This window comes from Anolis carolinensis, unplaced genomic scaffold (assembly GCF_035594765.1).
Source record: "Anolis carolinensis isolate JA03-04 unplaced genomic scaffold, rAnoCar3.1.pri scaffold_10, whole genome shotgun sequence".
Lineage (NCBI taxonomy): Eukaryota > Metazoa > Chordata > Lepidosauria > Squamata > Dactyloidae > Anolis > Anolis carolinensis.
The window spans coordinates 14241365-14311677 of NW_026943821.1; the positions used below are offsets into that span (position 1 = coordinate 14241365).

Here is a 70313-nt window from a genome sequence, read left to right on the forward strand (position 1 = left end):
TTTGGCCTTTTCATGTCATCCATTGACTAGGTTCTCACGAACCTAGTCAATGGATGTCATGAAAGGGCCAAAAAGGTCATGGCCAGCACACTGAATTGTATTCAGAACTGTTGCAACAAGGGACTTGAGTATTCCCTATAGCCAGCTTCATGCTTATTCTCCCCACCACTCCATGCCTGGCAAAATCAAGAACTGTCCATCACTTAAAATCTTGCATAATTTATACCCTACACAGAATTAAGCACAGAGCTTACACAGCCCTGCTAGTGACCTGCTACTTGGGGTCACTGTCAGGGTGAATCCATTTCTCATTTCTTATTTATTCAGTGATTTTTCATCCAAAAGGAGCATATGCAAAATCAAATCATGATCAGGGTTTTTTTCCCAAGTTCTCTTACTAGTGTTAATGTGCTGGAGGGTATTCATTTCAAATCCTAGAGAGACTGGAAAAGACGGAAATTTTGGACAGTTCTCAGAATTCCCCAGCCAGAATAGCCACTAAACGAGGGATTATAGGAACTGTATTTGAAAGTTTTTCAAGATCTACTGCTAAACTTACTACCACTCGTTCCCACTTTAGTGCCCAACTAGAGGCAATTACAGATTTGTCTGGCTTTTGCTCCTTGGTTTATCCCAATCTCCTGGAAACAAATGATTGGTTTAAGTGCTGATTCTACATCAGGAACAAGTCTAGGAAACTTAATTAGCATGGCTGAACTTGGTGAGCTATAACCCACTCACCACAAAAACTGCTCCCCAATTACACTCCAAGGGATAAAAGGTACATTTTCAGCATGTTTGGGGGTCTTCCTGAGTCATTTTTCATTAAAAAAATAAACAAAAACAAAAGAAAGTCCCTGAAAGTCAATTTTTGTTTTTAACAAGATCCCTCTTGGGCAGATATTGATTCAGAGGCCTCAAAACGTGGCCTGCAAAATATTATTTTGTTTGTATTTTCTAGGCCTATGAGTGGGGTCTACGAAGACCCCCAGACATGATGGAAATGCCCAACATGCTCTCTAGATAGCTAAAGATGTGTTGGACCTTTTTTAAAAAAATACGGTGGGAGTTGAAGTCCAGACTGGGTGGCTAGTACATACAGGCTATGGACTGTTTTTTGCCCACCCCTGTATACCATTGATTCGACTTTCCTAATGTGTTCATTTTGAATGATCTTGCCATATAATGATTTTGAATGATTTTAAAAATTTTGAATGATCTTGCCGCACAGAAAATTAGATTTGGGGAAAACAGTTCTAGCCTGGTTCCTTTTCCAATTTACCAATTTTTGCTCAGACACAGAATTTCATCTCCACTGCGGAAAAGCCGTTCCTTACAGTATTTTCCCAAAAATAAGTCTTAATTTTTGCTCCAAAAGATGAATCAGGGCTTACTGGGATGTCTTATTTTTTCATGGATCAAGTGCACACGTTATTCACGCGTTGTCTGTACTCTAATTGATCATTCAGCAATAAGTCTCAAGTTCATCTGTTTACATAGGCATTTACTTCTCGTCCAAAGGAACCCACTTGGGTATTTATTTGCAAATACTTAAAATAAATAATATAAATTATAATAAAGTATTAATGTCAATATTATTTATTTATAATTATTATTTTATAATTCAATACATCCATTGTGTGTTGCAACAGATGTACTACCAGTAAATGCATTGGTCTGGATGACAATCTTAACTGGGACTTATTATGGGGGTAGGGCTTATATTATAAGCACCCTAAAAAATCATGCGAGGGCTTATTTTCCAGTTAGGTCTTACTTTTGGGAGAATAGGATACCTTTAATCTATAGTGGTACAATCGAAGTAGAGTTTTACCATCTCCTACCTCACCTGCTGGCTTTGTGAACTATGCCTTTACCATGGTAACAGGTAGTAATGAAGTATTTTAGGAGAACTATGCCAGTCTCGAGTTATGATTATTTAAGGACAGTGTCGAGTAGCACCTCTGAGACTACTTTTAATATAGCATAAATTTACAGATTGTGACCTCCTCCTTCATATGCCTGAACTGCTGGCAGCAAGCAATAGAAGGCAGCTCGCAGAATGTTCTTTAATACACATTTCTTTACAGAGGTGTTGACAGAGTGGGAAACAGAGCCCCACATGAGCTACCCCTGTGAAGGCCCAATAAGAACCTCATATCGGGCCGAAATGTCAATTGCCTGAATCCCGAAGCAATTTAACAGAGAAAAGTTAGCCTCCAACTATGATTTGCAAAAGGAGATGAGCTGTTCAGGACACTTCTTCTACAAAGCATGGCCCATTAAAGCAAAATATACCACTCCAGATGCCCAGGGCAAACCATTTACCGCAGGAGGAGTGAAGCAATTAATTGGGAATGCAAAGAAACAGCAGCAACATGACACTTGCTCGAAGCACCTCCAAAGATCACACGACATTTATTGCAAACCGACCCATCATTAGTACAGAAAATAGAATTAAATTCTCATTCAGCTGTCTTCGGCGGGCAGCTGGGCTGGAAGGCAGCATGGTTACAATCCCAGGAGGACTGATCAGTTCTCAAAGAGGCAGGAAGATGGGCCCCTTAGGGCCAAAGCTCCCTCAACAGCAGCAGACCAGCAGCAGCTCCAAGGAAGGCTGAAAGGTAAAAAGAATGGGTCTTTTATGCCTCTTATATGCACCAGGCAAAGGAATGACAGGCATAGGTTCTACTGTCACTGATTCACAAGGACATTAGATAGTAAGCCAATGATTATAGGTATTTTATAATAAAAAGCAATGCTATACATTTCGAACGTGGATTAGTAACATTTTGAGTTCAGTCCCAGTTCAGGGTTATTAGAGCTAATAACATTCTGGTTTGGTTCAGACACTGTATTTTTTAAAACCATCTTAAATATATTTTAAACAGGCTAAAATCGTGATCTCATAATTGCACGGTAAACTGCTAAAGAAGATTTCTACCAATAGTTAACATAAAATATAGTCTTTTAAAAATGATGCTTGCACATAACAACCTCCAAAATTCTTGTCAGTAGCCAAACAGAGTTGACAAGATCAAATGTATTTCTACTTTCGGGTATTCTTTCAACATGAGCAGCAAAGCAGTCATGCTTTTTGCTTTACACATAGACATAGTATTATATATTGTATTCATTCTGTCTGAATACCAGACACAGACTGTAGTTCAACATATTCACTCATTTGTACATGAATAATTTGTCCCTTGTAAGAAAGGCAGCAATTATAATGTCATTACATGTATCTTTGGTTCTGTCCCATCCTGTAAATTTATTCTTATACAATGCAAAAAGTGGGAATGATCCCAATATATACACAAATACAATGCATTTAGCATATCTCAGAATTTATTATTAAGGCAACCAGACTACATAATGCAACAGACTTAACACACATGTCCTCCTTACCAAAATGTCATGAGGGCTCATATTCGCCCACTTTCTTTGAGCTTTACAACCAGATCATCCACTGTCTCCACCTTGACTCCAGCACTGCGCTGTGGAGGGTCCTCCACATTTAGAGTTTTCACTCGTGATGTAAGGTCCACACCAAGATCTGATGGTTTGACCACTTCAATCTTCTTCTTTTTAGCTTTCTGGGAGGGAAAGCACAATGGAAAGACAGGGAACTCATAAAAAAACTGTTAGAACCAGATTTATCATCAACCCTTGCTAAAAACCAAATTCAGCTGGATAATTCAAGGCTTCTGCACAAATTGTTTTGCTGTGAAGAGCCTATGCTTCTAGCCCAGATGAATGTTTTGCCGCCACCATGACTGTGTCCTTTCAATGTGTTGTCGAAGGCTGGGTCGGGGCATACCATGATATTGGGTAAGGTGGCATAGCGTGGCTCATTGAGTCGTAGGTCAGCAGTCACCACCACAGGCAGCTTCAGGCGCACCGTTTCCAGCCCCCCATCAACTTCACGCTCGACCTTCAGCCAGTCCCCATCCACTGTTACTTGAGAGGCAAACGTCCCCTGTGCAAAAGGGAGAAAGGTGCTGCTAAATTCAGACTAGGCCAAAGATTACATATGTGAATAAAAATACCTCAAACTAAAATTCTGTAAAGTGATATGTTGAACACATATTTCAAAATTCACTGGCAGATTTGAGACAGCAGGAGTTAATTTACACTTCAGGAGGTGGGATTATGAAGTGTGATACCCTGCCTTTTGTTCTTGGTTAATGAAATGACTATCAACAAATCCCACCGCATAAATGTTGCATTTGAAGTGAAACAAGTGAACCTAGGGGGAAAAAATCTGACATACAAGCAGCCCCCAAGTTATGAACAAGACAGGTTCTGTAGGTTTGTGCTTAAGCTGAATTTGCATGTAAGTCAGAACATCTTTAAGTATAACTCCAGCCAAATAGATATATAGTTTAGGTTTGGGTCGCATAGGGAAGAGTGAACAGCCCTGTGGCATTTGTTTTGATGTCTGTGGCCCTGTTTGGAAGATTTCACATCATGTTCTGTCCCTGTGATAATTGGATTTTGAAAAAATTGGCTTGTTGTGGAAATAAGGATTGGTGATAAAGCTTCAATGAAGACACCTTTTTCCACATAACTCTCCCAGGAGTGAATTCCCCTTCATAGGGGTAGATTTCTCTCATTTCCTATTCTTAACGATGAGTGATTTGTTGGATATTTGTAACTTGGGGACTGCTTGTACTTAGGAACCAGGTAACCTCATGACTAGGCTATCCTGTCTGTTTGATGTAGTGGCATGCCATTCATCTCCATTATGAGGAAGCGTGGCAATTGCAACAGTGGAGCCAAGGTGACATGTGACCTCAGGGAACAGGCAGCTTGCCACTGAATCACTTGAAAACTCTGCATTTCTTATATACTCCTGGAACTATTGTCAAGCAGCCAGGAGTGTGTGCTCCATCTCTCTATTAACTTGGCGACTTTGGGTTAATAACATTTCAATGGGTCATTTCCCACCCAGCCACTCCAGAATTTCATCTGCACGTTAATTAGGTTATTAACTGGTGACCAAAACAGGAAAAAATATCAGATCGAACCAAACAAAACAGACGGTTCATGTTATGTTATACCCTATGAAAGAATATGACAATCAGATCAAAGGAGTCCTCTAAAATAAGACAGAACGGTTTACTTCTATTCAATACATTTTAAATTTTTTGTCACTTATCTTTCCATCAAGCTATCAGGTAGATCTTGTCAAAAATAAACTAAAAATAACACAACATTACAGCCAACAGAATAACAGAACTTCACACTGAATAAAGAATTATACCACTATTTAATTCTTTATTTTCTGCCTTTCTCCCAAAACTTCTTACAATTTTAAAAAAGTTAAAATATACCAAAATAAATGCTATTGTTGAATTGAACTAATCACAGGACAAAAAAATTTAGATCTACATTAAAAAGACCAAAATGCAATTAAAAAGATCCAAAGGTTTTAAAATGGGTTGATTGTTTTTAAAATACAGCATCCCTTAACCCATTCCTTGAAAAATATTCTGTATTAAAGGCCTGTCAAAAGAAAAAGGGTTTTGTTTGCCACCAGAAAGAGGGAGCAATGCTGCACAAAATTTTAATAATTTTAAATGCATTTTTAGATTTGGCTAGATTTGTGTTGTGTTTTAATGTTAGATGTAACGTAATTGATTGGTTGTTATTTTAGTTTTGATTATGTGTTATCATTTTGTGTGATATGTGGATTTATTTCTGGGATTTCGCTGGGTTATTTGTTCTTGTTGGGTTTATTACGGCATTGAATGTTTGCCAGCTTTAGCACAGCAGGTTAATCACCAGCTGCAGTAAATCTTGCCACCCAAAAGGTTGACAGTTCAAAGCCGGGTCAGGGTGAGCTCCTGACCTTAAGCCCTGATCCTAGCGGATCGAAAACAGCAATAGGAACCGCATTAAAAGCAGGGAGGCATTTTAGGCACGGCAAAAAGGGAGAAAAAGTTTACAAACAAAGAAAAAAGCTCTTCTGCAAGGATATGGAGCAACAGCACCCCCATATGGCCAGAGCCAAGCACAGCCTCCAAAGATGCCAAAAAGATGGGGAAAAGCCTATATAATACCTCTATCTGTTGTCTGTCTTGTCATTGTTTAACCGGCATTGAATGTTTGCTATATATGTGTTCTGTGATCCTCCCTAACTCCCCTTTGGGGGGGCGGAATATAAATGCCGTAAATAAAATAATAAATTTGCCAATTTTTTTTGGAAACTGCCTCAAGTACCCTCGGGGAGATAGGTGCGGGATATAAATAAAGTTTTATTACATTATTATTATTATTATGCTGCTAGCATCCCCTGGAAGGATGCACCAAGAAGGCCCTCACATGTCTCCAGCAACTGGGCTTGTGATGGTGGTGGGACAGTGATGGGACCTCTCCTGATGATCTCAGGACACATGGAGAGTAATATGAAGAGATATGGTCTGCCAGATAGCCTTGACCATCTTGCAATAAATCAGACCACAAATAAAGCATATAAAATTTTTGAAGAAGGAGATCTATCTGCCATTCAGTCATATAGAAGTTCCTTGTGCTGGTTCACACCATCAACCTCTGAGGAGTGAAGTTTTCTCACCCCTACCTGTCATTTTTTGTTACTCATTCCCTCAACACCCCTAATTCTGCCACATGGTACCTGAGGCCAGTCAAGAAATGCTGCTGTCATTTGCCCTGTCTGGTTACAGTCATCGTCAATGGCCTGGAAAAGCAAACAAAATGGAAGTCATACAAAGAATGAGAAAGTATGTTCCAGTTTCCATAGCTGGACTCTTTCCCCACAAATAAACTCATGTCAGGATAGCCTGCTCTGTGAGCAATTCCTAGGACTCTGCACACACTAGGTTTGGCCTAAGCAGACTGCGTTTTCTAACAACTGTAACTGCAACAGGAATGTGTTGGACAGAATAGACTGGTCAAAGAAATGCACTGTCTGCTAGAGGAGAATGTGAGTTTGGTCTCTTGTTGATTAAAAAAAAATGCCTCCCCTGACCCCTTCGTTCTAAACTTAGTAAGTTATCAGCACATGGAAAAAGTACAGTAACCTTTCAGCAAAGTACCAGTCCATAAAAACAGGATTAAGCATCCTTCAGATCCTGTGGGTGATGTGGAGGTGACGGAAAATAGCAATCTTAAGTTTAGCTGTGACTTCTATCAATGACTTTCAAGCTTAGCAAGGCTGTCTGGGATCCTCAATTAAAATTACTTGGATCAGCTTCCATCAGGGTATTTTGTGAGCAAATTGCTATTTGCAAATCAGACTTCTAATCTCTTCAGCCTAAAACCTATTTGATTTTGCTTTTCATGACTTTGGCATAGCTATCCCCTAAATTCCGCACCCCTCTGTTGAGTAAGGGACTCCCTGCCTCTATTGCTATGCTAACGTTCTCATAGTGGAAACAAGAGTATCTATACATGACCCACTCAGCTCAGCTGCAATCCTTAGTGACCTCAATCACCATCCCCGACTAGACTGATAATTATTCTACCCATTAAAAGGAAAATGCTGAGATTAGAATTTAACAAGATGTCACCTTTGGCCTTTAATCATCACTAAAACCTCAATGGCTACCAAGTTCCTCTTCCAATGAAGCCCCAGATTCAGAAAGAGATGAACACTGACAGTATAAATTCCACTCCATGATGCATTTATGTGTCTATGCAAAAAGATACACACACACACACTTCAGTTTTGCTCACCTGTTTGCCAAGCAGCAGAAGGTTAACACCTTCCTTCTTGGCCAACGCAGCTAAGATCTTTGAAACCTGGAAGGGGCCAAGACTCTCATAGTCCTTCGCAGGAATCTCCACATGTACCCCTCGGTCGGCCCCCATCGCAAGAGCTGTGCGGATTGTCTCCTAAGGGCACAATGATCGTTGAAAGAAATATTTCTTTTTTCTACACCTACAGAAGCTCAAACACAGAAGCCATGTTCCAATGCTACCATTGTACCCGCAAAAGCTGTTTCCATAGCTGAAAGCATGGGGGTGGACACCCTCTCAATGGTCCCCACATTCCAAAAACCTTAACAGTTGCTCAAGGGAGGAAACATCCTCGAGATCAATTTTTCATCTCAGAGGGATACAGAGGGAGAAGCTAAAAATCTTAATAATGCTGTCAGGTGGGATTTTGGCCAACTTTTTCTCCACTGCTTCTCAGGCATCTCTCCACTATCAGTATCTTTGTCACCATCAATTATTATTAATTAAAATATTCATACACTACCCTGTATCATTTATATCCTGTCATATATCATGGGATCGTGGGGTAACATGCAAGTAAAATCAATTTAAGGAGTTTAAAACTACTTAAAATAATTTACACAGACTGAAGACAAATTAACCAATTTAACAGGTTAAAAAGAATGAGGCCATTTAAAACTATGTGCATACATACTGAAGAGCAAATCAATTTAATAAAAAGTCTGGCAATGGAATGTAATGACTGTTATCAGCACCTAAGCCTCCAAGAGGTTGTGAGACACTCTACAATCGGGGTGCCACAATTGAGAAGACTGTCCCCCACATGCTCATACAGCCTACTGCTCCCAAGGATGGAGAATAAATAGGGTCCCCTTCAGTGGACCTTAGTCCTTGGGCAATCTGTCTGGCAGCTTCCAAATCCTCATGTGTAAAACGGATCAGTGTTCTTTCTTATATTGTATGCTTCTGCTAAGATTTTCAAGCCTGGATATATAGAGCAACCACATTTTACCTTCACAACCACACTATGAGGTGACAGGTCATGTCTTACCCAGAGTAACCTAATACATTCTGCACATAAACAAGAACATGAACATATATCTCACCACACCACCTGTATATCAGTGTGCTTTAAAGTTTTATATTAATACCACAGAACATCTTAAAACTATTCAATATTTGTGAGTTGCTATAGCTAACTTATTCTGCCAAACTGTTTGTGGAGAAAGCTGAAAAAGAGGAAAGTAAAGTCTATTTAGGGAATCTGTAGAATGTAATCTCAGGACCCAACCCCAATTCCTTTCCCTTAGGAATTGAACAGTGGAGTATCACAGAAAGAAAAGCAATACGTTTGTAGTATTACCTGTATTTATACCAATCCCTAACCTCATTTCAGATCTATTTATTCAACAAGCAACCAGACAAATCCAATGCTTAGGAAACACTTCTGTTCTTAAGCAACCTGGACTCATAGGTCAACAATTGATGGAGGCACATAGGTAAATAAATTGCAAGCCTACTTCATATACTTCTTTGTCAATTGATTGGAAAATCGCTCATCTCGAATGCTCACGTTGTCTCCTACAAGACAAGTAATATAACTAAAACAGATTCTGCTTTCCCAACTTCGTTAATAACAGACAGTAACCGCTTCTATGGGGAAAAGGATGCCTGCTCTACTGGGAACACAGCCAAGGCACTAGCACACTTCATGTGCACATACACAAGACGTATGGCAGCTGCTGAGTTAGCAGCAATACACACATCTCTGCCCCATTCGACTTCTTTCTACAGCAGGAGGTAGAAACTGGCAGGAAGGAAGAAGGGAACTCTGATCTTTGTCTTCTCTTTATTTTATTTTTTTGTGAGGCTGAAGATTGTCAATGGACTGCTGCTAGGAGAGGGCTACAAAAAAGGATTGGCGAAATAAGCCAGGAAGTGAAGGTCACCAGGAAGCGGGAGCAACAGTGCAGAAAATAGATGGTGACTATGGGGCTGTCAGAAAGCTGGAACTGACAGAAAACAGAATAGAGCCAGGTCTGTGAATACTGAAGGGAGAGGGAAAAGGCATAGAGGTGGCATATTTGGACCAGTTACTTTCTGAGGCTGTAGCAGTTTGTACTTTCTTGCATATGGTCACACACACGTGTTGTTAAAGGATCTCAACAAAAGAAGGGAAATAGTAAACCTTCTGCATGTCTGCTTCCACCCTTTTGGGGATACTATGGAGGATACCAATGAGAGTGCTACATCTGGTTATGTGCAATGCAATTTCCAAATCTGCCCAGTTGTAAAACTCGTTCAGTTTGAAATCCTACACATTATCCCTAGGAGTAATCACAACTGAACAGACTTACTACTCAGCAAGCCTGCACATAATTGCATGGTCAATTGATATATATAAAAAGTCCCAGCATGCATTCATTCTCTTTCATACACCACATACAAATTATATTTTTAGCAATGTTATGAGAGCCATTTTCTCATCTACATTTGGGTGAAAACCTAATACAGGGATAAGCTAAAGTACATTAGTGTCTACATAAGTTGGCAGGCTGACTAATGGGGCAGACCCCCTTGGATTAAATCCTATTCAGTGTTAACTAGAGTAGGCCGAGTTAAGCAAATGGGAGTGGACGTAGCTGTTTAATTAAAACTGGCTTCAGTGGGTCAATTCTCATTGGGATGCATACTGGATTAAGCCTGAATTTTAGTAACAACCATTATAATTCTCCTCCCCTCTAGTAGATGGTTTGAATTTCTGCTCAAGAGTAACATAAGTGCCCTTCCACACTGCCCTTTATACCCCAATCTGGTTCCAGATTATCTACTTTAAACAGGAATATATGAGCCCTACTGCCATATAACCTGGGATCAGATCCTTGGATATAGGGGCAGTGTGGAAGGGCCCTCAGATGCAGAAGTGGGAATGTATATGCAATTATCCCAGTGCATGCCTGATGCATACCAGACGTAGAAACCCATCTCAGGTTTCAAATAAAATATATAAACATACAAAGGAAATACCCATGCGTCAAGTCTTTCCATGTCTAGCCTAGGTCTAGCTGTATGGCATGTATGGAAACCTTAACTACCCAGATTCCACAGTTGTTGCCTGTCTAACTTCAAATACACAAATCACCCTCTAACCCAGGCACCCGCAATCTTGGCCCTGCCCTGAACCAGTTGCAAGAGTCAAACTACTCCAGAAATGAATATCTAATGTTTGGAAAAAATATAGTGATATACAGTACTTCAAAAGAATGCAAAGTACAGGTATCTCACTGAGCAACTTATGCAAACCTGCTGCCACCTGGTGGTCAACAGCTTCCTAAACAGCAGTTCACCCAACCACATCCGTCTGTTAAATCCATGTACAGTAGACACATCCAACATAAACGGGCTGGCAAAACGTTGGATAAGCGAATATGTTGGATAATAAGGAGGGATTAAGGAAAAGCCTATTAAAACATCAAATTAGGTTATGATTTTACAAATTAAGCATCAAAACATCATGTTATACAACAAATTTGACAGAAAAAGTAGTTCAATACGCAGTAATGCTATGTAGTAATTACTGTATTTATGAATTTAGCACCAAAAATCATGATATATTGAAAACATTAACTACAAAAATGCATTGGATAATCCAGAACATTGGATAAGCAAGTGTTGGATAAGTGAGACTCTACTGTACCTTGTTTAATAGACAGGGAGGAGCCTTGGTATCAATTTATAGGACAAGCAGGAGGAAGACAATGGGGTTCTTATATAATATCTGATTGATAATAAAGGTCTGGGTTATAGCACGACTTGGATGCTATACTCAATACTGGTCCAAGTACATGTAAATGTAAATCTGGCTCCTGTGCATTCTGTTATTGGATATTTTTATTTATGCAGCCTGAAAATGCGGACAGGATCTTTGGAGATGTGACACATGTGGACGTGCTTATGAGCTTATTGCGACAAGGCAGATTGCTACCTTCCCAAAATAAACTGTGGTACAGTTATTATAGAATAAAACAAACAACACCCTGAACTTTATCATGCTGGAGAATAATTTGACCAGCTTCCAACATCCCATTTTTTATCAAGATTTTGGAGATTCAGACAACACAGAAAAGCATTTGGGAGAGCAACAATTTGTGACAGAAGTGAGGATGGAATTGGGGTTTGAGTTATTGTGAACAGATTGTTAAAAAAGAACCATAGATACAGGTTCTAGTTACAGGCTTCTCATGTTCAAGGTGGATTTTTGTCCACCGCTCAATATCCGACTGCCACCTCACCTGGCACTGCTGTGGACCACAGCTTACAGCAATCACTTCAGAGACAAGCTTCTTCTCCTTGAGACGAACAGCCTCCTCCACAGCAATCTCGCAGAAAGGGTTCATAGAGTGTTTCACCCCATCCGTCACCACACCAGTCTTGTCTGGCTTCACCCGCACCTGCAAGAGCAGTAGTCTGTGAGGAAAAGAGCCCAGGAAAATTCAGAACTGGGGAATGTCTCCTTACAAGCAATATCTAGTCTTTTGGGGATAGCAATCTAATAACTGAGCACAGCATAAAGCACATAAATCTTAATCCACTAATCTCAGTCCCAACTAGAACACAGCCACTGAATCAGTGGGAGTGACAGGAAAGTTTATTTGCCAGTCAGCAAATGATTAAATGGATCTACTCCTGTTCAAACTAATTATTGGATTGGTCATTATCAGCCTAAAGGTATGGGTACATTAGTAGACACACTTCATAGGGAAGAAGACTAATCAATCAGGTTATACCGTTTTGCGCTTTCGTGTAATTTGTTATAACAACCCTAAAGTAAACCAACTAATAGGGTTTTCTTTGTTCAAAGGGGGTTTCCCTTTGCCTTCCTCTGAGGCTGAGAATGTGAGTTATCCAAGCTCATACAGGACCCTTCCATAAAATCATATAACCCAGAATATCAATACAGAAAATCCCACAATATCTGCTTTGAACTGAGTCCACACTGCCATATATTTAAAGCAGATAATGTGGGATTTTATTAAGCTATGTGGGGGGGGGGGGGGGGCTCAGTGATTTTCATGGCTAGGGATTCAGTCCAATGATACTGTCAAATTACTATGTAGAGTTGGGACCCACAGTTTAAGAAGCAGTGATCTACTGTAAGGAGGTACACATGGCTATTAATTAGAGTAGAATTCTGTCCTGTTCCCTGCTCACTACAAACATATTTCTGCTACCCAAAAACTGTGTTGTCAATGCTGCTAAAAAAACCGTCCTAGCTACACAGAAGACAAGAAGAAAAGGAGGACTGCAGAAGCACAAAAATACTGTAATAAGAAGCTTCCATCTCAGAGGTTTTGTTATTTGAGGAGTATCTGCATTAAACTAATGATTAATGATCTGACTCCATACAAGACAATCTTTTGGAAATGGTAATCATCAACTCCTACCATCTAGGCTTCTCTGAGATTTATGGGTTAAAGGGCAGGGTGGAAGCTGTTTGCACAAGGGAGGGGCCAAGATTAAATGCTGTCCTCAATAACAACTGCAATCAGAAAAATGAATATGCTACCACATAGCCTGTGATAACAGGATAGTACAGAAGGGTAGATACAGTGTTGCTGATTGGACAATTTTGCCCAAACAAACAAAATGAATTCCAACGGGGATAAATGTAAGATACTATATTTAGGCAGAAAAAATGAAACATGTAAACATATGGTGAGTGATACATGACGATAGATGGGAAAAGAATCTAGGATTCTAAGGGTTTCATAAAACAAACCTGTCTTAACAGTTTAATAAAGGTAAAGGTAAAGGTTTCCCCCGACGTTAGGTCCAGTCATGTCTGACTCTGGGGGTTGGTGCTCATTTCTATTCCTAAGCCGAAGAGCCAGCGTTGTCCGTAGACACCTCCAAGGTCATGTGGCTGGCATGACTGCATGGAGCGCCGTTACCTTCCTGCCGGAGTGGTACCTATTGATCTACTCACATTGGCATGTTTTCGAACTGCTAGGCTGGCAGGAGCTGGAGCTAACAGTTTGATATGGCAGCAAATTATCAAGCAAACAAACAAATTAAAAAATAAGCTGCATCAACAGGATCATCGTGTCCCGACCATGGGATGTAGTACTTTTATTCCATTATATGTTGATTAGCCCTATGAGAAATGGCTTCACAAGTTGGGTGCATTTAGATTGGAATTTAAGCCAACAGTAAACTAGCAGAAAATTATTCATTCACAGATGGTATAAAATAACAATAATTGTAAAATTAAATAGAATCCTGTTTAACAATTAAACAAGAATTCTTGCTAAACAGAATCCTTTTAATTATTTACCTACCCAGGTTGTTTATATGCCATTCCAATAGCTAAAGTTCTCTGGATACAAAGTAAAAAATAGTAACAACAAGAACACAAGTAAGACCCCTTCTGCACTGCTTTATAATCCAGATAATCTACATTATCTGCTTTGAACTGGATTATATGAGTCTACACTGCTATATAATCCAGTTCAAAGTAGATAATCTGTATTTTATATGGCAGTGTAGAAGGGGCCCTTGAATATTCCTTGCCTAAGAAAACCCTAGGTCACTGGTTCTTTACCTGTGGGTCCCCAGATGTTTTGGCCTTCAACTCCCAGAAATCCTAACAGCTAGTAAACTGGCTAGGATTTCTGGGAGATATAGACCAAAAACATCTGGGGACCCCAGGTTGAGAACCACTAAACTAGGTGGACATCATAAACCAACATATGACTTAAAGACACATGCACATGAGGAAAAGAAATTGTCTCTTTTGCATTACCATGCCAGATGCAGTTCCATCTGGCTCAATGATTGTCAACTCTGGCTGGCAGCAGCTCTTCAGGTTTAAGTGTGTTTCCAAGACCCTACCTGAAGGCCTCGTGGCCCCCTTCCACACAGTTGTATAAAATCCACATTCAACTGGATTGTATATGGCAGTGTGGATGCAGATAATCCAGTTCAAAGCTGATATTGTGCGTTATCTGCCTAGATATTCTGGGTTATATAGCTGTGAGGAAGGGCCCTTGATGTTTTTACCCAGGGACTTGTCCAAGGTTAGATCTAGGGCCTCTTGGACCTCTTCCACACAGTTGCATAAAATCCACATTGAACTGGATTTTATATGGCAGTATGAGCTCAGATAATCCAGTTCAAAGCAGATATTGTGGATTGCCTAACTGATATTCTGGGTTATATGGCTATGTGGAAGGGCCCTTCTACACTGCTATATAATCCAGATTATCAAATCAGATAACCCACTTCGAGTACCTGCAGGAAGAGAGAAAGTTATTATAACCTGCTTTGAACTGGATTATATGAGTCTACACTGACATATAATTCAGTTGAAAGCAGATAATCAGGATTTTATATGGCAGTGTACATGGGACCTAGATTGCCCTACATGCTGAAATCTGATCCCAGATTGCCTTCTTAACCCAGATTATCTAGCAGTACAAGATAAAAGTATTCCCCTGACATTAAGTCTAGTCAAGTCTGACTCGGGGGGTTGGTGCCCGTCTCAATTTCTAAGCCGAAGAGTTGGCGTTGTCCGTAGACGCCTCCAAGATCATGTGGCCGGCATGGCTGCATGAAGTGCTGCTACCTTCTCGCCGGAGCAGTACCTATTGATCTACTCACATTTGCATGTTTTTGAACTGCTAGGTTGGTTTCTTCTATTTTTTATCAGTTTTATACTAATTTATGCAATGCTTTTGATACAGAATAAATAAATCCAGTTTGAAGCAGAAAACTCTTTACGGCCAGGGCCCATCGTACCTTAGGGACTGTCTCTCCTTCTCCCATCATTGGAGGTCGCAACGACATCCCAACATGACTTACTTTATATACTGGGTCCTAGAGAAGTGCACTTGTAAAGGACCAGACGCAAAGCTTTTTCTACTTCTGCCCCTGCCTTATGGAATGCCTTGCCGCCCAATATGAGAGCCATGCGTGGGTTAGGGCCTTTTACCTCGCTCTAGTCATCTCTAGACCTGGCTCTTTACTAGAGCTTTTGATCTATGTTAATTTTATCAATATTTGTATGTATGTATTTTTATCCTTTACAATTTAGTTTGTAAATTGCCTAGAGCATCTTGGATGGAGGGCGATTAATAAGTACAGTAGAGTCTCGCTTATCCAACATAAACGGGCTGGCAGAACGTTGGATAAGCGAATATGTTGGATAATAAGGAGGTATTAAGGAAAAGCCTATTAAACATCAAATTAGGTTATGCTTTTACAAATTAAGCACCAAAACATCATGTTATACAACAAATCTGACAGAAAAAGTAGTTCAATACGCAGTAATGCTATGTAGTAATTACTGTATTTACGAATTTAGCACCAAAATATCACGATGTATTGAAAACATTGACTACAAAAATGTGTTGGATAATCCAGAATGTTGGATAAGCGAGTGTTGGATAAGTGAGACTCTACTGTAATTAAATGATGATGATGATAATCTGGGATTAGATCCTGGGATATAGGGCAGTGTAGATCAAACCCTCATCTTCTTGTTCTCTTACTCCGACAATGTAGGAGTTACTTGGGTTCCAGGTTGTACTCCCTTTTGAACCACAAAGCTCCTTATTTGACCCTCAGATGGTCTCTTCCTCTTTTTCACAGGGTTGTTGCAAGCATAAAGCACGAAGGACACTCATTTGTGGGCCCTCCCACACAGGCCCATATCCCAGAATATCAAGGCAGACAATCCCACATAATCTGAATATAGACTACTCAGTTCAAAGCATATATTGTGGGATTTTCTGCCTTGATATTCTGGGATATAGGGCTGTGTGGAAGGGCCCTGTATCACTCTTGAGAATGGCTAATAACAACAACACTACAAGGACTGCAATGGAAACTATATTGTCGGAAGCTTTCATGGTCCGTCACTGTCAGTCTTTCAGGCTGTAGACGCCTCATTCCCCCATCCAAAAAAGAAAATAAATCCCCCGCGCGCACCTTCACAGCGTAGTCAATGACCCGCTTCACTCCAACCATCGCCCTCAGCCCGGACGCCGCCATCTTGCCTCTCTCTCATTCACCTTCTCCCCTCGGCGAACAGCTCATCTCCCCGCCCACTACACAAGCTCAGCCAATAGAAAGAGAATACACAGCGGAACGGGCGGGGCGACGTCCTTCGATTTGAGCGTGTGCTTTCCCTCAGCACCCAATCACGAGCCGGGCTCGTATTTCGTTTCAGCCAATCGCTCAACTCGAGAGAAAAGGTGGTGTTGAGTTGCTTGATTGACGTGTCGCCTTAGCCACTCCTCGCACCGCAAGCAGACTGAAACGGGAGAGAAGGGGCGGGGGACAAAATATGCAAAACGTCAATCAAATATTCAGCACCCTGACGACACGCCCCCTCCCGAAAGGAGCCAATAGGAGCTCAGAAGCTTCTCCTCCTCTTCCTGCCTGCAACGAGGAATGCCAGGAATGTAGGTGAAAGGGTAAGAAGCGTGACACGTGTGTGCCTCTCCAGACGTTAAGAAGCGTGCAAATAGGTCAGTTGAAAAGTTAACACGAAAATAATAATTATTATTGTTTCATGTCTGGATTTCCTCTATTTTCAGAAGGAGGAAACCATGAAAATGAAAAAAAATCTGGCTACCAGTGTTAAAAAACCCCTCTAAAATCGGGACAGTAAATAAGGAACAACACTCTGAAAACAGGAGAATTCCAGACACGAAACAACCAGGGCCAGCTAACGCCTCCCAAGAAAGGATTCCCCCAGGCAGGAAGCAGCCAGACTTTGAAGCTGAAAGGCCTTAAATGCTAATCAAGTTGGCCTCGAATAGACAAGAGTTTTTTCTCCTACCCTGGACTTTCCACAGATCTATAAACCTCACTTGCTTAGTTTCCAACAGACCTCACACCTCTGAGGATGCCTGCCATAGATGTGGGCAAAACATCAGGAGACAATGCTTCTGGAACATGGCCATACAGCCCGGAAAACTCACAGCAACCCAGGTTCTTATTTTATTTACCAACCAGCACAACTTCAATCCATATCAGGTTCTTCTTTTTGTTGACAAGGCCTGAATCTGCAGTCCCTTCTACACTGCCATATAATCTGGATTATCAAAGATAAACCACATCTACTTTAAACTGGATTATATGAGTCTACACTGTTATATAATCTAGTTCAACGTAGATAATCTAGGCAGTGTAGAAGGGGCCCACTCTCCCCTATATCCCAGGATCTGATCCCAGATTATCTGCTTTGAAGTGGATCATATAAGGTCATTTTCTACGCCTCCTTCTTCACTGCCATATAAAATCTTGTTTTTCTGCTTTGAACTGGTTTATATCAGTCTACACTGCCATATAATCCAGTTCAAAGCAGATAATATGGATTGTATATGGTAGTGTAGATCCAACCATAGTCTTCAAGCAGCACAAAAAATTACTGAGGTGAAAGCTAGTTCATATCTGAACATATATCTGAAGTTTGTGTTTTTTCACTTCCATGAGAGTCGCGTGCCCCTAGCCCCTGTGAATGTGGAGAGTTAACTGTTGCGTAACAGCATTTTAAATTATTTTAATTTTAAGCATTTCTAACAAGGGAATAGTCTGCTTTGTGGTCCAAAACATCTGAAGAATGTGAGGGCTGGAAAAGTTTCATTGGAGATAATAATAATAATAATTATAATTTTGTCGAAGGCTTTCATGGCCAGGATCACAGGGTTGTTGTGTGTCTTTCGGGCTGTGTGGCCATGTTCCAGAAGCATTCTCTCCTGACGTTTCGCCCACATCTATGGCAGGCATCCTCAGAGGATGCCTGCCATAGATGTGGGCGAAACGTCAGGAGAGAATGCTTCTGGAACATGGCCACACAGCCCGAAAGACACACAATAACCCAATAATTATAATTATTATACACTATTATAATGGTATATTTATATTACATGTAACATTACTAATAATATTACAATATAGTGTTATAGTGCAATATAGTAATATATAATTCTTATATTGTGCTAAACGAATAATATATTGTATGTACATATAACTTGTAAGCCGCCCTGAGTCCCCATCGGGGTGAGAAGTGCAGGATATAAATGTCACTAATAAATAATAAATAAATAACTATGAGTGAATCCATAAGAACGAAAGAGCACATGCTGAGCATGCTAAAGGGATTTATTTAGGGGGCAACAAACATCATACCAAACATTGAGGGAAAGTTCAGGTGGGTAGCACACTGCCTCGCTCAACAAGAACACTTCTTGCTTTCCAGGGCAGGATTAACTTCTTCTTAACCGTTCAGGCTGGAGCAAGCTGAATGTGTCACCCAACATGGGGACGTATGCTTATCTTCAAGCCTGGATTAATGTTTGAAGTTTGTATCAACCCAAAGTAAAACACTATGTCAAAGCTGAGTGTGTTTTCTCCTAATTCCCCAAAACGTCCTTTGGGCATTAGGTGGGCACAGGCCCACCCAGCAGTTTTTGTCACTTCTTGTACATGGATTTATTCCTGAGTCATGCAGATGTGTCAGATTCTGGCAGTCTTTTTCTCTTCTGCTGGGCTTCTTCAGAAGCAGCCCTAGCCACGCAGTCCTCTTGCAGCGTAAAGACCACTGTGGTCCCAAGAAGGGTTTGGGCCAATTCCTCCTCTTCCCAATTCCTTGCCACAAAGTGGCAAACACCTACAAGACAAAGTAAGTTTAATCCAGTAGCTTGCTGAGAATCCTAGCCAAATAAACTACCTTTGGAAATACACTGCCCATCACGTTCAATGCTAGCTGGGGAACCTGGAGAGCTGTGGCATCCAAAAATTACTTTCCCAAGATCTGCTGTTCCTATTAGCGACCCATCTCTGCTAAAACTTCCTCTAGTACAGTGGTTCTCAACCTGTGGTCCCCAGATGTTTTGACCTTCAACTCCCAGAAATCCTAACAGCTGGTATACTGGCTGGGATTTCTGGGAGTTGAAGGCAAAAACACCCGAGGTCCCCCAGGTAGAGAACCACTGCTCTAGTATTTCTCTGGGTATCTGACCCCCTTTTGAATTGAGGAACCCAAAAATATGGGAAAGGTGGCAACCTTCTTCATTGTTCTGCCATGCTCACTTGGTACATATGCATTACTGTCTTTCAAATACCAGGAATTTTTTTTCCATTTTCCCAGAATTTTAGAGTGTGGTTAAATTTACACTTCAATGTTATTAAGTGTTTGGTAAAGATGGTTGTGGTGGAGCTTTGTAATGCTATTCCCACTCAGCCCTTGTTCAGTGAGCCAATCATAGGTTCATTCACCAATATCTAGTAGGCCACAACTAGTTAATTTTAAGCATCAAAATCTAAACCCAGGAGAAGCTCTCTGGGAATCCTAATACAGGTCCTGTTTATTTCCAGGCTTGCACTCTCGGGCCCCTTCTACACTACTGTGTAATCCAGATTATCAAAGCAGATAACCCACATATTTTTGCACATTGCATCTCATACCTGCAAATAAAACTATGATAACAGAGAACCATCCTGGCGCCAAGGACCATGAAAGGAATGTGTTGGGCTCCTCAGTAGATAACCTCATGAAATTGAACAGGCCTATCCCTCCTGTGAAGCCTGAACAAGAGTAAATGAGAGAACAAAGTCAAAGCAGAAGATCAAGGGAGAGGCTGGATCTACACTGCCATATAATCCAGTTAATCCACATTCTGAAACTGGATTATATATGTAGATTGAGCCAGAAGGACCATTATGAAGAAGTCAGAAAGCTGGTACCTCTTGTTTACATAACAGTGATCTCCATCTTTCCCCATTTCCCTGTAGTTTTGGCATAATACCCAACTTTTCCAGAGGTGCAACAGCAGTGCAAACCAATAACAATGTACATGTCTCTGTTCAGAGCCAGGATTCAAACTCATAGAAACCTTCTACCAGCTTTACCACTGGTCATACTGGATGGAGGATTGTGAGAGCTGTAGTTCAAAACAGAGACGTTTCCAAACTGATTCAAGTGAGACTTGAACAAAAAGTTGCCAGGCAGGTGGTGCTGGTGTTAGGATACAATCTTGTTTAGTAAGGACTCATCCAAGATGGGACCATGAAGATACCCACTCATTCAGATTACTCCTGTTGAAATGGGGATTTTCAGGCCATTGAGATCCTATTTAATTTTTTTATTTCATGTCAAAAGCATTGCACAAATAGATAAGTTTAAAACTGATAAAACAACAGGATCACATGCTGCTAGATAGTTTTAGACCAAAATGGGCAACAGTGACCACATCCTTTGTAGCTTCCTCTGTGCATGAAGCAGGGCATTGTGCTTGGTGTTCGCACTGTGTTTCCTAAATGTTCGCATTTGGTCTAAGGTGATGCCGAGATTTTTAGGGTGGGAACAGTGTTCAAGCTCTTGGCCTTCCCAGGTAACCTTCAGTTTCCTCTTGGCTTCATGATTACATAGGTGGAAACCTAATCCTATTTAACAAGCCAATGCAATTGTTATGAACAGCAATCGAGTTTTTACAAACTGCATTTCTGAAAACCTGTTCCACTAAAGTACAGTATTTGCTTTTATTATTTTGTAAAACAAAACACCTTCTTTTGAAGCTGATCTAAAGCTAGGAAGACAATATTACTTGGAGAAACTTTGGGAAACAGTTGCAGGGACAAATAGGAAGATGATTCCACTTACCAGACACAAAACATAGAGTGATGGTCAGGGTGGTCCATTTTATTTTCTTTGACGGTGGCAAAGCTGTGAGGCACAGTGTTCCAAAGATCACAGACCCATAGCAAGTTACCGCAGAGATCAGCATGAATAATATAGAGATGACAATATAGTCTGGAAGGAAGAAGAGGAAACAACCTGTGAACTTGGTTGTTGCATCTCTTTGTGGGCAATGAGTGGGCCTTGAGCCCAATATAATTCCATGTGTTTGCTATTATAGTTTGCCTTCAAGTCATTTCAGAGTCATGGCAACCCTAAGGTGACCCTATCATAGGGTTTTCTTGGCATGATTTATTCAGGGAAAGTGTCCCTTGCATTTTTCTGAATGTTAGAAAATGCCAGCATTTTCTCCTTTCCCCCCTTTTTCCTTCTATTTGTTTCTCATAATTTTATATTTATTTTTCCCCATAATTTGTTCTCCGTATTCCTTGAATTGTGATATGCTAAAAGTCTCCTTAAGACATGGGGGTTTAATAGATTTTTTTAGTGAAAATATGTGTTGTGAAAAGGATTACTTTAGAACTAGTGTGCTTAAAAGCACTAACCAGTATGACTGTGTTGTCGAAGGCTTTCATGGCTGGGATCACAGGGTTGTTGCATATTTTCCGGGCAGTATGGCCATGTTCCAGAAGTATTCTCTCCTGATGTTTTGCCCACATCTATGGCAGGCATCCTCAGAGGTTGTGAGGTATATGGAGAAACTAAACAAGGAAGGTATGACTATGCTGCTAGCAAACATCAGAGGCTACTTTTGAAAGGCTGTATCATTTCCTGAAATGTTAGATGTTGGCCACGAGATGGAGCAAAAGACTCATCCAGAACTCAGCCAGATTATAAAATTAGTTATCGGGGGGGGGGGGGGGGGGGGGGGGGGGGGGGGGGAAATGAAGCCCAAAGGCCAGATAAAGGGATGTGTTTTTGTGTGTGTGTGAAAACACTGCCATATAATCTAGATTATCAAAAAAGACAATCCACATTATCTGCTTTTAACTGGATTATATGAGTCTACAGTGCCATATAATTCATTTCAAAGCAGATAATCTGGATTTTATACAGCAGAGTAGAAGGAGCATAGGCTTTTAACAGCTATTCTCACAGGCTTTACATTTGTGCTCATCAATCCTCTTTGCATTTCAATCATATACATGCAATGAACATACCCTTCGGGTTTTCAGAGATGAAAATTGAGATACAAGTGTGTGGCCAAGATGGAAACTGTTTTTGATGTGGAAGAACAGATGAGCTAGAAGAAGCTGCAGCAGTTTGTTTTTGCCTGAAGCTTTTGAAAAGGATGAGATTCCACCCTCTCCCTTCTGTGTGAATCAAAATTGAATGCAAACTACTTTTTCACTGTGAACTCAGTTTGCATCAACAGCAATAAACTGAAGGTGAAGACAGAGGGCCCTTCTACAATACCAGATAATCCAGGTTATCAAAGCAGAAAATCCACATTATCTGAATCGAACTGGATTATTTTAGTCTACACTGCCATACAATGCAGTTCAAAGAAGATAATGTGGATTATATATAGCTGTGTAGGGGCTCTTCTAGGCAGTTCCTATTTTCCATGCATACTAGCAAAAAATTGAGTGCTATCTCAGGACCCTTCTACACATGCTGTAAAACCTGGAAGTAATTGGGTTGAAAGCAGGGAAGTGGCTAAATGACGTTTAGCCAAATTGCTGGAGAGATCAGGTTAAGAGCTAAAAAGCACGTATTAAAAAGGTGTGCTTATAACCCGATTCCAGCTGCAAAATGTGCATCCCTGCAATCATGCAAAATGTGTGTTTTCCTTCCCTCCTCCCTGTGTAGACTGCTCCAGTGCATGTGCGCTTTTTAAAAGTTTGAAAATCCGATCAGCTGATCGGGCTGTCAATAGACATGCAGGTGGTTCAAAGGAAGCCCAAATGCAAAGCAATTAGAACTCTCTGAAACTCTTTTACAGTTTATATATTAAATAGAGATTGAATGAACAATTAAGGGAAAAAAGAGATCTGACAGAAGTTTTTTAAAAATAATTCCCTCCATTATGTACTGCACTTCATATGCGCACATGCAAATTTGCTTATATTTATATTAAGATATTTGCATGTGCACTTATGAGGTTCAGCACATAATGGAGGGAATTTTTTAAAAACTTCTGCTGGATGTCCCCATCTTGATCTGCTTCAAAAGAAGACTGTGAGGACAGTGGGGGGTCATATCCCGAGACTGACAGGTCTGTGTGTCGACCTGCCGTCACATCCCGGGATTTTTAAACCTATTTTTAAAATGTGGATTTTGGCGCTGTCTGGAAGTGCCCTTAATTCTCTATCATGCCTGATATGATATGAACCTATTTAGGCTCTGTAATTCTTCAGGGGGTGGCTTTCTTGGCTATAGCAATTTTGCAAATCTGTTTTATGGGAAAGGGAGGAAAGAGACATTTAGAACTCAATCCCTAATGAAGCCAGAATGGCTACCTCCTCGCTGTCTTTCCATCAGCAAGTGCTGAGTGCTGGGTCTTTTTTGCAGTATGTGGTTTTGCTGATCTTAAAGAATATTTTACTCTTTTAACTCTATGTGGTTTAATATTTGTAAGTCTCTTTGAGTTCCAGTATTTGGGGAAAAGATAAAAATAATCTCAATTCTGATCCAGAGACAAGCACAGAGATCTGCAGATTTATTAGTGACATCCCATTCTTTAGCCAATAGGGTCCTAGCACAACAAGCTTTTCTTCCAATTCAGATTGCACAACTGCAGAACCACCTTTTCCACCAATATTTACCCCAGGTCCCACCCCAAAAACTAGAGCACCATCAGGCTGCATCTTTTTCGACTAACTCTTAAAACTTGTCAGAACAATATCTGGATCTTTTACAGTGACTTCTTTTTTTGAATGTTCAGAGAATTTCATGATTCTTACATGGCATTTTGACCAGAGCGGTACATTTTCCCAGCTGGCAGTCCTTCCACAGCCCCCGGAACACAAAAATCCCTCGGACGAATCGTTTGACCCAGTATTCTGTGCTGATTGCTATCATCACCAGACAAGTTGCCAGGCAAGAGAGCACGATGCCACCCAAACGGAGCTTCCTAATAGTTTTTAGGTTCTTGACCCACACAACTGGTTGCCAATTAGAAATAAGATCAATGCAGTGGTTCACAGCATTGGCGCAAGCAAGGCAGTTAAAACGACCAACCATTCTCTCCAAATCTGAGCGATCTATGGAAGGACTGGACTGGATTTCTTCCCAAGGATTCCTTTTTTAATGTTGGTGTGACCCTGAAGACTTTACTGGTGAAATAAGAGAATCCACTATTCCCATAGTAACTCCAGTATTCTGGAATCCCTTGGGATTCTTGCCCATGTGTTTTCCATTTTCCATGCAAAGCAGCTTTATACAAATGTCCATACAAAGCACTCATTTTCAAATTGATAAATCAATAGATTATTAATGCACTAGAGCCTCCGTTATTAGGAGCCATATATATGACACATTTACTAGGAATCTCATTAACTCAGTAAAGATAATTTCTATGTAAACTGACTTAGGTCTGGGTCAAATGGTGGCATTTCAAATTCTGAGATAAAATTACAATTTGCTTAATTAAATTTCCAAATCCTGCATTAAAGTATCTTTATTAGACCAACTCAGAGAATATAAAGACATGAACATTTCCAATAGCTCCAGATTGGTTCATCCCACAAATTGTACATTTTGAATAAGGACACATAAAAACATCTCTGAATATTGAAATGGCATGAAAAAATTAGTAACCTACAGGAAACAGGCACAGGCCTATCCCAATCACAGATTATTAAATTATCTTAACACATATACTTATTATATGTAATATTTTGACTGCCGTTATTTTGATTTTGAAAGAATTTAAAGGAGGAGAAACAGGAATTCTTTAATTAAAGACACAGTAGTCAATCAAAATACTTGATCATAGGTCAGGCTGTCTGCAGTTTCTGGGAGCTGAAGTCGACCAACATCTGAGGACCCAAGCTGGAAACTGATACATATTTCAGAACAGAATGGAATGCATCTATTGTTTATGAACTTGGAAAAAGTTGAGGCCATAGTCGACAAACCAATACAAATGAAAACGAGGCAGCTGGAAAACTACTGCTGTGTAGAAGACATTGCAGGTGGTTTGGGAATGGATCAGAAACAACAGATAAGGAGGGATTTCATTGGCATGGAGGAAAATACCCTGGGCCAGTGTATTTTGGGCCAGTGACAGCCACTAACAATAACAATAATAACAATAATAACTGAATTTCCAGTAATTATCATTGTTTAGCTTCTAAATCGCTGTTGATATTGTTTTATGTTGTTTTATGTGGCTATAATTTAATTTTACTGTTTTATGTTTTAATCGATATTGTTTGGGCTTGTCCCCATGTGAGCTGCACCGAGTCTCTTCGGGGAGATGGAGGCGGGATACAAAAATAAAGTTGTTGTTGGTATTATTATTATTTGAAACACAACAAGATGAGTTCACAGCAGATACTCTGCTGGCCATTGCATTGGATCACACGTCAGACACTTCCCAAGTGTCTAGGACTGTGTGATGTATCGGCAAATTATTATTATTATTATTGAGGTGATGAATCTCACAATTGAATGAGCTGTCCAAAGTGCTCAATTCTCTTTCAGAAGATAGTAGAAATACATAGTTTTGGTGCCTTAGGACTTGTCTATACACAAGCACAAAAAAACCCAAAGTGGACCAAAGATCATGTCTTTATGACATCCAGAGACTTCTGGTCCTTAACACAGGGGTAAAGTGGGGTGAATACTCCAAAGTTTTCTTGAGACAAATTGCTATGGATGCCAGTGATTTGCACTGTGGCTTCACTGCACAGTTGCCATTGTATTTTGGGGTCCAAGCGTTCAAAGATTGTTGTAGCCGGAACGTGAAGAGCACAGCTGGACAACAAGGCTGAATATACCTGCAAGGAAAGAGGACGAGAGAGATGGAAGAAGGGTGAGCTCAAACAGCTATTGCTGTGGCATCTGAGAGACGATAGACATGGGAGCATACAGGCAAAATACTATTGTGCCTTGATCCCAGCAGCTGCTTAGAGACCCTCTCTCTGTACCACTTGCCTCTGATGTGGCTTCTAAAGGAGAGAAGAGCAGCCAGACATAGTGTCATTGTGCTTTGCCCCCAATTAGAGGTCCTTCCTCCGTATCTGTTGGCATCAAAGTGACTTCTCAAGGAGATAAAAGCAACCAGCACTTGCTGGATTTAATCCCTTCCCATACCTTTTTCCTTTTTGTTTTTTGCTTTTGGTGTCTTTTGAGATGGTAAATCTAAGGAATTGCCAATATAACATTTTTTCTGCCACCGTGGGAGATCTTTTGGCTGAAGGGCAAGCTATAAATTGTTTAAATATGTAAATACCCTACCCAACCCATATCAAACTAGTGGTTTTAGCTTTTGTCAGCTTTCCTTCAGTAGACTCACCAGCCAGCAGTAGCATGGGAAATGCTCCCCAGGCAAGGTAGAAAGACCATTCGAAAGTGAGCTGGATTTGGGGGTTCTCATTCTTGCCCCAGGACTCAGCAGTGAATACAGCAACAGCTATGAGAGTGAAGAGTCCTATAAAGCAATAGAAAGGATGTTTGTGGAGCTGACATAATTCTGATTCTTTCCATCATTTTTGCAGAGCCTGGAAAAAATAGTTGCTTGGAAATAATATGTTACACAGCAAAAACAAAGTGGCATTGAAGAAGACATATAATGAGTTGGAATGGGTTACCTCTCGTTTTGGGGTTCAACAAGGAACTCTTTCCAGTTACTTTCTAGTTATTTTTGAAATGGCATTACAATGCATTTTGAATTGATTTGTGGGAGTTTTGTTCATGGGGGTTTCCCTTTGCCTTCCTCTGAAGCCAAGAGCAGTAGAAAACAAGCCTCTCTTCCTTATGACATGCTTTCAAATATTTATACATGGCTATCATGTTTCCCGGGCCCCCCAGTGGCACAGTGGGTTAAACCCTTGTGCTGGCAGGATTGCTGACAGAAAGGTTGGTGGTTTGAATCTGGGGAGTGGTGAGAGCTCCCATCTGGAAGCTCCAGCTTCCCATGCGGGGACATGAAAGAAGCCTCCCACAGGATGGTAAAACATCCGGGCGTCCCCTGGGCAACATCCTTATAGACGGCCAATTCTTTCAAGTCGCTCCTGACATGAAAACAAAATCATGTTTCCTCTCAGCCTTCCCTTTAAGTTCTCCTCAGAGGGATTCTTGGTCTCCAGACCTTTGATGATTTTAGTTGCCCTCTTCTAAACATGTTCCAGCTTCTCAATGTCTCTTTTAAATTGTGGTAGATTATGCTGAATCTATTCACTTCATAGGATTTTTCTAGGCAAAGAATACCAGTCCCTTTGTTGGACACATAGCCCCCACAGTTGGCCACCTCTGTTTACATAGAAATGCAAGGTGATTCACCCACATCAACTACTGTCACAACAACCCCGAGAAGTAGGATGAGGCCAGTAAGCAGCCAAAAAAGGAGACTTGGTAACCATTCAAACAGAGGGCTGTCCTCCAGACTGTAGGAGACATGGGTTCTCAACTCCCTTCCCTCCACCGTAACACGTCAAGACCTCTCCTCTTGGTTGGATACACCTACCAGCTGTGAAGGCAGCCACCAAAGCAAAGAAGGGCTTGTCCAAAATACCACAATCACAGGGTGCAAAGAAGGCAATGTGAGCGATGATCGCAGCTAGGGACATCAGACATGCCATGATCAAGAATGCCCGTGTGGCTACAATGTAGTCTGTAAATGAGATAACGGGCATAAAGTCAATGAGAGACTTGTTTAATGACAGTACATACAAATGGGCAGCAGCAACAGCAGGGAAGAGGTAGGCCTACAAAGAGATGCTAGAGGGTACTTTTCACAAAGGACACCCCCCCCCCCCAAACCTAGGTCTATCACTGTACTGTACAACCTTTGAATGTGAAACAATGCATAATGTTAAATCCTTTTTTTTATTAATTTTTATTAGTAAAAGTGAAAAACAAAAAATAGATTAACATGTATCCATATACAGCCGCAGAAGAAAAGGGAAGAAAAGAAGTAAAAAAAAAAAATACAGACAGGTATAACAATTTGCACTGTAGTGTCGCTGAACTAATGGATGAACACAGATTTGCTATACCATTGTTGTACCTTAACTTATCCTTGTTCCCCTTGCCCCTCACCCGTGAACCCGACCCCCTAGACCTCCAATACCCCTCAGTAAGTATCACGTAACTGACCGTCAACTACCCCTGTATCTTCTTTCGCTAAATCCCCTTTATGGCTGTTATCAAATATACCTTTGTCTTCTTTTCCAAATACCCAAGTGCCAGCCTCCATTTATTTGCAAACTCCTCATTATTTCCTCCTCTGTTACTATTTGTCAGCTTGGCCATTTGGATATATCCCCCCAGTTTATCTCTCCAGTCTCTAATACTTAGCTCTTCTTCCCCCTTCCATGTTTTTGCGATTAATAGTCTTGCCGCAACAAAACAATATTGGCAAATTTCTTCATCTCCTGCGCTAATACGCCTTCTAAATAAACCTAATAAGCATGTCTCGGGGTTCTTCTTGACCTTATTGGTAATCATATTATTTGTTTCTTTCACCACTTTTATCCAGAATTCTTGAACTATATTACAGGTCCACCATAAGTAGAAAAATGTTCATTTTACTTTCTTGCATCTCCAACAGGCCCCTCTTTCTGATTTCTCTATTTTCGCCAGAAGCTCTGGAGTTATGTATGTTCTATAGAACATTTTAAACATATTCTCTCTAATTGAGCCGGCCAGAGAGAATTTAAACCCCTTTTTCCAGAGATATTCCCATTCTTCCAGGTCTATGTTTCTACCAAAGTCTCTGGCCCAAGAGATCATAACGGTTTTTATTTGGTTGTCTGCAAGGTTGTAGTCTAGAATAAATTTATAAAGCCTTGAGAGTAAGCCTTTGTTGCCTCTGTCTAAGATACATTCTAACTCGGATTTTTTGGATGCAAATCCCGCCGCCGCATCCTTTCTAAATCTATCATGCAGTTGGTAAAAACTGAACCAGTCTTTTAACCCTAATTCTTCTCTGCCCTTAAGTACCCATTGCCCTCTTTCTTTAACTAAATATTCCTCATAAGTTCCTATTTCATTACATGTAGCTGGTCTCAAGACTGCTTCAAGTGGGCGCAGCCACAGAGGGGTTTTGGGCTCTATCCCCTTCTTGTATCTTTTCCACGTTGTTAAGAGACTGGATCTTATAATATGCCTTTTAAATTCTTTATTCACCTTGTCCTTTTCATCCCATAGATAAGCATGCCAGCCATATCTTAAATTGTGTCCCTCTAAATTAAGTAATTTTTTGTTGTCCAATTTAATCCAGTCCGTTAGCCAGCTAAAGTTAGCAGCTTCATAGTAGTATCTGAGATCTGGGAGTGCCAGGCCCCCTCTGTCCTTCACGTCAATGTTAAATCCTTTTGAAATGAAGAACTTCTGGCTAAAGGACTTCGAAAATGCCTAGAGATTATTGATAAATGAAACTGTGGATATGGGTTCTATAGCTACTGTACTCAGATACCTTTCCCAAGTAAGATTAAGTATATAGTGGCTCAACTTTCTACGAGGGTTGAATGAAAAGTAATGCTTCCACCTTTGTAACTCCTCAACAGATGGCAGTACTGGTATGTGGCAGGTACTGGCTTCTTCAGTAGGCTCTCCTCTACAGTTCCATTGGGTGGGAAGCCTTAGCATTGAACGGTTGTGTTGTTAAATTGTGAAGTATGGAACCCTGCACAGATGGTCGGTCAATGCAACTTAAGCAATGTGCAGTCATTGAATTCTTGACAGAATACCAGTACTGCCACATACCAGTACTGCCATCTGTTGAGGAGTTATGAAGGTGGAGGCATTACTTTTCATTCCACCCTCTTAAATAGAGAGTCAGATTTTTTTCAAGTCAAAGCTAGTATATATACATAGACTACTTAAAAAAAAAAAAAGGATTAGTGACTAGAGAGGGAAGGGAGACCATTTACATGATTCTGCTCAATCTGTCCTGGGAATCTTTGATAACGTCTAGAATCTCGTCCCTCATTTTCTTACCAAAAGTCACCTCTGGAACAAAGCAGTTTCCATCTCTGCACCATTTCCAGAGCCCGCTGTGCACAATATCATTTGTACCATAAGCCACTAGCCAGTAATCCGTGATCAATGCCATCAGCAGGAGGACCAAGCTAGTGGCTGTCAGCACCATGCTGAAGACTCTGCAAGCCAACATCCTTGAAAAGGTCAAGATGAGTGTCTCAACTGTCTTTGGGATGAGTTCTGGCCTGGAACAATATGAGAAAAATGCCATGAGAATGGGATTTAACACCTGGGTGGAAAGTCCAAAATGTAAAATGAAAGCAAAGAGAAGAATCAATAAGTAAATGTAGGGTTTATTTTATAAGTGGATATGTACAACCAAATCTCCTTCACATTCAGAAAGGGAATGATTTGGAGTTATATTTATTACTAGGGAGCAAAATTGTCCAGCTTCACTGGGATAATTTGTGGGACTCCCTAAAATATATTGCATGTACATCAAGTAGCCTATATTTTAAATTAGATCATTCCCAACATGCCCTCCAAATTTGGTGCTAATAAGTGTAACTGCCTTTAAAGAAATTAGCAGGATTTCCCCCAGGAATTGCCTTAAAGTTCATATATACCACAAAAGTCTTGTATAAATCTATTGATGCATTGTTATTTTTAAGGAAAATTGAAGGATGTCTCATGATTCTTTACATTTTCCACAGTGCCCCAGGGCATTACAGTGCCTGCTGCTACGAAAAGGTAAGTATGTGATGGAAACAGTTCAGAAGCTGCAGCAGAAGAGAAGAGCCAAGAGATTATGGTCTCTCCCAACCTGAAACAGCCCAGCCTGAGCTTCCCCACAGAAGAGTCTAAAAATGACTGGAAGGGTGAGATACAAATATAATATCTGTTTTGACTTGTTCTGTAGAGTTGAACGTGACGTTTGTAGCAGCCTTTGCCGAGTCAACCTCATTCTCCATTTCAAGCCACTTCCTCGAGACTTTTCACACCTCTGAGATCTCACTAAGATCCTGTGAATGACTTATTTATGTGTGCCTTAAGATTGCTTATGTGCATGCAGCTATCCTTTCCAGCTTTGCAAAATACCTCTCCCTTGCCTGAAAGCTTGCTAAGTAAGTGTGTAGCATGTCCAGTTGCAGCCATGAGAAAAGAGTTGTCATTTTCTTTCTGGATTCCAATATACTTCCTAGAAATCCAGAAGGAGAATGTTTGCTGTTTCCTTTCAGGCTGCCTACACTTGTGTGCCATATAAAATTTTTGCAGACAATTTTATCTCAATATAATACATTTTTGACATTATTTTCACTAACTAATGCATTGGTGCATAGCCCTTTCGTTCATCCATTCATCCATTTTTTATTTTTGTTTGCTTGCAAAAATCCAACTGTAACATTTCCAGAATGGTAACTTAGGGAAGATACGTGCATTTTAGTTTTGGTATTAGCTGGAAATTCAGGTGAGTTTGCATTACAATGCAAACTAAATTAATCTTGCCCCCACCTTTCGAAAAAGATGACTAAAGAAACGAATAAAATGATTTCTAAAAAGGTTAAGAAAACCCCAAAAATGTGCCTATTGTGTTTGTTTCAGGAGAGAACCAATAAAGATGTAGAAATTTGCCAATATAGTTTTGTGGCAGCGAGAATTACAATAGCAAAATTTTGGAATGGGGGAAAAGTACTCATTAAGGATTGGAGAAGAATATTAATCTAATTTATCCAAATGGCCAGACTCTCCAAAGGCATAAGGGGAGGAAACAAGAAAAGTTTGCTAGAAAATGGAGACTTGTATTTGGGTATTTTAAAAAGAAGACAAAAATAGATTTTGAAAGAGCCGCACGGGGAATCTACCCTGTTTCCCCTAAAATAAGACATCCCCTGAAAATAAGACCTAGTAGAGGTTTTGCTGAATTGCTAAATATAAGGCCTCCCCCGAAAGTAAGACCTAGCAAAGTTTTTGTTTGGAAGCATGCCCGCCGAACAGAACACCAGAGCATGCAGGATCGGTAAATGTATGTACCATAGAGTGTTGTACATGGAAATATTGGTAGTAACAAGAAATTCTTGATAGGATTCACAGTTTGTCTGGTTATACTGGTTTATGATGACAACTACTGTACAGTATATAATAAATGTTCATTTTTTTGTTCAACAATAAATGTGAATTCTTCTTCATGGAAAAATAAGACATCCCTTGAAAATAAGACCTAGAGCATCTTTGGGAGCAAAAATTAATATAAGACACTGTCTTATTTTCGGGGAAACACGGTATTAGTGTAATGATAAGGATAGATTTTTGTTAGATACTAGTTCTATTTGGAAGTCATGGGTGGGTGGGATTGGGGAAATAATATCTGTACTTTAATTGATGAATTTCGTTGATTGTATTCTATTTCACGTAACACCAAACTACAATGACAAGTATGCTATAGCATTGAACTGTAGCAGTTAAAGTGGTCAAACTGCATTAATTCTACAGTATAGGCTTCCTTTGCCTCATGTTAAGGCCAAGTAACCACTGAACATGAGGTCTACAATTACAAAGATACAGGTAATACATATGGGGCGGGAGATAATATTAATAAAATTCATTAGTATCTTAAAATTCTCTCTTTCAAAATCCCATTTTTCTTTTACTTAAGCATTTGTGAGCCCTGAAGGTATTGCCATCCTTACCTGAATTTTCTTGCAGAAAGGCTACTTTGGAAAGATGCTGCCCCTGAGAACCAAAGTGTGTGATGTTTGCTGCTGGTCTGAGGTTTACTGGCCCAGAGCAGTTGGTTTCAAAGAACTGAGGCAGGAAGAGCTACTAAAACCAAGCTTCTCTCTCTCTTTCTCTGGGCTATGTGTTATCTCTCATCTTTAATCTGTCTCAGCTCAATGTGCAAATCCCCCCTTCGCTACTTCCCCCCTTCACCCTCCTGTCATCTCACACTTTTCTTGTTGTTCTGCCGCAGCACTTTTAACACTCATTGTTCCACTACCCTGGTCACGTAGGTGTGATTTTTGTGAGGAAGAGCTGTTTCCCACCAAAGACTTCTTATTTCCATACTTCTGGCTGCATGTGTCCTCAAGTCATCTATACATTTATGATGACCCCCTGAATTTCTTAGGCAAGGAATACTCAGCGGTGGCTTTGCTAGTTCGTTCCTATGGCATTCCTTGGCAGTCTCTTGTTCAAAGACTAAACAGAGCTAACCTTGTTTAGCTTCCAAGGTCAGGTGGGATCTGGTGCTTTGAGGGCATTAGCTATGTTATTTTTCCCCCACTAAATCAATCTTGCCCTTTTGTTTCCAATTTCAGCCTTTTATTATAGTGAACAGGACAATGAGGCTGAAAGAGGGATACGTACAATATTTAAAATTCATTGCTCACTCAATCTTCCTAAAATCAACCCTGAGAAATCCAGATTTAATATCAAAAAACCACAGCACTAAACTATTTCCAAGAACAACATAAACTTTATGTTATAAAAGATCCTGCTGACTGGAAGGATAGCGGTTCAAGCCCAGGTCGGGATGAGCTTTCGTGACCCCCAGGTTGAGAAACGCTGTCTTATCAGTTCATCTTTATTAAGTGCATTTCTATGGTGTGCAAAGGCACTGTGCTGTGTGTGTGTGTTAACTGGAAAATGAAGTGCATGAAGATGATTGACTGAGCCTGCAAAGACCTGGGGATTGATTTCGATACTGTTTCTGTTCTGCTGCTGCAGAACCAGTTTGGACAAGTTTTCAGTCCTGACTGAGTACTGCTAGTGAAGAGAGCATTCTACTCAGAGAGGCCTTGCTTTTTTGAGGCCTGTTTGCTGCTGAGAAAGGAGGGAGAAGAACCAGGACAGTATTCTTCTCTGAAGCAGATTTGTGGACTGAGAAAGGACTGTTTGTGACCGTGGACTTCTGTAAGTGACCAGAGGGACCATTGTAAATACTACTTTTTTTATCGCTTGGAATTGGTAAAGTTCGTGTATTTTTTGTTCTGCAGAGTAGCATGTTATTGTTCTGCAGGTGACTCTAGATCACAGACACAAGTAAGAGCTTCCATTTATCATCATCAATCCGTAACAGGCAGAACATCAAGAGCAGTCGAAACAGCAGTTTCGAAATACAGTAGAGTCTCGCTTATCCAACGTTCTGGATTATCCAACGCATTTTTGTAGTCAATGTTTTCAATACATCGTGAAATTTTGGTGCTAAATTCATAAATACAGTAATTACTACATAGCATTACTGCGTATTAAATTACTTTTTCTGTCAAATTTGTTGTATAACATGATGTTTTGGTGCTTAATTTGTAAAATCATAAACTAATTTGATGTTTAATAGGCTTTTCCTTAATCCCTCCTTATTATCTAACATATTCGCTTATCCAACATTCTGCCGGCCCGTTTATGTTGGATAAGTGAGACTCTACTGTATTAGATCACGGTTTCACAATCTGTAGAGCCCAACCTTATTGGCAGCCATAGCAGGCTCAACAAATAAAAAAGATAAGGGAGAACATGAAACGCCCTCATTATATTCAAGCATGTTAGAGGGATATCTCAGCAGAAACAAGGTGAAAAGAATTTCAGCACAGAGCTGGGTGGCTGGCCATGATAGTCCTTACCACAGCTCTTTTTCTCATCGCCACCCACAGCAGTTTAACAACCTAACGTTGCTATTCATGGCTGCTTCCAACTGCCACAGTTCCAACTGTAGGCAGGAGCCATGGCCTGGTATCTCCTCTTTTCCTCTGGAAGTGGTGGCTTCAGAAAGAGTTAAACTTAAGTTAGAGGCTTGTGCTGGAACTGTATAAATCCCGGTTCTTTTTGTTAGGCTGGCTCACCCACAGCTTGAGAGTTGCCATTTTTTTTCTGTCAGTTTCATGAGATTGGAGTTTCAGAAAATCCTTCCTTTCAGTAAATTGGCCCGCCCCTTTGCCTGGGGAAAGGGAGCCATTTTGGATTAGAGTTAATACCACCAGGAAATCTTGGAAGCAAGGCGTGTTTGTAGTTGGTCTCAGCAAGAACCATGCTTGGGTAAGCCATTTCAATACTAATATTCTGGGAACTCATTTGACTATACCAGCTTAAGCGGCTGAGGGGGAAAAGGAAGGGGCCTGAGGCGGTTAGGAATGGTGGGAGTTGGAGTCCAAAACACCCGCAGGGCCAAAGTTTGCCCATCCCTGGACTATACTGATCTACTACTGGTTAGTGGCAGCCTGTGGAGTTTCCAAGGCCTTCTTCAAGGTGCTAGGCCTCTATAAAAGAGGCCTGCTCTCTCAGCCTCGAGCCTAAGCATCTTAGGCATTGATTGCCCCAGAGGCGCCTATACCATCCACGACTGACAGCTGGAAAAATCAAGTTACCCTTCAAATTTTAGATATGGACTTCATTGTGGGGAAATCAAGTTAGTGCCTAGGTGGACATAGGCCTAAGATCAATTAATAAATCGTTTCCTGGAAGCAGTCGAATCTAAAGCCAGAATTGTGATAACTGGGTTGCTTTGAGTTTTTTGGGCCATATGGCCATGTTCCAAAAGCATTCTCGCCTGATGTCTCACCCACATCTATGGCAGGCATGCAGCTACTGGAAATATTCTACAAAACTCACACATTATCCGTGGATTTTTTCACTATTTTATATATACAGTAGAGTCTCACTTATCCAAGCTAAACGGGCCGGCAGAAGCTTGGATAAGCGAATATCTTGGATAATAAGGAGGGATCAAGGAAAAGCCTATTAAACATTAAATTAGGTTATGATTTTACAAATTAAGCACCAAAATATCATGTTATACAACAAATTTGACAGAAAAAGTAGTTCAATACGCAGTAATGTTATGTTGTAATTACTGTATTTACGAATTTAGCACCAAAACATTGCAATGTACTGAAAACATTGACTACAAAAACACTGACTACTAAAAGGCAGACTGCGTTGGATAATCCAGAACATTGGATAAGTGAGACTCTGCTCTATATATATATATATATATATATATATATATATATATATATATATATATATCAGGCCACATGACCTGGAGGTGTCTACGGACAACGCCGGCTCTTCGGCTTAGAAATTGAGATGAGCACCAACCCCCAGAGTCAGACATGACTGGACTTAACGTTAGGGGAAACCTTTACCTACTTAGTCTTTTCCTTAATCCCTCCTTATTATCCAACATATTCACTTACCCAGTGTTCTGCTTGCCCGTTTATGTTGGATAAGTGAGACTCTACTGTGTGTATATATACATACATATATACAGTAGAGTCTCGCTTATCCAACATAAACTGGCCGGCAGAACGCTGGATAAGCGAAAATGTTGGATAATAAGGAGGGATTAAGGAAAAGCCTATTAAACATTAAATTAGGTTATGATTTTGCAAATTAAGCAGCAAAACATCATGTTTTACAACAAATCAACAGAAAAGGCAGTTCAACACACGGTAATATTATGTAGTAATTACTGTATTTACGAATTTAGCACCAAAACATTGCAATGTACTGAAAACATTGTCTACAAAAACACTGACTACTAAAAGGCAGACTGCGTTAGATAATACAGAACATTGGATAAGTGAGACTCTAATATATATATATATATATATATATATATATATATATATATATATATATATATTTCCTCAGTCTAAGGTGTGATCCTGGCCCCCCTATAAATGTCTCTAAAAATGTGGTATGCCTTAGAATCTTGGGTGCGTTTCTACATATATGAAAGTCAATGTATGTATGAATGTACCGGTATATTGGTTTGTACCCTCTATTCTGGGCCCCAAAGAGGTGGTTTTCTTTATTAACTCAAGCCCCTCAATTACTGTAAGCTAGATAATGAAAAGTCTGTGAGACAAGGTTGGTTCTGATCCAACCTTGGCCATGTAAACTATGCACTCCTTACCTTCCTTCCCTCCTTCTTGTCCGCAGGATGAATTTGACATGCTGTGCCAGGTCTTCTACCCAAAGACGGACATCCTCCTGCTATGCTCCAGCATGGTAGTGCCCACCTCTTTCCAAAAAATTGTTGACAAGTGGTACCCTAAAATGTGGCGCCACTGCCCCTCCACCCCGGTGCTGCTGGTGGGCACCCAGTCCAGGGCTATGGGTATCATAAGGTGCCTGAGAAATTGCTTTTTGTATGGAAACCCGAATCCCTTCTTGGGTAGAAGAGGGGCCTTTCTCTTTAGGGGGTGACCTTTAGTGGGTCCTTTTAAGTCTCCTCCCTTCTGATTGACTCAGTCAGCCTCCTCTACCTCCTGACAATGGCAGTCACATTATCCCTACACATCACAAGGCCCCCTGCATGCCCTTAAATCTTGGCCAGCCCTGGCTTCATTGTAGAACGAGAGGAGGGTTGGAGAGGTGCAGGAGTGAGTAAGTAGTGAGAGATTGGAAATCAGTGAAAGGTGATGCTGGACATATGCATGATCTTAAAGGATGATGTTGTCATTTGCTTCTCAGACATCAGACATCATATGTGTACAGTAGATGCCACATGGCACATCAAGGAAGAGTGGGCAGAATGAAAAAGCTGGGTTTTGAGGAAGGAGAGATGGGAGACAAAGTGCAGATCTTCACGTCCCATCTTTTGATTCAGGATTTCAACAGTGGTTTCAATCTATGATAAATCACTGATAAATGAGGAGACAGTACTAACCTTTTAGGCATTTCTACCATTCAAAATATATTGCAGCATTAATTTAATCTTTAGGCTTTTCTGCCATTCAAAATATAGTGCCTCCTTTTGTTTTTTTTTTACATCCTAGAGTAATTATTCTACAGCAATAAAACTCTCATTGGGCTTCTTATATTTACTCTAATGATGCCCAAAATCTTGGAGAAATAAGACTGTTTGCATACAGAACATCTGGCATTCTTCAGTCCCATAGTGGGGTTGAGAAAATACCCTGCATTTTCTCCTGATAAACACGGTCAAAGTGTTCATTCTGTGCCACCGTCAGGTGGTTCTTCCAGTCACCAGAGATCCCTGGAACACCATAGGAGGGAAGAGTGAAAACACACAGAACGTTAAATCAATACAGTTGAAATGAATGCCCTTCCAATAACCAACCATTAAGTAATGTGAGGGGAAAAAATATGAGGTGGTCATTGAGGAAAGAACTGTGAACTGATCACTTAGGGGTCTTTCCCTTTGACCGTGGTATTATCCAGGGCCATTGTCAATGCTGCTTGCTTTTCTTGGCCCATGGCACCTCAACTTCAAACAATGAGGTCAGGAAAGCACATTGCCTGCAAATGACCTCATAATACAAGATATCATAGATCAACAGATTATACAATCTAGGGGGCACTGAAATAACTTATTTTTTCTCTTGTTACAGCAACCCTGAATTGCAATATGTAATTGCATTGGGCAAGAAGTTAGGAAGAAGTCCAAAAACAGTCCCATACCTGTCACATAGTATTCTCAGAACCCACCAAACTATATTTCAGGCTTCAGGTACAAAGTGGATTTTGCCCCAAGCTTTGACAATGTTTAGTAAGATTTAACTGTAACTCTACCTTTCCTCATGAACTTCCCCTTGTTGTGATCGAAATCTGGTGCCTGAGAAAAGTTGGACATGTTGTTATCCTTCATCTTCTGGAAAGAGGCATTTTCCACCACAGAGTTTATCTGTTGGCTGTTCAGGTTCTTCCCAAGGATCTGACAGAGCTTCTCCACATTGCCCCGTAGATTCTAAGAAAAGCAAAAACAATTGTAAAAAAAGTTGTAATTTTAGTTTCAGACTGCATCCCCATGGGGACATTTGCCTCTTCCCAAATGGTGAAAAGAGACAATTTTTGCAAAGGGCCTTCAGCTCCCAACAGGGCGGTCTTGGCATGAATGTTGAAATCCCCCAGCACAACTAGCCGTTGGGACTCCAACACCAGGCCTGAGACCACCTCAGGTAGCTCAGGCAGGGAGAATGTTGAGCAGCAGGGTAGACAGGCACCAACAGAATCCCTGTTCTGTCCAGTTGCTTGCCCTTAGATAATAATATAATGGTTTCCCCTTGACATTAAGTCTAGTCGCATCCAACTCTGGGGGTTGGTGCTCATCTGCATTTCTAAGCTGAAGAGCCGATGTCCTCAGACACCTCCAAGGTCATGTGACTGTAACTATTTACTCACGCTTGCATGTTTTCAAACTGCTAGGTTGGCAGAAGCTGGTGCTATCATCGAGAGCTCACCCCGCCTATGGTTTTGAATTTCGACCTTTCGGTCTGCAAGTTCAGCAGCTCAACGGTTTAACCCACTGTGCCACTGCAGCACCCTTAGATACACGCTCTCAAATGTGGTTGCTTGTGGAAAAGGACACCCGGACAGGTGAATGGAATCTCTATAGACCACTGTGACTCCTCCTCGCCCCCCAGGTCATTCCTGCTGCTGCACAATGAAACCTGGTGGGCAGAGATGGGAGAGGTTCACCCCCCTCCTACATCCAATCAGGTCTCAGTAATGCAAGCCAGGTCGATGTGCTCATCCAAGATTAGATCTTGGGTGGCTATTGCTTTCCCATTTACCAACCTGGAATTAAGCAGCAGGATCTTCAGCCTGGGGGACCTGCCATCTTGGTTACCTAGACTATTTGTGGGTGGGGTGCCCCAGGGCTGCCTTTCCCTTCTTCTGCATCTGCGGCTACTGTGGCACACAGGAATGCAAAAGGCCCGGCCCCATGGAACTCCCTCTTGCCCTGGCATATGCCTCACCTGACCTTCTGTACTGCAAAATTGTTGAATTGCTAGTATGGACAAAGCCACAGTATAAAGTGCTGGTAGTTGTTTACCTCAACTCTGAGGAATTGCTCAGCTATAGAGACTACATCAGATCCCTCTGATGTGTCACCAACTAGAAATTTTTAGAACGTTCTTGTAAAGAAGTGTATGATTTTATTTTGTTTAATGATGACATGTTTATTTGATTTGTTTAAACAGTCAGGTTTGGCTAAGTTTAAAATGGTGAGTATTAGAGTGGATGATGTATGGGGGAAGGTAGCCATCTTAAGGCCGGTTACCATAGCAAAAGGGGCGGAGCCAACCGCCGTTTGGAAAGAAAAAGGAGGAATGTTTTAAAACCCAGCAGTCAGGCAGTCTGTGATTTCCAGTCACAGTGAAGGAACTGATTCTTGTGTAGAGGATCAGCGTGGCTCAAATAGAAGAATTTGAGTTAGATCTAAAATAAAGAGAATTATTTTAGACAGACTGTGATTTTAAATCACAGGGAACAGTCTGGTTTCAGGTGAAGGGAACCAGGAAGAACAGACCTCTATTAGGCCAGACTAAGCAAGTTAGGGGACTTGTTTAGGGTCATTTATAGAGTCTGTGGATTAGGGAAGTTAATCCCAGTGGATCCAGGAGGATCAAGTTTTAGTGTAATTTGGAAGAAGAAATATTTTGAAAGTTTGACCACCTCATATCTGTTTGTAACCATTAAGCTAAGTGCCTTTAACAAGTTATAAGAAACCATCAAGCTCTGTACACGCAATAAACTTGTTTTGATTTTATTCCAACTAAGCCTCTGTCATACTCTTATATTAAGTTAAGCAACATCAACATCTGAAGTAAAATAAATAGAGAAAGCTAAAAAAGAACCAGTGCCATCTGCCTGACGTCTCCTCCATTGGTGGCAGCGAAAAAGATAATCAAATAAATAATTAATTAACATCATCCTCCATAAGACATCTTATTAATTGGTGGTATCTGTGTGTTTGGTAAGATCAAAAGGATTCCATTCCTGTCAGACACCTCGTTACAATTGGTGGCAGCGATGGGATCAAAAAGATTCCTTCCCTGCCTCACCTCGTTACAGTTCTGCTTTATATCAACATATCCAGGGGCCATAACATACCTGCTGTAGTTCTTCATAGGTGATCATGAAGAAGTTAGATCTGTCTTTCAACTCCATCCAGCCTCTCACATGGTCAAACCAGGAACCATATGCAACTGGAGAGCAAAAAAGAAGGTAGAATGCAAATATTTGAAAGGGTATTATAATATTGGGATGGAAAAGAAAACCTATAATTTCTTTTTGCAACTAGTGTAATGGAGGACCTCTTCTTGCTTGCCAACTACAGGAATCTTGGCCACTGATTGTTTCCCTTGGGAGCTCTCCATAACCATCTCCCCAAATCCTTATCCTAACCAAAAGGAAGATGAGTTCCTGCCACATCAGCTTAGATATAACAGCAATGACTTCTTTTTCTCATTCTCCTTAAAAGTATAGGCTCTCCTGTGGTGTTCCCAACACCATTCAGTTTCATTCCATTGACAGTTGGCTTGGAGAAGGCCAAAGTTCCCAGACACCAGGGACCCATCTAAATCTTGAAGGCCTGGTAGTGCCCTCCTTTCCCCTCCTCTACAAAGTGGAGGGAAACCTTGAGAGAAGTAGAGAGTATTGCTTATAGAAATTTAAAAAATTGATTGTGTGCTTGATCCTGTTTAAAAATAAGGTACTTTGATGGGCAGAGATGTTTTCCCTAAATCGTCTGGAGACCCAATTCCTCCTTTCTCTTGCCTTTTAAAAACCATATGCTGCTGGCTGCCAGTCAAAAGCAGAGCTTAGATGTATTCAAAGTACAGTAGTTTGCAACTTTGGCAACTTTTGTTGTACTATGGGGAGCATTAAAAGCAGGTATGGAAAAAGTTTGCATTCTGATAATTGTCGATTCTACATTCAAAGACAAAATGAAAGTCACTGCCATGGGCCCTACACCTCAGGGTTGACTTCTGCCTCATTAAGGATTTGACTGCAACTAATTCTAATGGAAACAGCCAACTTATCTCTTTTCTCACCATTCCCACTCAGGAATTTTTCCAAGAATTCTTCCATACTCCCAGGATCCGGGAATCCTTTAAAAAACTTGGAAAAGTGGTAGCTTGAAACCAGCACATCTTTAGGGTTACGCAAGACATAGATAATCTGTAAGGAACAGAAAGGTTACATTTAGGCCGGGCTGTAGCGCAGGCTGGTTAGCAGCCATCTGCAACAAATCACTCTGACCAAGAGGTCATGAGTTCGAGGCCCGCCCATGCCTGTGTCTGTCTCTGTCTCTGTTCTATGTTATGGCATTGAATGTTTGCCTTATATGTGCAATGTGATCCGCCCTGAGTCCCTTCGGGGTGAGAAGGGCAGAATATAAATACTGTAAATAAATAAATAAATAAATAAATAAATTTAAGGAAGTATAAAGTAAATCTAATTTGTGCTGCTTTTTTTCTTTTGACTAGTTTATGATCTGGAACCAGAACCATAATCATTCTGGAGTCCCCTTTATGATTCTCTGTGGTTTAGTATATGGAGTTCCTGGTGGCGCAGTGCATTAAACCCTTGTGCTGGCAGGACTGATGACTTAAAGGTTGGGTTGCTGACCTGAAGGTTGCCAGTTCGAATACAACCCAGGGAGAGCATGAATGAGCTCCCTTTATCAGCTCCAGCTCCATGTAGGGACATAAGCGAAGCCTCTCACAAGGATAGTAAAAACTTCAAAACATCTGGGCATCCCTTGGGCAACATCCTTACAGACGGGCAATTCTCTCACAGCAGAAGCGACTTGCAGTTTCTCAAGTCACTCCTGACATGAAAAAAGTATATCATCTAACTTTAAACAGACAGTGTGAGTCCAGAATTCACCACATCAATTTTGTGCCTTGAAACAAAAGGAACAGTTATTTCATAGGTTTTCTCTTACCTTGGCCTTGGAGTGGATAAAAGATTTAGGGAAAAGCTGGAATGGCAGGTGAGAAGTGAGGAACCTGGGTGGAGGAGATGTCTTGGCTTTGTCAAGGCAGTCATGAACCTCAATCCATGGGAATCGATCCCATACTGGGGCACTGCGAACCCATGATGGATCCCCACCATGTTGGGTCAAACCCAAGATCTCCAGCATCCAATTGGTACCTGAAGGGGAGTCCAGTGGTCAAAAACTATGCACGTCTTGCCCAAACACAACTTTACTTATCTAATTAGAAGGAAACCTTTTATTTATAATTACTTCTTTCCCAGGTCTGCTTGACTATTGTTAGTTAATAAATTCCTAGCCAATTTCTGGTTGACTTCTTGGTTATTTCTGAGATTCAAGAAAAGACTAGTTGGTCTTTATTCACAATTTTTTAAATCAAGAATATATTCTCCAGATGATTTGACAGAACTTAGTCATTCCTTAATGACCGAGAGATCATTGGCATGGAATCTGTCAACTAAAACAAATAGATTCCATATGTTCAGGGGAAAGAATTTACAAATGCAGAAATTCTATCATATTAGCCATAAGTCTCCATGTTTTAACAACAAAGGTTAGATCCATTCATAGGATGTATTGTGGCGGTATGATGACAAAGTCTATAGGCATCAGAGGTTTATGATTAATTAAACAGTCTGAAAATGTTTTATACAATTCTTTTTTCTTCCGCTTTTACTTTCTTCCCTCTCTCCTCCCCCTTTTGTTTTTTTCTTTCTTTTGTCATGAACCCAGAATGCTAGTAGCAGTTTGAGCACTGGACTAACATCAGGAAACCCATTCTACCATGAAATAGCCTAACAATTAGCCAGTGATTTCTCTATATCTGTCACAAGATGAAACAACATTCATTTAAAATCTAACTTATTTATTCACAGTTCCTACTCACTTCATATTTTTCTTCGTGTACTCTGTGAATGCACACTAATGGAGAAGGCTGCGCCTGCGCAGGCTCCAACGGATACTCTTCCAAGCTAAAGTTTGAAATTTGGCGGTAACCCCGCCCCTCTTCCCGGAGGGTATAAAGGGCGCCCTCCGCGCCCGCTCTCCAGTTCCTTTTTTTCCGCCGCAAAGCTCACTTCGGACTCTTCGTTCTTATGTCAACCACGCGTTTTAAACGGTGCACTCAGTGTGCCGCTAAGATTCCAGATTCCGACGGGCACGCTAAGTGCCTTTTCTGCCTTGGCGAAAGCCACGTCGTCGGTACCTGCCGTTTTTGCCTGGCCTTTACAGCTCAGGCCAGAAGAAATAGAGCTGCGAGACTCCGTGCAGCTCTTTATGAAAAAACTCTTGCTCCTGAGGCTTCCACTTCCACCTCGGCCTCGATGGCGTCCAGGCCTGCTCCGTCGGTATCATCTAAAACCTCGAAAACCTCGAGACCGCGACCGACCAAACCGCCCTGCACGGTGACCACCGCTACGGTATCCACCCGGTCGGGCAAGATGGGCCCTTCATCAACTTCGAGTTTGGTGGCTTCGGCCATTTCCACTCGATCCCGCCTGGCTTCGCCGCCATCTTCTTCCGCCATGAAGATTGCCTTCAAGAGGGCTCAGGAGGAATCCAGACGGGCTCAATCTGACTCGGCAGCTGTGTGCCCGATTCCCCCGACGCCGGGAAAATCGCTGAGGGTCGCGTCGAAACAACCCCCAGCAAAGAAACGAATGATCCAGAGGTCATCCTCCTCAGCGTCTTCGAAGAAGGACGTCCCCTCCTCTGGGCCTTCCTCTAGGAGATCCTCTCCTATCCAACCAGCACAACGCCTCCACTCCTCTTCCTCTCCTCATGGTCAGTCCTCGGATGCGGACGCTCAAGCCTCCCCCGACCGGTCGGTCAGGACAGTTATTAAGGCTCCCCAGCCGGCACCATCTCGTCTTCCGGCTCGACAAGAACTCTTTCCCCCGGCTCAAACACCTGAGAGGGGTAGACAGATGACGCGCTTAGCCCGCGCCGCCCAGGCCTCCGCGTCCAAGGGCGTTCCTCCACAGCCGGCTCTCCCTGCTCCTGAGGTAATACCTCATCAGGACTCTGTGCTTGTTTCTCCTCCCCGGTCCCCTCAAGGGCCCGAGGAGGATGACCCCGATATCGAATGCCCCGAGTCGATACTCTCCGCCTCCGTTGTCTCTCTCGGTCTCGACCTCTCCCCGCCTCACGGCGCCTACGAGGTCGACCCACCTTCCCCGACTGATAATATTCGGGCTTTCTCCGACCAGATGGTCAGAATGGCAGACGCTCTGGGGATGGAAATTAAACAGACTTCAAAGGCCGTTACCGACCCCGTTTTCAAGAGGGTTCAAGCCCAAGCCCCGCCAGCCACCTTGCTGCCTTTTCTTCCATACCTCCTGGACGTCATCCAGGCATCTTGGAAGACTCCATCTTCGATACCTCCAACCTCTAAGAAAATAGAGGCCTGGTACCGAACCGATGACGAAGCCTTGGAATGGCTCAAGCATCACCCTGACCCAAACTCCATGGTGGTAAAGGCCTCCCAATCGTCGGGTCGACACTCCAACTCCCCTGCCGACAGAGAGGGCAAACGCTTCGATGCGGTAGGCCGCAAGCTGTACTCCGGTGCTCTCCTCCTTTGCCGTATGGCAAACTACGGGGCCTGCATGGGCGCTTATCAACAGATCCTCTGGGAGAAAGCCCAACCCTTCTTCACCAAGCTTTCTGACGAAGACCGGTCAGTCCTTTCGACCCTCCAACAGGAGGCGGACTCTCTCGCACACCACCAAATTCAAATGGCTAAGCATACCGGTGATACCGCCGGAAAAATGATTGCCCACGCGATCGCGATCAGACGGCATGCATGGCTTCGGTCCTCAGGACTCTCTTCTTCCTCTCGACAAGTGATCGAAGGCCTTCCTTTCGACACCCAGGGCCTTTTCAATTCTGGCACTGATGACAAACTTAAGTCCAATCACGACTTCAAGATTCTCGCAACAAAGTGCGGGACCGATCAACCTCAGGCTCAGCGGACCCGATGGTTCCCGCAACGGTACCGTCGCTACCCTCAGCCTTTTCGTCACCAGCCGTTTCGACGCTCGTCGAGCTCGAGTCACCACAGTCATCAGCAACAACCTCGCCGCCAGCACCAGGTCCCGAAAGGTCGGGGCAAAGGTCCTGCAGCTATGCCACAACCCCAACGACGGGCCTGACGCCCACTCTCTCGGGGATCTTTCTATCTCCACTACTACTGCCACTACCATGCCGTTCCTAGGCCCAGACCAGATCCTTCCTCTCTGTTCTTTTCTCGACCGCCTAGCTCCTTTCTACCGCGAATGGGAGTCTATCACCTCAGATGCCTGGGTTCTTCGCATTGTCAGAGATGGCTATGCCTTGGAATTCGAAACTTTGCCACCCACGGGTCACATCCTCCACACCGACCCTTCACCGGAAATATGCGCCGAGGTCGACTCCCTTCTGGCGAAGGGCGCAATCCAGCCTTCTCCTTCCGAGCAGGACACTCGAGGTTTCTTCTCGAGATACTTTACGGTTCCCAAGCGGGGCGGAGGTCTTCGGCCTATCCTCGACCTACGGGCTCTAAACCTCTTCATTCTGCCTTCAAATTTCGAATGGTTTCAGTGGCCTCCATCCTCCCGATGCTCCGACACGGAGACTACTTCGCCTCTATAGACTTACGCGACGCGTATTTCCACGTCTCGGTGCGTCGATCCCACAGACGCTTCCTTTCCTTCAAGCTCCTGGGACACTCTTACCAGTTCACAGTTCTCCCTTTCGGCCTCGTCACGGCCCCAAGGGTCTTTACAAAGGTGGTCGCCGTGGTGGCAGCGCACCTCAGGAAACAGGGCATTATGGTCTTTCCTTATCTGGACGATTGGATGATTGTCGCGTCCGACCCCTCATCCCTTCAAAACCACGTCTCACAGACTCTTTCTCTCCTGCAACGGCTGGGCCTTCAGTTTAATGTCTCAAAGTCTCAACTCCTCCCAACCACAGAGATCCGTTTCATTGGAGCTCTCTTCAACTCCATCACGGAAACCGCCTCCCTACCGAAGGACAGGTTCCTAGCCCTTCAACAGCACCTTTCTCTCCTCCTCCGCAACCGCAGGATCCGAGCCCACGCGGTCCAAGTTCTTCTGGGTCACATGGCCTCCACGGTCATGGTTACCCCTTTCGCCAGATTACGTCTCAGACCTCTCCAAAGATGGTTTATAGACTCTTTCAAACCCCATCGGCATCCGAGCTCAATGTTCCTCACGGTACCGAACCACGTTTGCCTCTCCCTTCGTTGGTGGCAGGACCCAGCGAACGTTTGTGTGGGACTTCCCTTCCATCCCTCCCTACCGTCAGTCACCATCACGACCGACGCCTCCAATTTTGCGTGGGGAGCCCACATGTCGTACCTCACTGTCAGGGACCTGTGGTCCACCCAAGAAAGGTCTCACCACATAAACTTTCTAGAACTGTTATCAATCTTCAAAGCCCTCCGGGCGTTTGCTCGCTTTCTTCCCCACAAGTCTGTTCTAATCCAAACGGACAACGTAGTAGCCATGTACTACATCAACAAACAAGGGGGTACGGGCTCGAGAAAACTCATGGCTCTCTCGATGGACATTTGGCTATGGTGCATAGCGAGACACATAACTCTGTCGGCAGTTCACCTTCCGGGGGCTCAAAACACTCTAGCAGACTCTCTAAGCAGAATAACGACCTCCCCCCACGAGTGGCGTCTCGATCCCGAGATCCTGAAATCCGTCTTCGACGATTGGGGCTGGCCAGCTCTGGACCTTTTTGCCTCCCCCTCGAACGCTCAACTTCCTCGCTTCGGAGCGAGACTTCCTCCAAACTCGACTCCGGGCTGTCTCGGAGACGCGTTTCTCCTCGACTGGACTCTCGAACCCGTCTATCTTTTTCCTCCCTTCCCTCTCATCTCGAGAGTAATAGAGAGACTCTATCTAACACCGACATCGGCCATCCTGATCGCCCCTGCATGGCCACGCCAGCCGTGGTATCCCACGCTACTCCGGATGTGTGCGGATCCTCCCCGCACTCTCCCAACTCTCCCTCATCTACTATCTTCGCAGAAGGGACAGGTCCTCCACCCCGACGTCCCGTCCCTACACCTGACTGCCTGGAGGATACTTCCTTAAATTCTCTCCACCCAGACCTGCAGGCGATCCTTCGCGCCGCTCACAAACCGGCCACATCGAAGGCCTATGCTTACAAGCTGGCAAAATTCCAAACTTTCCTTCGGGACCGACGCGTCGATCCCGCCTCTACTTCGATCCCGCTGGTCATGGACTTCCTACTTTCCCTTGCGGATCGTCAACTTTCTCTGGCCTCGATAAAATCCTATCTCGCTGCTCTCTCCTGGCATTTCCAACGTCAGGGACAACTCTCTCTCTTTTCTAACAACCTCATTAAGACCTTCCTTCGAGGTTACAACAACTTGCACCCTCCAGTTCAACCTCCGACTCCCGGATGGAGCCTCGAACTCGTCCTTTCTCAACTAGCTTCAGCTCCCTTCGAACCTATGGCCTCTGCAGACCTTCACCTTCTCTCTTGGAAGACTGCCTTCCTTATCGCTATCACCTCTGCGCGCAGGCCTTCGGAACTGGCTGCTCTCCGGGTGGACGAACCCTATCTCCGTTTCCACCACGACAGGGCTGTCCTTCGCCTTCCTACCTAAGGTGGTCTCTGCTTTTCACCTGAACCAGGACATAATACTTCCTGCTTTCTTCCCTAATCCTTCTTCTTCTCTAGAACGGAAACTCCATCTCCTCAATGTCAGGAGAGCCCTCCTTTTCTACAAGGACAGGACTAAGGACATACGTAAGTCACCTAGACTGTTTGTGGCTTACGCTACCCATAAACTGGGCGAACCACTTTCTTCCCAAAGACTCTCACACTGGATTGCTCAGACCATCGAGCTCGCTTATCAGCTGGCCAAACGCCAACCCCCCTCTTCGATCCGCCCTAGATCTACGAGGGGCCTTTCCACCTCTACGGCCTTCCTGAGGGGTGTCCCTCTCGACTCCATCTGTCGAGCGGCTATCTGGTCCACTCCATCCACCTTTGTTTCACACTACAGGATGGACTCAAAGAACCTCAAGGACTCGGCCTTTGCCAGGTCCGTCCTTTCCTCCTGCCTTACCTAATGTTGTTGCCTTACTCAAAACCAGTTTTCGGGTTTATCCTTCTTACAGGCTGACCGTTGTCATCCACCCCGTTTGTAATCGATGTGCTCAGGGATTCTTTAACGTAGTGCTTGTGTACTATACTTACCCACTGCACTGAAATGTATTTTTTTTTGAATACTTCTCCCTCTGTTTTCAGAGAATGAGTTTTATGCCTACCTCTGTATTTTCTTACAGACTATTGCTCACTTACAATGTTGTGATTGTGTTCTGGATCCTAACAACAAGGATCGGTTTTTGTTTTTTTGCACTATATGCTATTGCATCGCTTCTTTGACCGTTGCATTTGCTTGTTTTTGCACCTTGTGCTCAATAAATGTGTTGTTTGGACACTAGACTGATTATCGGGTTTGCTATCCCACCTACCTACACCTCAGCTTGCTAGTCTCCATTAGTGTGCATTCACAGAGTACACGAAGAAAAAGGACAGGTTGCTTACCTGTAACCGTGTTTCTTCGAGTGTACTCTGTGAATTCACACAATCCCGCCCTTCCTTCCCCACATGCAAACCTCTCCCTTTCTCGCTGCCTTTGCGGCGTAGGAACTGGAGAGCGGGCGCGGAGGGCGCCCTTTATACCCTCCGGGAAGAGGGGCGGGGTTACCGCCAAATTTCAAACTTTAGCTTGGAAGAGTATCCGTTGGAGCCTGCGCAGGCGCAGCCTTCTCCATTAGTGTGAATTCACAGAGTACACTCGAAGAAACACGGTTACAGGTAAGCAACCTGTCCTTCTCACTGCTCCTCACTTTTTCATGAGCTCACAATCCATCATTAATTAAAACATTTTATTTCATTCCCATTGCACTTGTAAAATGCCCCACAAATTCACTACATGGTAATCATTTTGTGGCAGGATATATTATGTGGGAAAATAAAGCCACCAAGGTGTAGTGCAGTGGTTCTCAACCTGTGGGTCTCCAGATATTTTTGGCCTACAACTCCCAGAAATCCCAGCCAGTTTACTAGCTGTTAGGATTTCTGGGAGTTGAAGGCCAAAACACAGGTACATAGCACAGGTACATAGGTTATCAGCCCATTTTCAGATATGTTTGAGATAGTTTTTCTGTGCAGATGGCACAGAGGATTTTTCTTACAAATATCAAGCGTTTGCTCTAAGCAGTCCAAAGTCAAAGAAGAATCTAAAGTCTGAGGTCTGAGCTGTCTCAGATCAGATCATGTGGTCTGCAGCCCTTCCCACAACCTCTCAGGAAACATAGAGTAAAAGAAGCTGCATATCAGAAGATGCATACAAAACAATAAGCGAACAGAATAATAGGTTACCAAATTACCAGAGGAGGCTTGAAGAAGGTTGTAATTTCCAACAGAAACAACACACATTATCCTATAAAGAGGCTCCTACGCACAGTAAATGTAGAGAACAAAAATGCTCAACTATATTACTGACCTGACTTTGGATATGTGACAGTCACAACATCGTCATCAAACAGCTGGAATTCTTTTTCCACATAATTCAGTATTTCCACTGAATTTCCACCCACTGGGCTGAACAAGATCCCCTTATGAGTGAAATATTTTTTTTCTGATTCAGACATGCTATACACATGAGAGAAAGGAGGGAGAGAATTAGAGAGAGAGAATAAGAGAGAGAAACATTGTGATGCAACATTCAGAATATTTCCTTTTTAAAAAAAATATATTCAAGAAACACTTAAGGCATTTTTGAATTAATAATAATAATAATAATAATAATAATAATAATAATAATAATAACTTTATTTTTTGATTGTTTTATCGGGCGGCTTACATGGGGCCTTGCCCGATAAAACAATCAAATATCAAAACACAGCAATAAAACAGTTATCCAATAAAAACATCAATTACAGTAAAAACAATCATGAAAATCAGCATAAAACATACAATATTAAAACTGGAGAACAATACCTTTGGTGTGAATTCAATGGACCATAGGCATCTGAGAATATTATTCCTAAAAAATACAGAATCTCTTTCCTTGATCGCCTGTAAAAACTCTCTACTCACCTCGGAATGTGTTTGCTAGCAAGTGTCGTGCACTCCCAGCCACTGCTTCTGATCTTTGGTCTCTTGTTTTGTTATATTATATGAGCTTGCCAACTGATCAGTAAACTTTGACCAATGAAAAATGTAACAGCAAAGCAGCCCTCCGAATGAACAACAGTAAGAGCGAGGGAAAGGAGGAGGAGAAGGACAAATTCAGGTAGTATTTCATAACTGTACAATGTTCTTCAAATAGTATGGATGACATGTAGTGAATGCAGCTAATCTCAATAAAGCTCATGCTGACAGCCTTCCACACCCTTCTCTCCCATCTAACAGAACAGCATATATTTGATTTCCTCTATACTTGTGGTCTGGAGTGGGTGTGTTTTATTTCTGTTGACTTTCTCTCTACAATCTGGCACCAGATTCAGTACACAGACACGACATACACACACAAGTTTGAGAAGGGAAAAGGGATATATACTTTCAGGCAGCAGTTGATAAAGATGCAAAGTTATGCAGATAAAATGGGATGTGTTCATGGAGAGAAAGAAGAAGTGGTGCTGATGTCTGAAATCATGTATCTTCATGGTTGGGTAAATCACTCTGCTCACACAGATGTCCAGACCTGCTCCATTTGGAAGGCACTCTCAATATGGATTATGACACCACAGATGTTCAGAGGATAGGGGAAGGCACAACCAGGTTGGCCATATTTTGGGTATAATATGGCAGCCCAGAGGAAACAACAACTGTTGTCGTCCTGCAACTTTACTGACTTAGTACTATGACATTAAGTGTTGTAGTTAAGTCAGGTAGTAATGTTGCAAGCAGTAGTAGCAGTACCAGTAGGAGACAAAGGGGTAATCGCAGGTGTCAGTTGAGGAACAGCAAAGGGAACGGATCCGGGATATACTTATGGCATCTACTGATGAAGACACCTTTGAAGGGTTTTCAAGTGGCGGGGAGTCGATGAGCGTGGAAGGAAATGTGATGGATGGGAATAGAGGCACAAAGAGGGTTATTCGGGGGCAGGAATCAGATGAAGAACGGGAGAGGAAGAAGCTCCGGGGTATATTTACTGCTCCCACAGATGATGAATCGTTTATGGGTTTCTCTGGGAGTGATGGGTCTGGGAGTGATGAGGATGGGGAGAACACAATGGATTGGACTAGGGTACAAGAGATAGGGAACATATGTGCTGAACCAGCTTCTAGCAACACGTTGGTGGGACAGGAGTATTGGCAAATGGAAGGTACATCCGAGTCATGGGGAAACCTAAGTCTTGACAGGAGATGGAGGAGCTGGAGGGATGGAAACGGGATCGGGTGTGGAGACAAGGACCGCTGCTAGAGATGATGATGGGGTGGAGGCCAGCTCATCATCGGATAATGATGTGTAAGTTAAAAGAAGGCTCTGAAATGGGGAAACTGCAGAAGGCAAAGTGTTGGTTTCGTATCGTGTGGATTTTGTCACTGCCTGTTCTCGTGTTGGGTTTTGGGTTTGGGTTCTGCAGCTTGGAGTTCTGTTTTCTGAGGATTCTCGTTGTTTGGACTGGCTTATTGTGAGTGTGGCTTTCTCCCTTCCTGGACTCTTGGATTGATTTGACAACGGCTCTGTTTAACCACCTTAGTGACGACGTTTGGACTGGCTTATCGTGAATGAGGCTCTCTCCCTTCCTGGACCCTTGGATTACATTTACTACGGCTCTGTTTAACCACCTGTGAAATGATGTTGTTTGGACTCCTTTTACGGTGGCTCTGGGACTTTGGTTTGGCTTTGGCAACTCCTATTTGCAACTGACTCTTTGGATACAGTGCTGTCTAGTGGAACCCTTTGTTACAGCGCTGTTTGCCTGCTGTTTATTTTGAACTGAGTTTAAATCTGGGGTTTCTCCCTGTTTAATCCGGATTTTCTTTCAGTTTAATCCGGGTTATTTTCTGGTTGCTTTTTAAAGCCCAGTTTGGGCAGACTCTTGAGTTTTGGCTAGAGACACTGAAGTTAAATGTCTCTAAGCGAATTTTTGTTACTTTATAATAAACCTTTTGTTGGTCTAAACTCGTGTGTGGCTATTTAAGGCCTCTGTGTCTCGACATTAAGTGGTTCAAGAGCAGAGATTTAAGGCAGGGCACAACATGCACAACAGGTTTCTTATCTCAGTACAAAGGTAATAACTGATTAATTTTATTTTCAGGGGAAAGAAGAGATAATTTAATCAAACTGCTTCATGCTATAAGAAAATCTTTATAATGAGATATATATTTAACAATGCCTTTTCAAAAAAATCAGGGCACTGTGGGGTCCCCAATCAAGTATATATTGAAAGTCAGTGTTTGTATGCAGCAGTACGGTGATGTTTCCTTCCTATGATGGGGTTTGCAGTATTTTCAGTTCAGCTTCAGCTCCCACAGACCACTGCAACCTTCACCAATGATGTATCAGGACCAAACTTGGCACACAGAGCCCCCATGAACCACTTTACATCCTGCTGTGGTTTGGGGGAGGATAGACCATGGATTATGAGATTTGCAGTACCACTGTGACCCACACAAATGACGAACCTGGACCAAATTTGGCACACTAACCCTTCATGACCCACCTCATGTCCTGGTGAAGATTGGGGGAGGACGGACCATGGATGATGGGATTTGCAGTACCTTCATTCACATCCAGAGACTACTGGGATCTCCCCCCCCCCCCCCCAAATGACATAGACCAAACGTGGCACACAGACTTTCCATTACGTACTTTACATCCTGGTGAGTTTTGGGAGAGCATGGACCATAGATAATGGGAATTACAGTACTTTCACTCACTTCCAAGTTTGGTCAAGACCCATTGTCAGCTGGGTTCAGTGCCCTCTGGATGCAGGTAAATGACAACTCCCATATGACTAGACTCAGACTATTGCACACTGTCCAGATTATGAGAAGACCCAACTCAATAGAAGAGACAATGTTTTGTAAGGTAGACTGCATTCCAGATGGATAGACTCAATCAACAAAGTCATGGCTGGCTTTGAATCTTCAAAGATCTGAACTGTTGAAAGGTTGACTGGACAGTCTCTCATTCATAGGGTTGCCATAAGCCAAAGTCTGCTAAACAACGGTTAGCGACAAGCACAATTACAAACATTGACAGTATTGATTACTTTGAGTTTTGGCGGGGAGAAAAAAACTCCAAAGAATGGAGGTTTAGTTATAATAATTGAAAATACATACTTTAGAAAGGAGAAAAAAAGCAATGGAAACAAGAAATCAAATATAATAATTCATTATTTAATATTGCCAAGAAATGACAGTTGAGTCATTCTGAGAATCGCTCCACCTACATAACATCTCTCACACACATGTTCACACACAAATCTTCTCACTCATCTACACATATGCAATGCATACAGTTCAGTGATCTAGAATCTCACAGCACCCATGGATGACTGTAAATCCACATCATGTCACCAAAGTGAGCCTAGCTGAAGAAGGCCTGATAATTACGTTAGTACGTTCTGGCTGTGTTACATTTTCTACTTCTTCTCTTTCTTCTTCCTCTTCTTCCTCCTCCTCCTCCTCTTCTTCCTCTTCTTCTTCATCACCAGCATAGCTTGATGAGGCAGTGGTCCAGCTTGAGTAGGATGAAGAGCTTGTGCTTTCCTTGTCTGTCAAGGCAGCCACTTGCATCAAAACCCGCTGATGGGCCATCAGTCCAAGGAAACCTGCAACAGAAAGACCCAAAGCAGAAGAGTGAGATGATCTAGCCTTGGGTTCATTTACTTTGGGGGCTGAAAAATCCACAGTAGAGGACATTTCTGGTCTCAAGAAATATAACAATACCCATCTTGTATTGTTCTATTTGACTGTGTTTTATTATTATAAGTAGAGAAAAGCTTCCCACAAGGATGGTAAAACATCAAAACATCTGGGCATCCCCTGGGCAATATCCTTGCAGTTGGCCAATTCTCTCACACCAGAAGCGACTTGCAGTTTCTCAAGTCACTACTGACATAAAATATTATTTTAAGGCCATGGTGTTGGGAATAGTGGGACACGTAGCTCAATGCACCTGGAAGACACCAAGCTGGATGTCTCTACTCGTCCCACTATTCTTGCTGCTTTTGAATATCCACTCTCCTCTAACAAGTTCTGGCCAAAACGGAAAGAGCCACGTTCCCAGCAGGTCCCAGGTCATAAGCACAAGATGTAACATTTCTCCAGCTTACCACTTAAAATGAAGAGAGGACAGCTTGCCCAGGCAAAGTAGAAAGACCATTGGTATGTGACCTTCCCTGTTCTGCTGACTGCATGGGTGGAGATGCGGATGGTGTAAACACTCATAGCTAAAAACACCAAGGCAGCTGTGGAAAACATGAAGAAACCATTAGTGTGCATTTCCCAAAGATGTTTGAGAGATCTACATTATCTGCTTTGAACTGGATTGTATGAGTCTCCACTGCCATATAATCCGGTTCAAAGAAGATAGTCTGGATTTTATATAGCAGTGTAGAAGGGGACAGAGACCACAGACATCCAAGGGTTTTAGCATTTTGGAGCTGTGGTTCCTCTGCCCTGTAGTTTGCTCTTTCTGGATCATCTGAGGATTACCTAGGTTTTTAACTATGGAATAAGTGTGTTAGTGGATGGGGCCAGACCTAAGAGAGTGCTTCTTTCTTTTTAACTGGAGAGCTTTCGACCCCTTCTGCACTGCCAAATAATTCATATTATTAAAGCAAATACTCCACATTATCTTCTTTGAACTGGATTATGAGTCTGCACTGCCATATAATCCAGTTCAAAGCAGATAACCTGGATTATATATGGCAGTGTAGAAAGGGCCTTTGTTTCCCATTCTGCCTTTAAATATAATGGAATCTATCCCAAAACAGTAAGCAAGTTGGTTCCTTCTGCCAACCTAGCAGTTCAAAAACATCCAAATATGAATAGATCAATAGGTACCGATTTGGCGGGAAGGTAACAGCACTCCATGCAGTCATGCCAGCCACATGACCTTGGAGGTGTCTATGGACAACGCCGGCTCTTTGGCTTAAAAATGGAGATGAGCACCAACCCCCAGAGTCAGACACGACTGGACTTAACGCCAAGGGGAAATCTTTACCTCTTAGACTCATAAAATCCACTTCAAAGCAGATAATATGGATTATCTGCTTTGATTATCTGGATTATACAGCAGTGTAGAAGGGTCTCAGTTTCACAGATGCTACTGTTATCTAGTTCTTATCAACCGTCTTGTGGATAAAGAGCCACATCATCATCATTCTTTGCAAAAATTCACTAAGGCAATTAAGAATGTATAATATTTTGTGATTTATTCATTCTGTTAATTTCTATCTTGAATGAAACAGCAAGTAATTTTAACAATTTTCTTCTGCCTGTCATTCAAAATTGATGTTTTTGAAAGCTATTCACAGTTTAGCATTTATTCTGTACAGAATTCACACTTCATTTTTGCGTGCAAGAAATGGCAGGAATCCTGTTAGACAGTTATGAACCACATTTCTCCACTGTTCAGAGAGAAAGCCAGTTATAGGGGATTGGGGTAGAAAGCCTTGTTGTTGCTGTTGTTGTTGTTGTTGTTGTTGTTGTTTTAAATCATTTAGTACTTGCATCTCTATGTTTCTAAATACTGAAAGCCACCAGGTCCTGTCTGATCTTGAAAGCATTGGTTAGTATTTGGGTGAGAGACCACTAATGAATATTGGATGCTATATTTCAGAGGAAGAAATTGGCAAAACCATATTTGAGTATCCCTAACACTAAAAAAAGCATACGAAATGTATGGTGTTGCTATAAATTGACAGGCAACTTATGGGCACATTCACAAACACAAAAGGGCCTGACTCAGTAAAATCTGAGACATTATGTGAACTAGAGTGTGATATTTTTACCTGTGATAAAAGATCCCATTGCTGCAACAAGGTACCGGTATATTGTAAAGCTTGAGGAATAGCGGTAGGTGAATGTCATAAATGAAGCACCAACAAACCCAGAAAAAAGAGCCAGAACCAGCAGTGTTTTTGCACCTTGAACATTGGCTGTAGTAGAAAACAATAAGAAGAACAGACGGTTTATTTATTTCAGACTGAGGTGGGGAATTGCAAGATATCTTTTCAAAGTATTTCTTCCATGAACATGACTTGAAGGCACACAACAACAACTAGAACCAACTGCATAGAGTCCCAGCTGATCAATATGCTCCCAAGAAAGAAGGCCCTTTGGGCTCCATAGCTGTATGAAAAGAAGACAGAGGTGTCTTACGTGACATGGCAATGATGTTGGCACACACCAGCTGTATACAGACTTTCCAAATGCCACTGTAGTAAGCCTGCCTATCTGTTTGGACTAAGATCCAGTGATGGTCCATGACGGTGATGACAAGCAGCAGGAGAGTGAAGATGGTGAATCCCGAAGCCAGAATTTCATTCCCCTCCATAGCTCAGTTTGTAGTTTTGGGCCTCTTCTTCTGCTTAATGGAAGATCATTCCACACAAGACAGGAAATTGGAGTTTCTCTGGTAGGATTTCTGCACAGTGCAAGAAGAACAACTTTTCTTGACCTCTGTGAAGTAGGAAGAACACTGTTAGGGATTCCTCTTCTTCAGAAGAGGAAGAGGAGCAGAAAAGTGTTCATGAATCTGAGGGTGAGTTGGAATCTGAGGAGGAGATTTTGCAAGTACCCACATTTCAGGAGAGGTGAAAGGAAACAGAGCAGAGATGGTGTTCAGCTAGAATAACTGCCAGAAATGCAGCTGAATAATTGGGAACTGCCCTAGCAGCTGTGAGGGGACTCAGGGCTATAAAGCAGAAGCAGGTGCAGCCAGATTTTGCTGGTAACAAACTGACTCTAATGCCTAAGCCTTCGCTCCCCTTGTGCCTGCTTCGAGTCTGCATCTGGGAAACTGCTCCTAAGGATTTATTGCTGTTTCTTCATCTGAAGTAAGACTGCTAATTGATTTGGGAATTTATCAGAGACTAAGAACTGTGTTTGCCCTAAGACTTCCTTGCTTCCTTTTGCATTATTCCACTGAGTGTGCTGTTCTTTATGTTTTGCTGAAGCAAAGCAGTTTTCATTTACTTACCACAGTGTTTTAAGGCTGTTCTTGAAAGACAAAACAGGACAAAACACAACTGGACAGCTCAGGCTTCTCCTCTGGTCTTTCCTTCAATTCCAAGTTCCATTCTTTTCTTCTTAGTTACTGTAACAACCATGGAGCATTCTGAATACTTCCGGCCAGTCTGGCCTGTTTTCACCATGTGAGTTCACCTGTAAGTTGTGTTGAATCTTTTGACTGCAGTTTAGTAGTGTGGCAAGCAAATAAATAAATAACTTGCAAAACAATTGGTTCTGTTGTGGTTGTATTTGTATTACTTTTCTTTCCATTAGCACCTGTTTCCATTGTGTCAATATTTCTTTTCTTAATTTTTGTAAATGACAGAAAATGTAACTCCACAAACATGAAAAGATTTTAAATATTTTTCCTAATGTTATGCCATTCTATTATACACAGACAACATTTGCCTTGCCCCAGTGGAATATGTTCACTGCGCCTGACTGTTAGTTATTACTTGAGTATATTTTAATGTATTATATGTTTTATGATTTTATGTTTATATGTTTTAAATGTATTTGTGTGATTGTATTTTATTATGTATTGCTGGGCTTGGTTACCATGTGAGTTGCCCCGAATCCCTTCAGGGAGATGGGGCAGGATATAAGAATAAAGTTATGGTTGTTGTTGTTGTTTTGATATCAGGATGCATGTCTTCATGGCCTTTGGGTCCTAGTTCTTGCATAGACTTAAGTTGAAATGATAGGCTTTTGTGTGTTTGTTTTCAATTTCTTGTGGTGGAGGTTCTTTCTTTGGAGGCTTTTAAACAGAGGCTGGATGGCCATCTATCGGGGGTGCTTTGAATGTGATTTTCCTGCTTCTTGGACTGGATGGCCCGCGAGGTCTCTTCCAACTCTAGGATTCTATGATTCTTAGAAAAGACCAGCAAGACTTTTAAACTCTGACTAAACAATCCTTTAATAATAAGAAGAAATAGTTTGTAGGATCCTCTTTTCACAGAACTGACAAATGTTAGAACCAGAACCTTAATCTCCCCAAACCCTTCCAAAATAAAAAGAATATGCAGTCTTTGTTTTCTGATAGAATGGATTCCATGCTCATTCCTTCATGCAACTGTCGGCTTCATTTGTTTCTGGCTCAGGACACTATGGCGTTTTTTGCGTTTAGCAACAGTTTTCAGAAGTTCTATAAGCAAAAACAGTAGCCCTATGGGGAAAATGGAGAGAAGAGAAACAAGCTGTTGGTAGAAGTGGAAAAAAGCCCTGCTAAGTGTTGCCGGGTTTTCCAATTTTTTTTTAATCATGTCAGAAGTGACTTGAGAACATACTGCAAGTCGCTTCTGGTGTGAGAGAATTGGCCATCTACAGAGACGTTGCCCAGGGGATGCCTGGATGTGTTACCATCCTCTTGAGAGGCTTCTCTCATGTCCCCGCAATATAAAGCTGACAGGCGGGAGCTCACCCCATGTCACGGATTCAAACTGGCCAACTTCAGGTCAGCAACCAAACCTTCAGGTCAGAAGTCCAGCTGGCACAAGAGTTTAACCGACTGCGCCACCATGACCCTGGTTTTCCAAATAGTGATAAGGGATACTCAAAATCCATGACATACAGAATTGACATTATGTAAGTAGCCATTAACAAATTTGTTTTCTATCTGAACACCATATCGAAGTATTGATTTACATAGAATTAATTCATTATTTATATTTATGTCTTTATGAAGGATCCATTTTCCATATACATTTTTTTTTTGCTTTCCAATTCCATCCCTCAAATAAGGGACATCAGTTATAATAAAGTGCTCCTTCCAAATACAATCCTCATCCTGCCCATCTTTCCAGTGAACTTACTTTGAGGTATTCTACCAACCACATCTCCAATAATTAAATTAGCCTCCCATCTTACTCCTAAAAGGGACATATATTGAACCAACTCCTTTCCCCAAATTTTGCAATCCCATTCATGAAAAATAAGATGGAAGCTCCTTCCTTGGAGTCCCTTCGGGGAGATGGGGCGGAGTATAAAAACAAAGTTATTATTATTATTATTATTATTATTATTATTATTATTATTATTATTATTATTTTAAATGGAGTCTGGATGGCCATCTGTCAGGGGTACTTTGATTGTGCTTTTCCTGCATGGCAGGGGGTTGGACTAGATGGCCCACGTGATCTCTTCCAACTTTATTATTCTATGATTCTAAGATATGAGATTCTGGTTCACATGTTTTTATATGTTGAGCGGCTGCTGTTGTAAATCATTTCTGCAGAGTTCAATGGAGTGATGCTACATGATGGCATTGTCAATAAGACAATCAATTCACTCCGGATTTCAGTATGAACTGTAAAACAGATATGCCTATTTTGGGAAAAGTGACAACAGTTTGGGTTTAACACTTTGGGTAGAACTTTTAAAGTTTAGATTCAACTTCAGAGCACATTCACCACTCGACTGACCTTGGAGCCTTTAGTGCTGACTAGTCTATTTTTCCATCTGCATATCTAAAATTTGCACATGGATATTAATTCTCAGTACCATATATCTACCCATATATTCCACTTCCCACACTTCTCTCTTTGTTCTGTATTTTCCCTCCATTATTCTCCCTGGCAACCACCACAAATCAAAAGCATTGTGCATAGGGACCATGGCAATGCAATGAAGAAAAAACACTTACCATTCAAGAAGAACAGGAAGCAGGCAAAGCAGCCAAGGATAAAGGACCAAGAGATGTAAATTGGGTAAGGAGTTGGAGGAACAGGGCTCCCTAATGTGCTTTTGGGGTTTATAGACAAACCATATAACAGCATAGTTAGTAGGGATAAGATTCCTGTGGATGGAGCAAAACATCTGCATTTAACATCAAAATCTTTGGAAGGACTTAACATGACTCTAAGTGAAAAAGAGAAGCATTGCCATGACCTTCAAATTCTCCCAGAAGATCATTGTCATCTGAAGGAGATAGTGGCCTGAGGCCTAGTTGTACCTCCATTCTCTATCTCTCTCTGGAGATTTCTCCATGTTAGCTTTGAAAATGTTGTTTCCTGCTAGAATCATGTGCTCTGTACACTTGCCAAATGTTTCAGATAACACACTTGGAGTATTGTAGTATTGTAATGATGGGATTAATGACCTTGAATGATGGCCTGGGTGAACAGTTGAACGTAAACATGTCAGGTCCAAGATATGACCTGAGTGATAGCCAGATTGGCGTGATGTCCATCATGTTCCAAAGTGTAAACCAGGGGTCCCCAAACTAAGGCCCGGGGGCCGGATGCGGCCCATCGAAGCCATTTATCCTGCCCCCACGGCACAAGGGCAGAAGGGGGTTAGGCTAAATGACCCAAGAGGTCTCTTCTTCTCTTACAACCCATTATTATTATTATTATTATTATTATTATTATTATTATTATTATTATTATTAGAAACACAACAAGATGAGTCCACAGCAGACTCTGCTGGCTGTTGAATTGGATCCCACGTCGGACACTTCCCAAGTGTCTAGGACTGTGTGATGTATCGGCGAATAATGTGCTCAGATCCCAGTAAGGTGGCCTTCTGCAGCTGGCAGATGCTAATTTTGTCAGCGCCGATTGTGTTTAAGTGCAGGCCAAGGCCTTTAGGCACTGTACCCAGTGTGCCGATCACCACTGGGACCACCTTGACTAGCTTGTGCCAGAGTCTTTGTAATTCAATCTTTAAATCCTCATATCATGTCAGCTTTTCCAGTTGTTTCTCCTCAATCCTGCTGTCACCTGGGATTGCAACATCGACAATCTATACTTTGTTTTTTAACACGATTGTGAGGTCAGGAGTATTGTGTTCCAAAACCCTGTATTATTATTATTATTATTATTATTATTATTATTATTATTATTATTATTATTATTAACATTGAGGATGGGTGGCCATCTGTCAGGGATGCTTTGCTTGTGCTTTTGGTGCACAGAGGCAGAAGGGGGTTGGACTAAATGGCCCAAGGGGTCTCTTCCAACCCTCTTTATTATTATTATTATTATTATTATTATTATTATTATTATTATTATTAACATTGAAGCTGGGTGGCCATCTGTCAGGGGTGCTGTGCTTGTGCTTTTGGTGCACAAAGGCAGAAGGGGATTGGACTCAATGGCCCAAAGGGTCTCTGCCAACCCTCTTTTTATTATTGTTGTTGTTGTTGTTATTATTTATTTATTTGTTTATTATTATTATTATTGCTCAGTGGCCAACCATAGTCCGGCCCTCCAACGGTCCGAAGGATTGTGAACTGGCCCCCTGTTTAAAAAGTTTGGGGACCCCTGGTGTAAACAGACCCCCTATAAAATGCTTTGATCCAGAACATAAGTTGGAGCTTCAACAGGAACCTTTGGCCGAGGTGTCATGTATCCAATGGCTACAGCAGAAGGGGTCCATCCTGCTGCTCTCTGGGGCTAACTGGGGTGTTGCTTTGCTTGGTATGTGCCCTGATTGCTGTATAATAAATCTAAGAAGTTTGTGCCTGTTGTGGCTTCCGAATCCAAACACAGAACCTCCACTACATTTGTCAAGACACCCACTAACACTGAGGAAGCCTCCAATGAGGATATAGTCTTCCCAACCTGCAGGGTGGCCCTTCCATGGGAAATGTTTTCATTGTGCAGAATTCTAAAGTTGCAACCTTTGCTGCTGTCTCTAACATTGCTTTTCCCACTTGCTTTTCCCCATCTCAGTCCAGCTTACCAATGGAGGTGCCATCTCATCAAGTGAGCTGGAATTCATAAATTTTGACAATATGTAAAACCAAAGGGGCCAGTGCTGCCACAAGAGGTGCCTTCAGATCCAGCCAGGTTCACAGAATAGGTGAAACAGTCTGTAGAAATGGTCTTGCCAGAATGCAAAATAATTCAATACAATTCTTAAAACAATCTTGCCTGCCCTCAGCTGGCAGAGAGCGATAGCAAAACGCATTTGTTGCTCTCCATGGTCCTGATAAAGTCTCTCAGGACCACAGAGAGCAACTAATGCATTTTGCTGACTATTGCTTTCTGCCAGCTGAGGCTCTGAATGTATGTCTTTTAGCAGCATTACATGTGAAAGTATTCCAGGATCTGAGTTTCCCATAACTAAATGTAAAACCTGTCCATGCCATGTGGTTTTAGCAGTTTTGTGCAGTGAAGGTGGGTAGCTCCTTGGTCAGTGAGGAACGTAATGTATTCCCAATTTTAATATGAACTTAAAAGGATCTTGAGATGAAATTATGTGGGGGAATTATGTGGCTGGAATCTAATTTTCAAATGATGTTGGTAATAATTTGATTTTTTTTTTTGTTTTTGTTTTAAACAGTGTGATCAAATTGTGTGGTTATTGGCCACCTTGAGTCCTCGAGGGGAGAAAACCAGGGTATAACCTAATGGTAAAAAGACAACAATGAAATCATAAATAAATAATAATGATTACAAACTGAAAGGCATGTAATCAATCGTCCACAGAATACAAAACAAAAAGGAGATCAAACTATCAAAAAAATTAGACACAGTTAAGGTATAATCTATTGGAGGAAGGTGCTGTAGCACAATAAACAGAAACATTCAGCACATTGTTGAGATGGAATTGGAAATCATATGCCTTTTGAAAAAGAAACATTTTCACCTTTTGCAAAAAGAGAATAGGGATTTTCTCAAGGTTACCATTAAGGAAGTAATTTCAGTAGATTCACTCAAAAGAGCCTTCATAGAAGCATTGCCCAACTGTGCATTTTGAATATTCACATAGGGTTTGAACATGGGTATTGATCCACTAATCTACCATTTACATTGTAGAGATGGTGCTGTACCTGTGAGGAAATTTGTGATGAGAGGAAACTTGGATTTTTTCGAACCAGAATAAATCTGTAATGTGAAGAAGACTGTCACCAAACCACTGATCATGCTGATTGAAGCTAAGACTCTTACAGTCAAAAGGATCTCTGTGAGAATAAAAAGACAGTAACTCTGATACCTACAAATGGACCTTGAGCTTGTTTAAAGGTTCTGACATGTCTCTGATGATTTTTCCCCCAAATGTTTTTGAAAATTATCCTCCAAGTGTGGCATCCTACACCACCAAACCCCACCCCACACCACTTCACTACAGCCAGCCATAGCAGCTAAAAACGTTTGATTTCTCTTGACAAAAATGTAAAAATTCCCCAAAAATCAGGAGATGTGGTAATCTTTCGGAAACTTGGGGAAAATGATTCCCTGGTTATGTTCTGTGGTTCTAAAGAAATTCTTGTAGTTTGTTTTTTTAAAAAAAATATTTTGTAAAACCTTAAAATATTCACAAAAATCAATAGATGAGTGAAACATTCTGAGACTTTGAGGGGGGAGGAACAGTAATAAGAGGCGGTCCAACTGCCTGGCAATCTAGGCATTTGCCTGTGGCCCCATCGTCCTGGGGGCACCATTGAGGCCCCCGGTAGGGTGGCACCACCCCCCGCCTCCTTCACCTTTGGGATGGGCCTTCCCGCTGTAGCCTGGGCCTTGTCGCCATGCGGTCCGTGCGGCCTGCCCCCACCATGCGGCCTGCACAGCTTGGCCCCGCCTCCTGGCCCACGCAGCCTGACCACACCTCCCATGTGGCCTGGCCACGCCTCCTGCGCGACCTGGTCCTTCCTGCCATGGCCTGGCCCTTCCCGCCACGGCCTGGCCCTTCCCGCTGCAGCCTGGCCCTTCCTGTCGCGGCCTGGCCCTTGCCACTGCGGCCTGGCCCTTGCTGCCACGGCCTGGCCCTTCCCACTGCGGCCTGGGCCTTGCCGCTGCAGCCTGGGCTTTGGTGCCATGCGGCCCACGTGGCCTCGCCTCACCATGCAATTTGTTATACAACAAATTTGTTGTATAACATGATGTTTGGGTCCTTAATTTGTAAAATCATAACCTATTTTGATGTTTAATAGGCTTTTTCTTAATCTCTCCTTATTATCCAACATATTCGCTTATCCAACGTTCTGCCGTCCCGTTTACGTTGGATAAGTGAGACTCTACTGTACTTAATGAAATGGCAATGAATAATTTATTACTCTCATTATAGTAATAAAACGGGCACTTACAATATTTTAGTAACACTTTAGAAATGACTCGCCAGTGGCTCCTAATTTTGTAATGAGTATTGAAATGTGTTTTTTATCGATGCACAGGCTTAATATATATAATTATATATATGCAAGGCTATACATTTCAGATCATTTCCTTAGACTTCCCTTGGGTTCCAATGCTACAAGATCATGCAGATGGAGTTCCACAGCTGAGCAAAAGAAGAGGGAAGGAAGTGAACTTTCTTACTTGATGTCACCGTAAAACTTCGGCACCGTTTACTCCTGCACACGCTCCAGAGGCCAACATAGGTGAGGGGACGGGGGCCAACAATCACACTCCAGTAGGGAGAAACCAAAGTGGCAAACAGAAACATGGCACCAGAAAAGGAAAAGACACAGAGGAACAACTGGTACTTAAGTACCAAAACACCTGTTGGGAACATGGAAGGACAGGAATGTTAATTTCATCAGGATATTTTTTTTTATTTACCAAGTAAGATTAGATGTAATCAAGATAAAATCTTGCCATAGGCACTGAAAAAAATGAATTGCATTTAGAGTGATGTACCGATGATGACCCAGTACTTTAAAAAAAGAGAATAAATGCCTAGATTCAGAGAATGGACCTATAAAACTACATGATAAGGTTCCTGTCCATCATTCCCTTGTTACCCTCCCTCCTTCTCTCTCTCTGAGTGCATCTACACTGTAGAATTAATTCAGTGTGACACTACTTTAATAATAATAATAATAATAATAATAATAATAATAATAATAATAATAATAACTTTATTTTTATACCCGAACTCGGGACTCGGGGCGGCTTACATGGGGCCTTGCCTGATAAAACAATCAAATATCAAAACACAGCAATAAAACAGTTATAATAAAAACATCAATTACAGTAAAAACAATCGTTAAAATCAACATAAAACATACAATATTAACACTGGAGACTAATTCATAGAACCCAGGCAACGTGCAACATGTGCCGAAATGGGCCGAAATGGGGAAGGTAATTTCTCAGTTAAAATGGACAAAGTGCAATATAGCATTGACAACACCTCAAGAATGGGGCTATTATAAAATGGGCAGATTTAACCACCTTAGCTCAATGCTATCGAGTCATAGAAATTGTTTATCAAGATCTTTACTCCTCTCTTACTAATAGTGCTGATGCCTCACCAAACGACAACACCCATGATCCCATAGCATTGACCTATGACAGTTCAAGTGATGTCAAACTACATTAATTCTACCATGTAGATACAGCCTAGTTTGGCACGCTCCAAACAAACTTGTGCTTGCCACTGCAGCACCAATGGCAGTGGCATCATACATACAAAAACCTCTACATTCCCTTTAAACAAGCTGAATGTTCCACATGTATCTTGATTACATGTAGAAGCAAGCTTCCAGAAGCATGATTCCTCATGTAAACAAGATGTAGAAAACAATTTCTAGGGCAGTGGTTCTCAACCTGTGGGTCTCCAGGTGTTTTGGTCTACAACTCCCAGAAATCCCAGCCAGATTACCAGATGTTAGGATTTCTGGGAGTTGAAGGGCAAAACATCTGGGGACCCACAGGTTGTTTTGGCTATTTCTACCATGTAGATACATACTGTTCAATAGCGATAGGAACTGGTGAACTCAAAAAAGGAAGGAGGTACATATGGCAAACATATTGCCTCCCTCTTCTTTAGGCAGATAAGGGATTTCGCCTAAGTTCATACAGTCTATTTTTATCTGAAGAAAAGGTGAAAAATCACTTTTAAAAAGTTTCTCTACTCACTTTTCCCATAAGCATACATCTTCACAGAGAAGACACTGTAAAAGAGTGGAAACAGAAAACAGACTAAGTTGCAGCAGAGAATGTACACAGTGCCGGCTCAATGATAGCAGCCAATGTAAGCACCCGCTTGTGGCGCATTTCCCTCAGGGCGCTGTCGAGGCACCCCCGTGGCAGTGGTGGGAACCATTGGCTCCCTGCTCGCTGAACGTGGAAGGCCACAATTGAGGCCTTCTGCATTCAGCAAGCAGGGAGCCTGTAAAGAAGTAAGAATTTTAATTTTAACTGTGTTTTAAAAAGGGTTAATATTTCATTTACTCTGCACCATGAGTTGGTTGCCATGGAGAAGTGGGTGGAGCCAACTGGGTTAGCTGAAGAGAGAGCAGAATTTGGAGGGAAAACTCAGTCAGTCTGTAGTCAGAGAACTACAGGGAAGGTTGATTTTAGTCTGGGCTCTGGCGAAGCTCAGGGAAGGCTGATTCTAAGTTAGGGGATCAGGGATAAAATAAGTTTGGTGACTTATTTTAAGGTAGTCAGTGGAGAAAGAACTGACGTTTTAAGAAGTTTGGAACACCTCAATATAACTTTGCAACTGTTTAGTAACGTGCCTCAAACAAGAAGAAAAGTTATTGTAACCATTAAGCTGTGCCTGAATAAACTTGTTATTGTTCTCTCAAACATCTCAGTCTGTCATATATACACACATCAAGAAGAAAAAAGAAAGAAGAAAAATAAAAGTCTCCTCTCTAAGTAGCCAGTGGCTAAATCTTCCAATAGTGGTGGCAAGAGTTGATAATCCCCTTTGTAATTTGGTGGCAGCATTATAAAACATCTATAATTTAGTGGCAGCTTTTAAATAAAAACATGTTTAATAACTGGTGGCAGCGGATATAAAATATATAATAATTAATTAATAGAAACATCATCCTTCTCCACAATCGGTGTCAGAGGTGGGATTTTTAAAAAGATTCCCCTCTGCCTGAGTTCTTTACAGAGCCAATGGTTCCCGCCACCACCACTGCGGGCGGTATGGGGGGGGGGGTGCGTGCAATTTTTTTTGGGGGGGGGGGCTCTGCCACTAGGTTTGCCTACAAGGCGAAATTAATGTTCTGAATGTACATAGGATTTTAAAAATGAGCCAAATGCACTTAGAAGAACTTTTTCATGGCTCAGATATGAGGAGGAAAATGGAATGATAGATTTCCTCAAGCCAGTTTCATTCCCACCTCATGCCCCCCATGGTTTGGGAAAACAAAATCCCAAAGGAAATATGTTTTTAAACATTTATGGCATTTTTGCCCTGGGCCTTTACATGTCCATAGGGGACACAGTGTAATCTGTGTACCCCTGTTGTAATCTGAGTACACATCTCTCCTTATTTTATTTATTTATTTCTCACATTTATATCCCGCCCTTCTCACCCAAAGGGACTCAGGGCGGCTTACAACAGTGGCAACAATTAGATGCCCATACAAACCAATATAAAACAGCACATAAAACAGTTAAAACTATTAAAATACATTATGAATTAAAAATATACATTTCAAACATAAAATCAGATCCAGGGTTGTTGTATGTCTTTCGGGCTGTGTGGCCATGTTCCAGAAGTATTCTCTCCTGACGTTTCTGGAATACTTCTGGAACATGGCCACACAGCCCGAAAGACATACAACAACCCTGTGATCTTGGCCATGAAAGCCTTCGACAACACAAAATCAGATCAGTTCTTCCTCATGTTTTGTCCATAGTTCAGTCCGTGTCATCTTCACCATTTATTGATTAAAAGCCTGGGCACACAGCCATGTTTTTAGGGCTTTTCTGAAGCCCAACAGGGTTGGAATTTGATGCATCTCTCTGGGGAGGGTGTTCCACAGCCGGGGAGCCACCACCGAGAAGGCCCTGTCCCTCGTTCCCACCAGCCGCGCCTCCAAGGCAGGTGGGACTGAGAGCAGGGCCTCTCCAGATGATCTCAGGGATCTTGCTGGCTCATAGGAGGAGATACGTTTGGATAAGTAAATTGGGCCGGAACCGTTTAGGGCTTTATAGGTCAAAACCAGCATTTTGAATTGGGCTCGGTAGCATATCGGCAGCCAGTGGAGTTGGCTTAACAAGGGGGTGGTGCGCTTCCTGTAAGTCGCCCCAGTTATTAATCTGGCTGCCGTCCGTTGTACTAGTTGGAGCTTCCAGGCCGTCTTCAAAGGCAACCCCATGTAGAGGGCATTGCAGTAGTCCAAATGGGATGTAACCAGAGTGTGGACCTTGGGCTATATGTACATTCTCTGCCCATGCACTTTGCTACTCTGCTGCTGAATATGCATGCCCAGTGTGGAATACATAGAGTCATAGAATAGAGTCATAGAATAGTAGAGTTGGAAGAGACCTCATGGGCCATCTAGTCCAACCCCCCGTTAAGAAGCAGGAAATCGCATTCAAAGCACCCCCGACAGATGGCCATCCAGCCTCTGCTTAAAAGCTTCCAAAGAAGGAGCCTCCACCACAGTCTGGGGGAGAAAGTTCCACTGCCGAACAGCCCTCACAGTGAGGAAGTTCTTCCTGATGTTCAGGTGGAATCTCCTTTCCTGTAGTTTGAAGCCATTGTTCCGTGTCCTAGTCTGCAGGGCAGCAGAAAACAAGCTTGCTCCCTCCTGCCTATGACTTCCCCTCACGTATTTGTACATGGCTATCATGTCTCCTCTCAGCCTTCTCTTCTGCAGGCTAAACATGCCCAGCTCTTTAAGCCGCTCCTCATAGGGCTTGTTCTCCAGACCCTTAATCATTTTAGTTGCCCTCCTCTGGACGCTTTCCAGCTTGTCAACATCTCCCTTCAACTGCGGTGCCCAAAATTGGACACAGTATTCCAGGTGTGGTCTGACCAAGGCAGAATAGAGGGGGAGCAGGACTTCCCTGGATCTAGATGCTATTCCCCTATTGATGCAGGCCAAAATCCCATTGACTTTTTTAGCTGCCGCATCACATTGTTGGCTCATGTTTAACTTGTTGTCCACGAG

At 42.1% G+C, this 70313-nt stretch overlaps 5 protein-coding genes across 8 annotated transcripts; all 5 read right to left on the bottom strand.

The window, feature by feature from the left end:
* Window positions 1–2401: 2401 nt before the first annotated feature.
* etfb (electron transfer flavoprotein subunit beta) lies at window positions 2402–16841 on the bottom strand. 2 transcript variants are annotated; one of them, XM_003225086.4, is made up of 7 exons: window positions 16690–16841; window positions 11994–12152; window positions 7699–7857; window positions 6638–6700; window positions 3821–3979; window positions 3409–3596; window positions 2402–2617 (listed from the first exon to the last, which is right to left on the bottom strand). In XM_003225086.4, exons 1-6 carry the CDS (start codon window positions 16750–16752, stop codon window positions 3426–3428), a joined length of 774 nt encoding a protein of 257 aa, XP_003225134.1. In that variant the 5' UTR covers window positions 16753–16841; the 3' UTR covers window positions 2402–2617; window positions 3409–3425. The 2 variants fall into 2 exon arrangements, with proteins under 2 accessions (XP_003225134.1, XP_008115513.1); XM_008117306.3 differs by having other exon boundaries at window positions 11994–12168; window positions 16690–16816.
* A 2014-nt stretch (window positions 16842–18855) lies between these two features.
* Window positions 18856–24920, bottom strand: LOC134293715 (uncharacterized). The gene is made up of 4 exons (XM_062962076.1): window positions 24590–24920; window positions 21371–21520; window positions 20176–20295; window positions 18856–19378 (listed from the first exon to the last, which is right to left on the bottom strand). Exons 1-4 carry the CDS (start codon window positions 24813–24815, stop codon window positions 19212–19214), a joined length of 663 nt encoding a protein of 220 aa, XP_062818146.1. The 5' UTR covers window positions 24816–24920; the 3' UTR covers window positions 18856–19211.
* A 93-nt stretch (window positions 24921–25013) lies between these two features.
* On the bottom strand, window positions 25014–37540 carry nkg7 (natural killer cell granule protein 7). Of its 2 annotated transcripts, none has more exons than XM_062962077.1 (5): window positions 37410–37540; window positions 30518–30744; window positions 28041–28187; window positions 26871–27005; window positions 25014–26352 (listed from the first exon to the last, which is right to left on the bottom strand). In XM_062962077.1, the coding sequence occupies exons 2-5, from the start codon at window positions 30690–30692 to the stop codon at window positions 26294–26296; spliced, it is 516 nt and encodes a 171-aa protein (XP_062818147.1). In that variant the 5' UTR covers window positions 30693–30744; window positions 37410–37540; the 3' UTR covers window positions 25014–26293. The 2 variants fall into 2 exon arrangements, with proteins under 2 accessions (XP_062818147.1, XP_008115512.1); XM_008117305.3 differs by lacking the exon at window positions 37410–37540 and adding an exon at window positions 33187–33264.
* Window positions 36949–51707, bottom strand: LOC100566507 (sulfotransferase 2B1). Of its 2 annotated transcripts, none has more exons than XM_003225084.4 (7): window positions 51402–51707; window positions 50806–50954; window positions 43197–43405; window positions 42301–42427; window positions 41357–41451; window positions 39032–39206; window positions 36949–38495 (listed from the first exon to the last, which is right to left on the bottom strand). In XM_003225084.4, exons 2-7 carry the CDS (start codon window positions 50951–50953, stop codon window positions 38386–38388), a joined length of 864 nt encoding a protein of 287 aa, XP_003225132.1. In that variant the 5' UTR covers window position 50954; window positions 51402–51707; the 3' UTR covers window positions 36949–38385. The 2 variants fall into 2 exon arrangements, with proteins under 2 accessions (XP_003225132.1, XP_016851586.1); XM_016996097.2 differs by having other exon boundaries at window positions 51303–51707.
* Window positions 51708–54637: 2930 nt separating this feature from the next.
* LOC134293714 (protein NKG7-like) lies at window positions 54638–58556 on the bottom strand. The gene is made up of 5 exons (XM_062962075.1): window positions 58470–58556; window positions 57650–57949; window positions 57280–57426; window positions 55597–55731; window positions 54638–55092 (listed from the first exon to the last, which is right to left on the bottom strand). Exons 2-5 carry the CDS (start codon window positions 57822–57824, stop codon window positions 54830–54832), a joined length of 720 nt encoding a protein of 239 aa, XP_062818145.1. The 5' UTR covers window positions 57825–57949; window positions 58470–58556; the 3' UTR covers window positions 54638–54829.
* Between the last annotated feature and the right edge of the window lie 11757 nt (window positions 58557–70313).

What these genes read in the sequence shown, in the direction of transcription:
- LOC134293714 (XM_062962075.1), bottom strand. Translation starts at nt 57,824, where the DNA reads ATGGAGGGGAATGAAATTCTGGCTTCGGGATTCACCATCTTCACTCTC. An exon ending in CAACATCATTGCCATGTCAC is followed by an intron (nt 57,427 to 57,649) that starts GTAAGACACCTC and finishes TTTCTACTACAG; the next exon opens with CCAATGTTCAAGGTGCAAAA. An exon ending in AATGGGATCTTTTATCACAG is followed by an intron (nt 55,732 to 57,279) that starts GTAAAAATATCA and finishes TGTTTTCCACAG; the next exon opens with CTGCCTTGGTGTTTTTAGCT.
- LOC134293715 (XM_062962076.1), bottom strand. Translation starts at nt 24,815, where the DNA reads ATGAGTGCTTTGTATGGACATTTGTATAAAGCTGCTTTGCATGGAAAA. An exon ending in CACTCTATGTTTTGTGTCTG is followed by an intron (nt 20,296 to 21,370) that starts GTAAGTGGAATC and finishes ACTCTTGTTCAG; the next exon opens with GCTTCACAGGAGGGATAGGC. An exon ending in TATCATAGTTTTATTTGCAG is followed by an intron (nt 19,379 to 20,175) that starts GTATGAGATGCA and finishes TTTGTCTTGTAG; the next exon opens with GTGTTTGCCACTTTGTGGCA.
- LOC100566507 (XM_003225084.4), bottom strand. Translation starts at nt 50,953, where the DNA reads ATGTCTGAATCAGAAAAAAAATATTTCACTCATAAGGGGATCTTGTTC. An exon ending in TTATCCACTCCAAGGCCAAG is followed by an intron (nt 42,428 to 43,196) that starts GTAAGAGAAAAC and finishes TGTTCCTTACAG; the next exon opens with ATTATCTATGTCTTGCGTAA. An exon ending in CCTATGAAGAACTACAGCAG is followed by an intron (nt 39,207 to 41,356) that starts GTATGTTATGGC and finishes TGCTTTTCTTAG; the next exon opens with AATCTACGGGGCAATGTGGA.
- nkg7 (XM_062962077.1), bottom strand. Translation starts at nt 30,692, where the DNA reads ATGTTGGCTTGCAGAGTCTTCAGCATGGTGCTGACAGCCACTAGCTTG. An exon ending in TGTTCCAGAGGTGACTTTTG is followed by an intron (nt 28,188 to 30,517) that starts GTAAGAAAATGA and finishes TCTCATTTACAG; the next exon opens with ACTACATTGTAGCCACACGG. An exon ending in TCCCATGCTACTGCTGGCTG is followed by an intron (nt 26,353 to 26,870) that starts GTGAGTCTACTG and finishes CTTTCCTTGCAG; the next exon opens with GTATATTCAGCCTTGTTGTC.
- etfb (XM_003225086.4), bottom strand. Translation starts at nt 16,752, where the DNA reads ATGGCGGCGTCCGGGCTGAGGGCGATGGTTGGAGTGAAGCGGGTCATT. An exon ending in TCATTGACTACGCTGTGAAG is followed by an intron (nt 12,153 to 16,689) that starts GTGCGCGCGGGG and finishes CTGCTCTTGCAG; the next exon opens with GTGCGGGTGAAGCCAGACAA. An exon ending in TTCTGCTGCTTGGCAAACAG is followed by an intron (nt 6,701 to 7,698) that starts GTGAGCAAAACT and finishes TTGCTTTTCCAG; the next exon opens with GCCATTGACGATGACTGTAA.